The sequence below is a fragment of the Papaver somniferum genome, unplaced genomic scaffold (assembly GCF_003573695.1).
Source record: "Papaver somniferum cultivar HN1 unplaced genomic scaffold, ASM357369v1 unplaced-scaffold_24, whole genome shotgun sequence".
In the NCBI taxonomy this organism is placed as follows: Eukaryota; Viridiplantae; Streptophyta; class Magnoliopsida; order Ranunculales; family Papaveraceae; genus Papaver; species Papaver somniferum.
This window is the reverse complement of record NW_020634374.1, coordinates 6,156,198-6,228,286: the sequence shown is the minus strand read 5'-3', so window position 1 is coordinate 6,228,286 and position 72,089 is coordinate 6,156,198. Positions and strand designations below refer to the sequence as shown.

The 72,089-nt window shown below is 36.5% G+C and overlaps 4 protein-coding genes and 1 pseudogene across 4 annotated transcripts; 2 read left to right on the top strand and 3 right to left on the bottom strand.

Annotated features, from left to right (window-relative positions):
- The first annotated feature begins 14,229 nt into the window (after nt 1–14,229).
- On the top strand, nt 14,230–17,492 carry LOC113340927 (SPX domain-containing protein 1-like). The gene is made up of 3 exons (XM_026585976.1): nt 14,230–14,710; nt 15,130–15,259; nt 16,810–17,492. The coding sequence occupies exons 1-3, from the start codon at nt 14,405–14,407 to the stop codon at nt 17,217–17,219; spliced, it is 846 nt and encodes a 281-aa protein (XP_026441761.1). The 5' UTR covers nt 14,230–14,404; the 3' UTR covers nt 17,220–17,492.
- Nucleotides 17,493–17,923: 431 nt separating this feature from the next.
- LOC113340971 lies at nt 17,924–21,444 on the bottom strand (annotated as a pseudogene).
- A 10,991-nt stretch (nt 21,445–32,435) lies between these two features.
- Nucleotides 32,436–40,337, top strand: LOC113340969. The gene is made up of 5 exons (XM_026586013.1): nt 32,436–32,642; nt 39,008–39,172; nt 39,678–39,824; nt 39,961–40,056; nt 40,140–40,337. The coding sequence occupies exons 1-5, from the start codon at nt 32,436–32,438 to the stop codon at nt 40,335–40,337; spliced, it is 813 nt and encodes a 270-aa protein (XP_026441798.1).
- A 6,628-nt stretch (nt 40,338–46,965) lies between these two features.
- LOC113340968 (aldehyde dehydrogenase family 2 member B7, mitochondrial-like) lies at nt 46,966–50,732 on the bottom strand. Its single transcript, XM_026586012.1, has 11 exons — nt 50,679–50,732; nt 50,229–50,386; nt 50,001–50,034; nt 49,790–49,910; nt 49,557–49,612; nt 49,288–49,394; nt 48,009–48,127; nt 47,685–47,914; nt 47,503–47,592; nt 47,223–47,396; nt 46,966–47,076 (listed from the first exon to the last, which is right to left on the bottom strand). The coding sequence occupies exons 1-11, from the start codon at nt 50,730–50,732 to the stop codon at nt 46,966–46,968; spliced, it is 1,254 nt and encodes a 417-aa protein (XP_026441797.1).
- Nucleotides 50,733–52,992: 2,260 nt separating this feature from the next.
- Nucleotides 52,993–56,198, bottom strand: LOC113340880. The gene is made up of 2 exons (XM_026585929.1): nt 55,927–56,198; nt 52,993–55,521 (listed from the first exon to the last, which is right to left on the bottom strand). Exon 2 carries the CDS (start codon nt 54,342–54,344, stop codon nt 53,466–53,468), a length of 879 nt encoding a protein of 292 aa, XP_026441714.1. The 5' UTR covers nt 54,345–55,521; nt 55,927–56,198; the 3' UTR covers nt 52,993–53,465.
- Nucleotides 56,199–72,089: the final 15,891 nt, after the last annotated feature.

Here is a 72,089-nt window from a genome sequence, read left to right as displayed (position 1 = left end):
AGAACCTATAGACACGCCATATAGAATGGTATATGTGATATTTTGCCACGTCAATTTACAATTACCTTCATCCACGTGGCTGTATTAGGTACCATTGGATCTCTTTTAAGATGATGCAATATTGACCGTTCAGATGTAACGTTGGGAGCCGTTCATCGGAGAACCTATAGGCACGCCATATAGCGTGGCTTTATATGATATTTAGCCATGCCAATTTATATCTGCTTAATGTGTCTTTATGTTATGTTTAGCCACGCCAATTAATCTCGAAGCGTGTATATTACGCATGTGACGCCTCTAAGCCGTTCAGATATGGCGCATCTAAACCATCCACCTGGCACTATCCAAATTCTCTTATATACTTTATAAATTGTGGTTAAATATGAAATTCATATATGCCCAAAATTCATATTATTATTAATAACACGGTAAAAAATGTTGAGCTTTGGTCTAAAAGTTTGCAAAAAAAAATATTAAAGAGCATTTATCCAAAAATCATCAGTTTTTCTTCAACTTTTTTGATGGTGGTGTCTCTGCATGCAATGAATCAGGTTGTAACATTCTCGACGCGCCAAACCTTGTCTTCCTCTGTTGCCCATCTGAAAGTTGGTATGCCTTCTGCACAGTTGGTGCATAAAACCGGCGTGTCTATAGAACGCACACTATGGACACATATATACTAGCGTGTCCAAAGAAGAAATTTTGGCCACACTTTCAACTTGGCGTGTTTATTTAAATGTTGAGTAGTTCAACCAATCTAGTATTTTCAAAACACTGATCATAAACATCTAAAGATGGCCAGCTTGGTGGATTGGTACATTATCTAAATCTTCGAGGTCATGTGTTCGAATATGGGTGAAAGATTTTTATTAATTTTTTCAAAACGAACTTTTTAGCCACGCTATAAAACCGGTGTGTCTTTAGAACGCACACTATGGACACGATATACTGGCGTGTCTATAAATCGTACACTATGGACACACATATACCGACGTGTCCAAAGAAGAACTTTTTGGCCGCACTTTGAATTTGTCATGTCAATCAATCGTACACTATGGACACGCATATACTGGCGTGTCTAATGAACTAACTTTAAAAACACACCTTAAATGGCGTGACTAACCTTTTGGACACGCCACAACTCCCTAATGTGGCCATAAACTGGTCTATAAACACGCCCAATACCTAATATGGCCATAGAATGGTCTATAAACACGCCCAATCAAAAATTTGAAGTTAACGTGACTAAACGGTTGAAATTTTGACACGTTAGTAGCCCTGGCGTGGCTGAAAACACTTATATGAACACGCCCATTGAACATTGCGTGTCTATAGGGTAGAAGTATACCCTATAGACACGCCAAAACCAAAAAGGCGTGACAGGCAAATTTATATTTGGCGTGGCTAAAGGCCATTTCTGTACTAGTGAATAAGTCTTGATTTCTAGCCTACATAGCTAAAGGTCTCGGACTAGGATAGGAAGTGTAGAGACTTGGATCTTCATCGACTAAAAGGTATGTGGAGACTTGAACTTATCTGTCACTCAAAAGTCTATCTACTATATCTCCTACTCTTGAGACAAAAGTCGTGTTGATGTATAAACTTTCATTATACACATTTGCTATTTCGAGACGAGTTTAAATCGCATATCTATTTATGGAAATATGTGTTGGTAAGCTTTCGCTTTAGCCAAATTCATCTTTACATAGTGACGAAAGTCATGTTATGTTTCAATCACTTTGGAAATTGCTCTGACGAAAAATGGTATGTGAATAACGGCTATATAACGTCCTCTGAGAATGTTTTAATGATTGAAATGAAAGTTTAGATTACATAACCATTGGTAGGATATAAGCATTGTTGTGGAAACACATATATGTATAAGTCCTTATTCCTTGAACCAAAGTTTGCGAACTTTGTTGATCAAGAGAAACAGAATGTCGCGTGAGTCAAGTCCGTTAACTCATTCTGCGAACCGGCGGAAGTTCTTGACCCGAGAATTTCTGCTCGAGTTTGTGAACTCCTTCCGTGAGCTTAAGCCCGCGAACCCAGTCCGCGAACTTGAGAAGGTTATATGTAAAACCAGTTGTTCTTGAACTCATGTTTATATAAACTAAGGAATGCTTTTGCAAACTGTGTCTATAAACTTCATGAACCGATTCGAGTGAATAAAACCGTTTTTGCTTCGATTGTGTCTTGTGTAGTTACATAAGATCTAAGCAATTGAACAACTCTCTAACTAGTTCATTTTTGAGTCATTTGGAGTAGTTATGGTGAAGAAGAATATGGTGGATATGAAAGTAATCATATGGCTAACCATTTGGTTAACTATTGTCGAACCAACAAATGTTAATGTTTGGGAACGGTTCGTAAACCCAAAATTGGACATTTCATTAGTGTGTAACAATCTAAGTTTTTCGATCTTACGGTTGAGAAATATTAGCTTGAATCTAATCAGGTTTTCATCTAACAGTGAATATTGGATGCTTTGTTACCAAGCTAACATTGATTTCAAACCCTGATTTGAAAGACTATATAAGGGAGAACTCTAGCAACTGGGAAACCTAATCCCCACACCTTACGTGTGATACTAGTTGCATAGCTAGAGTCGATTCTCCTTTAACCTTTGGTTTCTTATTATAAACCAGGTTAACGACTTAAAGACTTCATTGGGATTGTGAAGCCAGACCGATACTACTTTTCTTGTAGTTGTGTGATCTGATCTTGTTGTTTCTATCGTTACGAGTACAATTGTAATGATTGGCTCGAGATTTATATCTCCGATAGGCAAGATAGAAAAATAATCACAAACACTTCGTCTCATCGTTTGTGATTCCACAATATCTTTTTTCGCTGCGTCGATTAGGATTATTGTGAGGTGATTGATAATACTAGGCTGTTCTTCGGGAATATAAGTCTGGTTTATCAATTGGTTCATGTTCACCTTGATTTATCAAAAAACGGAAGAAAACTCATAGGTATATTCGTGGGAGACGGATTTATCTATTGTCGTATACTTTTCTGTGTGATACAGATTTGTTTATTAAAGTCTTCGACTTTGGGTCGTAGAAACTCTCAGTTGTGGGTGAGATCATCTAAGGGAATCAAGTACGTAGCATCCTGCTGGGATCAGAGGCGTAGGAGCATAACTGTACCTTGGATCAGTGTGAGATTGATTGGGGTTCAACTACAGTCCAGACCGAAGTTAATTTGGAGTAGGCTAGTGTCTGTAGAGGCTTAATGAAGTGTTTGTTCAATCTGGACTAGGTCCCGGGGTTTTTCTGCATTTGCGGTTTCCTAGTTAACAAAATTCTGGTGTCTGTGTTATTTCTTTTCCGCACTATATTTTGTTATATAATTGAAATATCATAGGTTGTGTTGTTCAATTAATTAGAATATCCAACTTTTGATTGTTGATTTAAATTGATTGACACTTGGATATTGGTCTTTGGTACCATCCAAGTTATCTCTCTTTGATAAAGACTCGCAAATTTCTATCAAATCGAGAGATTGAGATATAAACTCTTTGATATACTTTTATCTAGATTGAGTCTAACTGTCTAGTTGATTCTCTAGAAAGTATATTGGAGTTTGTCCATACAGATTGCTAATCGAATTGTTGGGTATGGTTGTTGTACTCCCGCTTTTTCATCAATTCAATCCCCCGGACTCTCAATTTCAACTTCTACATCTTCTCTAAACAATTCCACGAAACCTTAATTTGAATTTCAATTCAATTAGCAGAAACCCTAACCCCTCTATTCTTCACTGAGTCAACTTCATAACTCAATTAGACATAAACCCATCTCAATTTCTTCTCCTATAACACTAATTCCATATCTTAATTCTTCTCTGAGCTTTTCGTAAAAACCTTAGCTTCTAAATCTCTTCCTCATTCGAGTCTGGATCCACTACAGACACCATCACCATCACCGATGACCACTACATGATCTTCTCCATCTTCTGATGATCATAGAACTTCCATTTGATTCTCTAAAACTCTCAGAAGAAGAAGAACACGAAGATAATGAAAGAGAAGAAGAATAGGAAAGAAGAAATAAGAAACGAAAGAAAAAAGGAGAAAAGAAGAATACGAACTTATCTTCCCGATCTGGAGATAAGGCCGACCCAATTTGCTGAGACACCCACTCGCTTAGACACGTGAAACCTCAAGGATAATTACAAAATAACTATTTCACCCTTCAAAAATAAATTGATAAATCTTCTTCACCCAGTGTCTGAATGACGCGTGCGAGTAGTCCATTATGCATAACTTTTCGAGATCTATTCAGTGATACTAATTTTGTATCTAGATCGTTGTTAGATTAATTCCTATTAATTAACGTTCGTATTAAACTAATCGAGTTACTATCGGCTAATTCGTCACTTGAATGGTCTAATCGCGTTGACGAGCTTGAGGCTCTTTACAACTTCCCCATAATGGAGTTACTCATTCAAATGAACAAGTTTTCTTTGGAAATGAACAAGTTAGTGTTCAATGGAGACTTAAGAAATATTACTGTTGGGAAATAGGCGTTGTATCCCACATATTTATTCGGAGGAATAAGTGGATACACCTCAACTGAATTTTCCACTTAGTTCTAGAACGAATTCTAGTCATATGAAGACTGTGGATTAACTAATAGATAGTAACACTAGAACTTGGAAGACATATACAATCAATTCTCTGTTTGATGAAGAGACTTTGAAGAACATTCTTCAAATTAGAACTCCAATGGTTGGTGTAAATAAAATTATATGGAAAAATATTAGTAATAGTCTCTTTTCAGTAAAAAAAATATCTATAATGCAATCTTGAATGAAAAAATGGACCATACTACTGTTCCTAATAGTCATTTTCCATGGAGTAGTTTCAGAGGATTGACTCTGCCACCAAAAGTTATGATACATTTTTGGAAGTGTATATAATTTGGTAAAATATAATTGGAACGGTGAATATTTCCTTGTTGTGGTAAGCATATAGACTCTTTACATCTTTGAATGTGACTATGCTCAGTGTACATGGCTTATAGTGGAACCAAATAATATGGTTCAAATTTAGAGAATAAGTTTTTATTATAGTTTAAAGGAGGGTTAGAAAACCCAATTGAGTTTGTTTTACAAAGACAATTCATACAACTGGGAAGATCTCTCTATGACACATATGTAAGAGTAGATGTTGAAAACGCAGGGGTACCAAGTACACACCCAATTTTTTCGTTCGGCAACCTGTATGGACATACTCAATACAATTGCAAGTAGGCAAACTGAATGATCCTTGACAAAATGTATATAGAGTTTATATGTCTAACTTCCACTCAATCAGTACGTATATAGACATAAAGTCTGTGAACCTGATTGTTAAGCAAAGTACTTGGACGATCTCAAAAATCAATATCCAAGATCAATCTAGTCATATCCGAATAATTCAATCGGAATTCTGCCAAGTAATTAGACTTATTATCAATCTTTCAAGATACGAATTCTACACGAAACTAGTCTCATAATCGATTCCAATTAAGCGGAAGTATCTACTTAGATTGAATACGTACAAACCTTTGTAAATCAAATTATAAAGATAAAAAATATAGTGCATAAAAGGAAAAACACAACACCATCAGTTTTGTTAACGAGGAGTCGTTTATATTTGGACACCAAACTGTATAAAGCCGATACAGACACTAGCCTACTATCATATTTCAGAAAAGAATGTAGTTGAGACCGAATCCACCCTCCAAGCTATCCAGTTACAGTCGCGCTTATTACGTCTCTTGAACCTCGCAAGTATTTGCGAAATTGATTCCCTTAGCTGACGTATTTACAGCCTAAGAGTTGTTTCAACCTAAGTGAATACTTTTGGTACCAATCCGCCTCTAACAAGTAAGCATATTTGATTTCCATTTAGATCAAATATCAAGGTGAGGAAATCTGTTTGCAATAGAAAAAGCTCACAAACCTCACAAATCCGGAACTTACGACTCCCGAAGAGCAGCCTGGATTTTTAACCACCTCTCAAGAACAATCTTCAGAAGATCAATTAAGATCAGTTTTTAGGTATCTATCTTGAGGAATCACAAAGTATGAAACGAAAGAGATTACAAAAACCTCGATAATAGAAAAACAAGATTAGGATACATGAAGTATTAAGGTAAATATAGTCGGACCAGGCTTCACGAATCCTCAAAGTGGAGTATTTTAGTCATAGACCTAATTATGTTTCTCAGAGGAAACCTAGGTATATAAAGGACGACTCTATAATCAACTAGGACACAAAGTGTCAGGGATTCATTTTCCCAATTGAAAGAGCATATCTATTTATAGATTTTCGAGGACCAGGGTTTCCTTAGAATTCAAGCTAGTATAACTTGAGAATCAAGCAAACACTTTAGATCTTGAAAATACAACATAAGAATATACACTAGAAACCGGTTCTGGAGCCGTGTATAATGATTGTTCGGTTTGGAAAGTATGCCAAAGAACTAAAGCAATTTGATGTTCGTTCAAACAACCAAGAATTTAATCATGATGCACACATAAAAGTGTATGAGTGATCAGTGAAGTTTTAGAAGTGTTTGAGAGAGTTCCAGTAATGCTAAACATATTTAAAAAATAAGTCTTTGAGCATATACTAAAATCTTAAACTGGGTACAATGGTTCGTAAACCGTTAGGCTTGTTCACGAGTCAGGGTGCAATGGTTCGTGAGCCAAGTTCGCCAACCCTATAAGACTACCAAACTCAGTTGATCTCAGTTGATCGTCAACTGCTATCCTTTAATACCAACTTTCAAATTTCAGTTCACAACGGTTCAGGAACCAGATTCGTGAAAAGTCCCTAACTGAACTTGCTGTTTGCGAGCTGGTTTCCCAACCCTCCTGTATTTCTGAAACTAGGGTATCTATGGCTTGCGAATGGTTCGCCAACCTACCATAAGTAGAAATATAAGAAAGTTCAATATTTCTCTCTTATGATGTTTGAAACATTCCCGTATGATGAAATCATTTGCGTGGGCAATTTTCAATTCACAATAAATTGTTTAAAACTAATATTGTTAAGGATCGTTGAACATCTTTGCTTAGAATCATATTTCGAGGTTTTTAACACGACAAGCTTGACTTAAAGCTTCGTCTTTGTAAATCTACTAGAAGTCATATGATATCGTCTCAAAAAGATAGAATGGTAAGATAGTTAGTAAAATAGAATGGTTCAGTCTTCACATGCCTGATACAGAAGTTCTCCAAATGTCTTCATCGATATTCTGTCTTCAAGGGTGATGTCTGATACTCAAATACCAAATTCTAACCTAGTCCGAGAGTTGACTTATAGTAGACTAGAAATCAAGATATAGTTTTGATCATTTAATATTGAGAACAAGCTTAAGGTAGAAAAACTTGTGGGTTCAACTGAGTACTGCTATAATAGATGTAATCTTGTACTTTAAGGAAAAAATTAAAAATACCCGTCTTAGTCGTTATCCGATCAATCAATCAGTTTATAAATACTTGAGAGAAAACTTTAAGTAATACATGTATTTCTACCCAAAGAAGTAGCACCGGTGTAGACAGGATTCAGAGACGGAGTAAACTTGATGCTCCATTTAACAAGTTCAACCTTGATGTTAGTTATTATTGTCATACTAAATCTGATGGTGTGGGACTAATGCTACGTTCTTCTGTAGGCACTTGCACGAGAACATGTTGTATACTTGTTGCAGTAGCTAATGCGGAGCAGGCGGAAGCAATGGGCCTCTGAAAGCCATTTTTTGGGCTATGGGGTTGAATCTTACTCATCCGCACCTAGAAAGTGATTATAAGAATGTAGTATATGCTATATAGGGAACAAAAATCCTGTAAGATGAACAACAAATGGGATTATTCAAAAACTATTACCTAAGGAAGTGTATTGCACTAGCAACAAGTATTTGATTCAGCGAAGCGATTCAAATAGAGTTGATAATATTTGAACCGAATCGTGCGATTCAACTTGTGAATCGTACGATTTTCACAACCATGATTATGACTGTTCCTAATAGTCAGTTTCAATGGAGTAGTTTCCGGGGATTGAATCTACCACCAAAATTTATGATATTTTCGTGGAAGTGTAGTCACGGTTGTCTAACAATTAGGAATAATTTAGTAAAACATAATCAGAATTGTGATATTTTATATCCTTGTTGTGGTAACCATATGAATCTCCGCAGCATATTTTCTTTGAATGTGACTGTGCTAAGTCTATGTGGCTTATAGTTATAACATGTATAGCTAGCATTCCAAAAGTTGTTTTTTACTTCTGGAAGAAAAAAGGATAGAAGTTAGTTTGGGTACTCAATTTCAGAACTACTTTAGAAATAAAAAAGTTTACTTTTTGTGAAGCAAAAACATTTTGCTTCTAACTTCTGCTTTGGTATCAGTAATTTCATCTTTGATACAAATCATCCATAGAGGTTTATATCCCTAAACCTACTCGCAGCCGGCGGCGCTGTTATGTCCGTCCGTCAATTGATACAAAATTTTTTTTTGAAAAGAAGTTTCCTTATTTTATTAAACATGAACTTCTCTGGGGTACGAAATCCCCGTCAAATCATTCATTATAATTACATTTAGGAAATCAGGGAAGTATGCTCCCATATGTTTGTCGATATGTTGCCGTTGTTGTTGTTTCCTGATTGTAATTGTTTCTTTGTCGCATAGTTTTCTAGTCCATCCACCGCTTGGTTCGCTTCTCTATATACGTGTGTAATCACGTATTGTTGAAGTTGATTAAGACGGCTTCGAATCTCCTGTAGCATAGATTGAATGATCCATGGGGCTTCGGAATCTTGTTGCACAATTAGCGTCAACAGAGCTGTGGAGTCTGTTTCAAACTGAATTTTGTGCCAGTCCTTTGTCACCTCCATTCTAGTAGCTAAAAGGAAAGCCCATGTTTCCGCTACCAGAGCCGTTGTGTTACCAATTGGCGCCGCCATTTCCATAATAACTGATCCCTGAGAGTCTCTGCATATCCATCCTGATCTTGCCGCCTCCGGTTTACCTTGGTTGTCATTCTTGCTAGCGCCATCTGTATTTATTTTCAACCAGTTTGTTGTGGGTGTGTTCCATTTAATCCAGATGGTTGTAGTGTTTCTTCTTGATTGTTGTCTGGTTTCCGGATGGTGGGTGATATTATGCTGTGTAGCCCACTTGTATTCTTGACTAAGCAACATAGCTATATAAAAAGTTTGTCGTGGTGTCTGTATGATGTTTTTATACACCTTAGCGTTTCTCGCTAACCATATATTCCATATCATGAAACAGCACAGTGTGAAATCCTTTTGGTATGCATGCAACTTCAAGAATTCTTCAAAATTTGTTGGAAGTTGCATTGTCGGTGTGGCTGTGGCACCTCCTCTCCGCTACTGGTTATGTGGTGTCTCCCTGGTCTGTTGATGTGGCTGACAGATGATGGATGTTAGTGGGTGTGGCGGTAGAGCAATGCCATTGTAAGTATTGTGTTGTGCTGCATCACTGTTGGCATATTTACACCAGAGCTCCCATGCCATTTTGGCCACAGGGCATTCAAAAAGACAATGTTGGACTGACTCTGGTTGTAGGTTGCATATAGGACATATGTTGGTGCTAGTTATGTGCCTATAGTGTAGAGCTGCAAACGTAGGTAGTCCATCATAACTGACTTTCCAGAGGAAAAGTCTGAGTTTTTGAGGGAAATCTGCTTTCCAAATAGTTTTGTATTTTTGTTCCGTGTGATTGGCACTAGTTGGTTGTTGCAGATTGGTTGTGGATGGTTGTGGCTGAATTAACACTTCGTATCCATTTCTGACTGTATATTGCCCTTTTTTAGAGTGCGGCCAAATTGGTTTGTCTGGGACTGGGGGATTTGGAATATGTATGGCTTTAATTGAGTTGCTGATGTTCGGTGGGAACAACTGATCCAACAAATTGGTATTCCAATTAAATGAGTGTGGTTCAATTAATGTACTAACCAGATTGTTGCTTGAGGTTCCCAAAGCTAGCGTATTTGCATGCATGGGTATCCAATTCTCATTAATTGTAGTTGACTTTCCATCTCCTATTTGGATTGCATAATTTTCCTGCACAAAGGGAGCAATTTTTGTTATATTTTTCCACGTCGGGATTGCTGAAGTCTGAGGCGGTGATATTCTTCTCAAAATCGACTCATGTGGCATGTATTGGGATCTATACATGTTGTTGCAGATTGTGTATGGTTTATCATGTATCTGCCATATCCTTTTACCCAACAACGCAAAATTATGTTTCCTGGTGTTCCTTATTCCAAGTCCTCCTTGTATTATTGGCAGATTGAGTATCTCCTTACCAATCATATGTAACTTCTTGGTTACCTTATCGTGTCCCCAGAAGAAGTTTCGTGCAATTTTATCCATTTTGTGGTGGACATGTGCTGGTAGCAATTTAGTTTGCATGATGTGGTTTGCTGTTGGTAGGAGGCTTGTGTTAATGAGAAGCCATCTGCCTGCTTGGTTGAGACACTTCTCCATCCATCTTTTAGCCCTTCTTTCCCGTCTTTGTAGTAATTGAGAAAAAATTGGTGAAGATTTTCTTCCTTACTTGAATGTAGGAATTACTGGCTAGTCCAATTCTAGCAGATCCAGTTAATGGCTAGTCCATCCGTGGAAAAAATTTACTTTCTAGTCCAAAAACATGTTTTTGGACTAGATTATTTACTCTCTAGTCCAAAAACTTCGTGGAGACTATAAAGTGTATTTTATAAATTCCTAAAACACCCTTCCAGGTATAATTAGTATCAACACATGTAAATGTTACTAGTAGTATGTTACTACATATTAGTAGTATCAATACAGTGATACTACATATTAATATGTATTGTACTAGTAGTAACAAAAATATCTTATTGTTACTAGTAAATTATGTAACTACTTTACTATACTAAACTAGTATACTACTATAGTATAGTATACTAGTAAACTAGTAGTAAAATATGTAGTATCAATACATAACAAATTTTTTTTTTGATATGTAGTATCAATACATAACATACTACATATCAATATGTAGTGTCAATATATAACATACTACATATCAAACATACTACATATCAATATATAACATACTACATGTCAATATGTAGTATCAATACATAACATACTACATATCAATATGTAGTATCAATACATAACATATTACTACTAGTATACTAGTATACTAGTTACTACTAGTATACTACATACTACATATGTTATTACTACATACTAGTTACTACTAGTATATTACATACTACATATGTTATTACCACATACTACATACTAGTTACTACTAATTACTGCTAGTATACTATACTATATATGTAGTATCAATACATAACATACTACATATCAATATGTAGTATCAATATATAACATACTACGTATCAAACATACTACATATCAATATATAACATACCACATGTTAATATGTAGTATCGATACATAACATACTACATATCAATATGTAGTATCAATACATAACATATTATTACTAGTATACTAGTTACTACTAGGATACTACATACTACATATGTTATTACTACATACTACATACTAGTTACTACTAGTATATTACATACTACATATGTTATTACCACATACTACATACTAGTTACTACTAGTATACAAGTATACTACATATGTAATATGTAGTAACATATGTATTATTATACGTAATGTTATATACTAGGGTTAGTAGAGTAATTTTACTCTTTTCAAAACTATTTTGGACTAGGGAGTAAATATTTTTTGGCGCTGGACTAGCCAGTAACTCAGGTCGGGTTTTCTGGACTAAACAATAAATCCCTCTACTTGAATTCCACACCTAAGTATTTAGGTGGGTTGTGAGTTGTTGGTATGTTGAAACATGGTGACAACCGGTCTTTGGTATCCTGATTTGTATTCGGATGGAGAATGATGACTGATTTATGTAAATTGATTGCTTGTCCTGCTGAAGTAGAGTACCTGTGTAATATTCTGTTGAGATTATCATTAGTTTTCTGATCAGCTGAGCAAGTGATTAGTAAGTCATATGCATACATTAGGTGAAGTATGGATGGAGTTTTTGTTGAAATGCTCAATCCTTTCAGCTTTCCTTTAATTTCCAAGAGAGCAAGATTGGTAGACAGAATTTCAGCACACATAATGAATATGTATGGTGACAAAGGGTCCCCTTGTCTGAGGCCTCTCTTTGGCTTAATGTGACCCTGTGGAGATCCATTGATATTGATGGAGTATGTCACTGATGTTATGCACAACATTATATATTCCACAAACTTAGATGGAAAACCCAAGGATATTAAAGTTTGTTTCACGAAACCCCAGTCTAGACTATCATCTCCTTTCTTGATATCTAGTTTCATAACAGTTTTTGAGTGTTTTGTTGGAGGTGTGGAACGAATGTGGTGAAAAATCTCAGTGACAATAGTTATGTTATCATGGATTGCTCTATTTGGTACAAAAACACTTTGGTAAGGACTAATCATGAATTATAGTATTGGTCTTAATCTATCCACGATAATTTGGATATAATTTTGTATACTACATTACAAAGTCCGATTGTCCTAAACTCGTTTGTATAGTCAACATTCTAACCCATATTGAAATTACCACCACCTCCAAAAATAAATTAAAAAAACCACAAGTTAGTCGACAAATATATCCGTCTGATTCTTTTTAACCACTTCACTAGAGCTGGAAAACGGGCGGGCCGGGGCTGGCTTGTTACGGGTTACACAGGTTCGGGTTAACACGGGCCAAAACCTGCGGGTCGATGTTCTTCACGGGTGGTCATTTCTTCAACCCGCGCCCGTAACGGGTAAAGCTTGCGGGTTCACGAGTTTACCCGACTTGTTTAGTTAAAAACAAAATTAAAGCTTAATTTAAATTGAAAATAAAATGAGTACAGATTATATCTTTTTGCAACATCTAATCATTCATCTAATCGAAATTAAAGCTTAATTTTAACGGAAGACAACAATGGAAGACAAGGTTAATCTAAAATGAGTACAGATTATACTTCAATCACAACAAGAATTCCATACACATTTGTGTTCTCTGCTCAAACTCAGACTCATAGCAGCATCAGTAAGACTGTAAGACCATTTATACATCATTAAACACCTCAAATGTCATAGCTCCCATTTCTTTCCAGAACCACACAACACCCATAAGGACTCGGAGAAGCCATGTTCCTAAAAAATGAGCAATAAATCAATCAGGTAGCCAAAAAGTCAAAAAAAATCATAATCAACACAAAATAAAAAACCCAAATAGGAAATGAATCTGTGGTGTAATTAGAAATCACAGAAACCCCCAAATTAGAAATGAACACAAACCCTAACCACCATTACAAATACAGGAAACTTGAACAACCTTAGATGATCATGAATTAAACAAGGGGTTTTTCTTCTTTTTGCATACATGGTACTTTGAACAACCTTAGATAAAGATTTTACAAACCCCAAATTGAGATCATAAAAGTGATGGAGATTTACAGTTGGTTCACCTGTAAATTTGGGAGAAATCCAACTGAACCTGAAAATCATCAAAAACAATCAAAACCTCCGCATCAAACAAATTGAATAAACAAGAAACAAAAACAGATTTATCGAGAAGATGTAAAGAGAATTATGGGTTTGGTTTATTATTCACCTTCAAAGAAGAAGCCGACCTAAAACAGATCTGAGATTTGTACAAAATAGAATCTACTGTTTAACTTTCTAGAGATGATTTTGATCCAATCACACACTAATAATTGGATTGTTCTCGTTAAAAAAGAGAATGGAAGACGTTAGTTTAATCTGTGAGTCTGTGACAGAGAGAGACAGTGGAGAAGAAAGAAAATAGGAGGAGAAAATGACACCTTCTCTAGGGTTTTTTGGGTTTTAAATCTTAAACGAACGAATGAGATCAATCCTATATAATCTAACGGTGGAAATTAAGTACAACTTATTATTGTAGACGGGTTACGGGTTTAACCCGCGAGTTTACGGTCCGGATCGGGCTAACCCGTTTTTTCACAAACCGCTATTTCTCCAACCCGTACCCGGTTTATTTATAACCCAGCCAAGCCGGGTTAAAATTTTCACGGGTCGGATACGGATTTATCCACGAATTTCGGCTTGTTTGACAGCTCTACGCTTGACAGATGACAACAAATTCGAATAAATATATAAAAGAAAAATTCTTTAAAGATAAGGATATAGAAATATTTCCGTCGAATATTCTATTACTTCTCCCTCCTATAATCACCACTTTCTCTCTGTCTCTCTCAAAAACAACCTTCTCTCCGCCATCCGTTACATTCTCCGGCGCTTTCTATATCAGATTCCGACTATCTCATTGTTATTCCGATTCATCTTATCAAGATTTCTGTGTGTCCAGAGATGAAGTTTGGCAAAAGTTTGAGTAATCAGATTGAAGAAACATTACCAGAATGGGGAGATAAATTCTTATCATACAAGGAATTGAAGAAAAGATTGAAACTAATTGATCCAAAAGTTGGAGAAAGATCTAGTAATAAAAGATTAAGAGCTATTGATGATGATGAAGAGTTTTCTATTGTTACTGAAGATGAATTGAAAGGAATGACGAGAGAAGAGATTGATTTCATTAGGTTATTGGAAGCTGAACTTGAGAAATTTAATTGGTTTTTTGTTGATAAAGAAGAAGAATATATCATCCGATTAAAGGTAATTAGTACTGATCCTTGTCATTTCGTTTTCAATTAAGATTTTTTGCGCAATTTTTTTTTTCTTCTGAAATTTAAATTTTGTTTCTATCTGATTCAATTAATGTTGCCAACATGCGAGGAAGTTTTGATCATGAAATTTAGGGTTTATCAATTTGATTGAGGTTGCTAACATGCGCTGGATATAATTTGGGTTTCATTTGATATTCCATTTTTATCACTATTTAAAAGCTGACTTTAATGGCGCTTTTATGGTTTTAAATTTTGACCAAATTTTATGACAGTGAGTGGGTTATATTAGTTGTTTAATCAGGGTTAAGATGCGGCTTTCGATGTTTGTACAGTAAATATCACTGTGGTAATTAAATTGTGGGTGGATTAGTAGTAGTAATTCTGTGAGCTTGTATTTGGATTATGCAGGAGTTGCAGGATAGAGTTGCGAAAGCAAAGGAATCATCAAATGAAGACTTGATTAAGGCAAGAAAGGAAATTGTGGATTTTCATGGAGAGATGGTTTTATTAGAGAATTACAGTGCCCTTAACTATACAGGTACTTTATTAGCTCTCTTTTTGTCAGCACACATAAAATGTACTTTATATGAACTAGTCAATTATCTTTACTTGTTCTTTTCAGCATTGTTTCGATTTGTGATTACAGTTCTAATTGCACTAAACCTTAGAAGTTTTGTTTGGATCTTGTGCTAAATAAAGGATGACTTATGGTTTTATAGTTTTTTCTTGCATATTTTGATCATGTGGTACATTAGTGACTATGTGGTTGTGATTTTAGTAGGCTCATATTTATGCGCCTTCCAACATAATGATGGGAATGGATTGATTGTGGATGTCATAAAAGAAAACTAGTCTCTGGGCTTTGTCCCCCTTTTATTTGTACCTTGAATTCAGAATCAGGGTTAAGGGAATCTTGCAAGAGTCAGTGGCTAAGTATGCGGTTTACATTATTAGATGTGATCTATGTGAAAGTCAACCATGGGAATCATTAAAAAACTGAGGAAGAGAGAGGTCTATGTGCAAAAGTCATCCGTAATTGTCCTTTGGGTTTGCCAAAGGTCATTTCTTGAAGTTTTCTGAATAGGGAATATCAAATATATGAAATCGGAATCTATATAAAATGGGGCAAAAATAGTTAGGACAACCTATCATCTTATGATTCCCTTAAGTTGAAGAAGTATATTATAACATATATGACTGTCAAAAACTAATTTATTTTTTCCAAAAGTGGAAAGTTGCAGAGGAATTGTTCTTCATAAATTAAAGGTGCTGACCAAGTTTCACATATATTGTATTATGAAAAGAAGACATCCGTAAAGAAGATAAGGATTTGGCTAGTTATTAAGCTAAGACCCTAAGATTGTGGGCCATTGAATTATCCTATCATGTAATTTTTGCTGGTTGCTGTTAGTGCCTTTATCCACTTCGAGGATGATTCCTGCAAATGATTTTTCCTTGTCATCTTTACTCTTATTCTTTTCTCTTTCTGAAACAAGATTAGTTCCGACCTTCACTATAGGGTTCCGTAATTGTCATGGAGTAGTTTGTATGTCCCTCCATTTGCATAGACGAAATGTTGGATCCCACTTGCATATGATCAAGGCCTGAATTCATATATGTTTACCTTATCTAAATGAATTCATAACTTTAAGCTATTGGGCCACGTTAGATTACCAGGTTTGCTGTAGTTCTTGCATATTACTGCCATGCTCATCTCGCCATAATCAGTTTTTAGACCTGGATTAGCATGGAAACTGTATGTTATCCTACTTAGCTTTGTCAATATAATAGCCCTAGATTTTAGCTTGCTTGAAAGAAGTTTAGAGATTCTTATGTATTCTTTCTAGCTAGGTTTCTCCATGAGTTTCCTGAGATTCAGCAAGCCGGAGTTATTTTTGTTTCTGATTCTCATTTCCATTCATATTTTGTATTAAATTGAAGTTATAATTGTTGGTACTCATCTTCCTGAAATAAGTGTGGTTGTACTTGTTAAAAATTATAGAAGTCTTCGAGCTTTTTATATTGGTAATCATATGTAGAGGTTTATAATTTTGAATCTATTGGTACGTACTGATATGCTTCAACCAGGTTTGGTGAAGATACTGAAGAAGTACGACAAGAGAACTGGTGCTGTTATTCGTCTGCCTTTCATCCAAAGGGTCTTGCAACAACCCTTTGTCACCACCGACTTGCTTAACAAACTAGTTAAAGAATGTGAAATGATTCTGGATGACCTCTTCTGCATAGCCGATCCGCCGTCAGTCACAAGCAAGGCAGTCGACGGGCACGTCGTCTGTGCCACTAGACCTGTTGCTGATAAAGAAAGCCTGCTTAAAGGAGGACCAAATGAACTTGCAGAGATCGAATACATGGAGAGCTTGTACATGAAGAGCACTTTGTCAGCACTGCGATCATTGAGGGAGATAAGAAGCGGAAGCTCAACCGTTAGTGTTTTCTCCTTGCCACCTATGAAGAATACTGGTTCAGAAGAGAGTTGAAGGTATTCGTCTTTTTATGTTTTCTCAATGACAAAGCAGCAACAGGCAAGTAGTGAGTGATGTGTGTGTAAGGTAGAAAAATGTATATGTGGGTTGGAGAGGATGACCTTATTTTAACTATTTCTTTTTTTTCTTCTGTTACTTGGTTGAAGAGAGAGTGATAAAAGGGACGGAGAAATAAGAACCTTTATCATCTAATGGAGCAAACCCTTCTCCAAGTCCACTTTTAACATTTTGATAAAAGAAAATAAAGGAAAAGGATTTTTGGAATTTGTTGGAAGTTTGGATTTAAATCTAAATGATCCTTCAAAAGAATTTCTGTAATGTCTTATTTATTGGGAATAGGGTATTGGCAGAATATTTGTGAGTTGGTCATGTTGGTAGTAGTGATTCAAGACTTCAAGTCATTCATTCCTCGCAACTAATCATCCATGTCAAGTGGTGGTGAATCTGCATGTCAAGTGGTGGGGAATCTGGTGAGCTATTTCATGACTCTAGACTAGAGTAGCCATTTTGTAACCCAAGCAACCAGACTTATCCGTAGTTTTCTGAGATCCTACAGAGTATCCTTGAAATCTACTCGATATTTATGCCTGAACGCAACATATTTTGTTTCCTCAGTGTATTATATTTCGTTGGAATATCATTATGACATATAACGTGCCTTTACGTAGTACTAGTTGCATCACCATAAAAAGTACATGAAGAGCTGAACAGACATTTCCCTATTAAAAGTACAAAGAAACGGAAAAACATACAACCTTCATTCGTTGATAGTCATCACAAGACAAGAGAAGCGAGAGATTATACTAACACTTATCAAGGTTATAACCAAGCTGGGTTGTTTAAAGAAGTAACCACAGCTTTCACTTGCAAATAGTTATTTAGACTGTAAACTCCTTTTTCTCTTCCATGCGCACTCATCTTGTAACCACCAAAAGGAATTGCCCCGTCAAAAACATTGAAGCAATTAATCCATACAGTTCCTGCCTTCAGTGCACGCGCCAGGGTGTTTGCTGTGTCTATGTTCTGGGTGAAAACTCCTGCAGCCAAACCATAAGTTGTTGCGTTCGATCTTTTGATCACCTCGCTAAGATCTCTGTAGTTATGGAAAAAGTAAATGTTATGCAACTGAAGAATAAAGAATGTTTTATAAGCAATGAGATGAAATATATGTATTGATGGGTTAAAGCTTACTTGAATTTCAAGATGCTCTGCACAGGTCCAAAGATCTCATCCTTCGCGATCAACATGTTATCCTAATTTTGCACGGATTCAATTTTGTCAGTTTTGAAAGGCGATTGTAGTAGTAAAAAAGGACGATGGTTTAGATACGGTGGAAATAGTATATGATACCAGAACATTTGAGAAGACAGTTGGCTGAATATAGTAGCCTTTGTCGCCAAATCTTGCACCGCCAGTTTCAACGGTAGCACCACTTTCAACACCAGATTTGATGTAATTCATAACCTTCTCAAATTGCTCTAAATCAATCTGATATATTCATTTGGGAATGTGACAATATCAGTGAACAAACCCAGAGAATAAAGGGATTTGCCTAACTGACCGAGCTTTTTAAACCGATCAGTATAGACAGAAACACTCTAGAAGAAATGATGACAGACTACAAGACCCAGTTCGTGATTTGAGCTTTTCGATATTAAACTGTCCGTGAATGCAAAGTGGAGATAATTCACCTGAGGACCTTGTTCGACACCTTTCTGGAAGGGATCACCAACAACACGCTTCATTGCACGAGCCTTTGATTTCTCTATGAACTCGTCATACACTTTTTCATGTACAAAAGTACGAGACCCAGCATTGCAGCATTGTCCCTATAGACAAATCATGTTTAGGATCTTGAAATTCGATAATTCATATCTATGTAAGCTTTTCCATCAGTAGTTCATGCAAAAATTCCATTGGATTCACGTACCTGGTTAAAGAACAAAGCAAAGTGGGCAGTTTCAACAGCCTTGTCGATGTCGGCATCTTCACATACAATGAATGGAGATTTCCCTCCAAGCTCTAGAGTCACTGGCTTAAGGTTGCTTCTACCAGCAAGTTCAGTAACAATCTTGCCAGTTTCAGTTGATCCTGTGAAAGCAAGCTGCAAAGAAGTTGGCCTATTCTTTGTTAAATTCTTGAGAGAACAAATTATTGTGTTCATTCTACAAAAGTCGATATATTTTCTTCCTCGGATATAAGTAGACAAACCTTGTTGACATCCATATGACTAGAAAGTGCTGCACCAGCCGTAGGACCAAATCCAGATATCACATTCAGAACACCCTCAGGAAGGCCGGCCTGCAATGAACAATACAGATCTAAGAAACCTTAAAACATGCATCAAGAGACGAAGACTAAACAACTGCAAATGAATTAAGAGAACCCACTTCATGGAGCAGCTTCCCCGCATAGAGAGCAGACAACGGGGTTTGTTCTGCTGTCTTTAAGACACTACTGTTACCAGTAGCTAAAGCGGGTCCGACCTTCCATGCAAACATGAGAAGTGGAAAATTCCACGGAATAATTTGTCCAGCAACTCCAATGGGCTCATGTAGGGTTTGCACATGGTACACCATCAGCCTGAACTGTGAGACCATGAATCTTATCTACCCATCCTGGTACGTTTCAAGCAGAACAAAATCTTAAAACATTTAAGTCGAACTAAAAAGTGACTGCAGTTGACATAAGTAAAATTTAATTTAACTCGCCAGCATAATATCTAAATAGACGTGAGAACATTGGTAATTCAACTTGAGCGGCCTGTTCATGGGGCTTTCCACAGTCCCACGTCTCAAGTGCTGCAAGTTCATCAGCATGTTTGTCGATCAAATCCGCAAAGCTCAAAAGTACCCTTGACCTTTCCTATGAAGGCAAACAATGTAAAAAATGAAAAAACAATCCAACTGTGCTCTTCCAAATTCTTGGCTCAATAAGTCGAGTAGAACTTAAGAATTTAAAAATCAAGAGTAGTTGATTACATAAGCTGTCATCTTCGGCCATGGGCCCTCGTCAAAAGCCTTGCGAGCAGCGGCAACCGCCCGATTGATATCTTCTGCATCACCTTCAGCGACATGAGCGATAACATCCCCTGTCCTTGGGTCAAGAGTGGGAAAAGTTTTTCCTAGTGGGCAAACAAAGATTGAATTTACGTCTTAATTCTTGATTAATTGAAGAAACAATTAAAAAAAAAAAGGAATGAATGAGAAATAAACAAACAATACAAACCTGAAGCAGAATTCACAAACTCCCCGTTGATAAGAAGTTTTGTGTAGTTTACTTTAACTGGTGGTGTAATTGGTTCTTCAAGTACTACGGGAGCAGTACTATACCTACTACTTAGGCTTCTTCTCAAGTTCCATAAAATTTATTTATATAAAATTAAGAACTGAATCAGAAAGTCCAAGTAAGGATCCTACTTTTGAATAAGGCAAGTCAAAACAGTTTGTTTAATCTTTGATCTAAACAATAACTAAACATAACAGCACATTATGATATGTACATGAATTCATCGAATTTCATCGAAAACACCGATGATATGCAACTCAAAAAGAAAAGGAATCAAGAAAGTAGGAACTTTATAGTAGTGAGGTACCGAGGGTTTTAGAGCGAAGGAAAGAAACATTCCTAACTGCCATGGCTTTGCTAGAAACTCTCTTCTCAGTGAGACTGAGCACTCTTAGATGTACAAGTTCAGGGAAGTTCTCATATATCTGTGTCATATATCCCTTTCAAGTTGTTTCTTTTTTCTTTTTGTTATGTATTTTAAGCGTTGTTGCGTAATAATCTAATCTCTTGTTTCCACATCTCAACAAACAAATGGAGTAACAGTTATGCTGGAGTACACATGTAGCTAGTGAGTGTAACCAACTAAGGAAAGCAAAAAATAAAGCTAGCTAGATGGATATGGGAGAAAGAACAAGAAAGTTCAATTCCTTTATTACTGCGACATCTGGCCATACATATGTCAGTAAGACATTTTGCATGGAGCAAAAAAGTTCTTATCAACAGTTTTAAGCTTAACTGATTAGAATAGGTATATCTAATTTTTTTAAGAGGTTATAAATGAAGATAAATATTATGTTTCTGTAGACTTAACCTAGCGTTACCTATATTTTGACTGTTGAATAATGGACATACAAGGTAAAATCATTTAACTACCGTGGATAATTGACATACAAGGTGAAAACAATTTGCTATTACTCAGAGATTAATGCTTTCCACATAAATTTCATGGAGAAAAAAGTAAAATCAAACCAACAAATTCTATAATTAGGGATTGATTTACAACTGACAAATTGATCAACAATGTATAACTAGAAATTTAGGGATTGATTCACAACTCACAATTTGAACAAGATAACAAAATTGTGCTTGTGTTGACACTGTCTTCAGCTTTGGGCTGCCATTAATGGTACTGTTGCAGAGATGTAAAACCTTATCCCCGTATGCTGGTTTGAAATAGCCGAGTGTCTGCTTTTTGGTTGGCTTCCCCTTTAGGTACAAAACGTCTCAAAAATGCTCAATGTCGGATTTTGAGTCTCAGTCAAAAATTCAACTCCACATAAACAAAGTCAGTGACAGTTGATCTAAGACATTAAATCTACGGTCTAAATTATCATTAAAAATTCAATACTAGCTTTAACTCTGGAGATTCAAACCACATCATGTATGTTATTCGGGCAAAAATTCACTTGGCTTGTTGTTTTATCCTATATTTATTTATTTTTTGCTTTCTTATTGATTTAATTGTTTTTTTTTCTTTCTTTTTTTGTATGAATTATTGATTTAATTGTTTGATTTGATTATCTGGAGGCCCTATTAGTTACCCTATGTTCAAGCTATGTCACTTTTAAGAGACTCTGAAGGCCCCTTTCAATTATCATTCGGTTTGATTTAGTTTCGGTTTCTAATCTACCATCAAAACAGAACGATATGATTGTTTCCTTTATTTTAGTATGATCTTTATAAAAGTGTTTTCAAATTTCCAATTTTTAAATTGTTTGGATCTTAGATTTTAAAATTTTATCAAATTTGTCATCACGTGGCTTTGAGATGATTCACGGTTCAATTGGCCATCACGTGACTTAATATCTTGGTCCCTGTTATTTTCTTCATATAAAGGTTCAATTGTTTTATTATCCAGGTGTGAGAGGAAGTAGTTGGAATTATCTAAGTTTTGGTTTGAATTGTGGAGGGGTTGAACTCAGGGTTAGGCGCATCAAAGTCAACGATAATGAATGAATGCAACGACGTTTCCTTATAAATCAGTTGGAATTGTACTTCTCTTGATACACACAAATTTAATATCAAAAAATTACATGATTTGTTATGATTCTTTATTAATGGAATGCAAACCACTTTTACTTGCTCAATTTGTATTTCCTCGATGCCTAACATTAAAAAAAGAAAAAATTATTGAATCTGCTGACGCACATAAAAGAACACTATACATAATGTTGGAATCAACTTGCCAAAATTATTTCAATAACAACACCACGTCAAAGTTTGAAAATGGTGATAAAAATTTTTGTATATAAATAACAGTTCAACAATTTTCATTCAGGTAGCATTCCTTATAAAATAATTAACATTAGTAAATTATAAAGTATACTAGATAACGTAAAATTATATCCGAACGCGGGTGGCATTGAACATGGAGAAGCTCCAACAACAACGAAAGAGAAAAGTGAAGAGACAAGAGCTAAGTGGAGACCGAATTCCTGACATCAAATCTAAACTTCATTTATGAAGCTAAGTTGTATATTATAAATTTAATTTAAACATCACTTATCTTTTCATACTACTTTGATAGACGCATTTATGTGTCTATTTTGATCTCAATTATGTGTATTGTTAGTGCTCGATTTTATAATTATTTGATTATTTTATGTTTTTGTAGGTGTTTTTGCAGAAATAAGCTTTTGCGGAAAAATTGGCTCGAAAAGTGGTATTTGCGCTCGTTGGAGAAAATTACTATTCAGACTCTCAGTTTGGATAAGGGGTACCCAGTTGATAAGGGACACCCACAGGGGAACTACTATTCGCACCCCATCATAGGATAAGGGGAGGTCATCTTCAACAATTCAAAAAGGAGATTTGGCGGGAAAACTAGTGGCAGCGAAGTTTCAGATTAGGGTTGGATTTTTGGAATGGATTGGGGGAGATTCAATCGCCAAACTTAGTTGGGATGTACTTCAGTTGAATATAAAGGGCATGTATATTCGTCGGATCTGAATGAATTGGGCTGGATCATTGATTTGAAACCAAACAGGGAGAGAAAAATGGTCGGAGTTTTGTGCTTTATTTGGACAAGATTTGGTTGGAGATTTTCACGACAATTGAGTTTCAATCTCTCTGTTGCTACAAAACATAAGCGTTAATTGAGTTTGAAGTAAAAAAGGAGAAGATGTACAGTAGAACCTCCGTATATTAATACTCTTGAGCAATAAAAAAATTATTAATATACGGATGTTATTAATATATAGAGGTTGATTAAAGTAAGATTTCCCAAGTTGGGACTATGATTTGTATCAATATGTAGAGGTTATTACTATATAGAGTATTAATATATGGAGGTTCTACTGTACATTGTTTCCCGATAAAACAGAGCACGACTTTTCTCGGATTCGTTTAGGTTTAGATATGGGAGTGACGTGGACAGTATACGGGAGAATATCATTCCCTGGATTTGACTGTATATTTATAAAGAGTTTTTAACATCCTAGGTTCTTAACAAACGTGTGAGCAGAGAAATAAAAGAGGGAATAGCCGGAACTTGCGAAGAAAGAAAAGGGAGATAATTTTGGTTCAAGTCGAAAGATATAAGGACCTTTGGTGTATATAAAGTCATAGCGGGATTCATACAAGGGGGTCGAGAGTCTGGGGATAGTTGGGAAGTTACGGAGCTGAGGAGAAGTTGCAGAGATTCTTCTCTGCTGCTACCAGAGAAGAGAAGAGAACAACAAACAGAAACAGTCGCAGGAACTGTTGCCTAATCTTTCAAATTCATTACTTTTGCAACAATTCTTGCAACAATTATTTCGAATTCGCAACAGTGCTGTTAGGGTTTCTCCGTAACAGTGATTATGTAACAATTATATCTGTTACAAACTCACTTCTTTATACAATTTCTTCAATAAAACATCTTTTTGAGCTAAGGATTATTATTTTGACCGTGTTTTTTATATGAGGAGATAAACCCCAACACTGAACGACGGAGGAAGCCATAGTTCATGCATGTGGAAATTATATTTAATTCTTTTATGACTACTTGCACTATTATCAATCGTTTTATGATTTTTCTTAATTGATTGTGATGTCGTATGATGATGTATGCTTGCTCTACGTGCTTTTGATGCGTTATGCTAGTGATTTACAGTCAATCTTTTAAAATCTACCTTTGCAAAGAAGTAGAGTCAATATTTATTATTATTTGAGCTATAATTGTTTGGAATAAATATATGAATCACATGAATGAATTTATGGTGGAATCCTGAGTCTCGGTATCTCTAGATATTGTGACAATCTTGTGAATAAATTTTCTTTGTTATTAGTGTTTTCTTAAATAAAACCTTTACAAGCCCGAGTTGAGCGAACTTTATTTACCACTTTACAACAACTTTCAAAATTACATCTTTCTTACCACTTTTTCTACAACAATAAAAATCACACCAATTTTTGGCGCCGCCGACGTGGACTTGTATTTTAGATTTGTTTTAGGTTTATTTTTATTATTTTTTGTTCTCTTTTACGCCTTTGGTATTTTTTTTTTATTCTTTTCAGATTTGGAGCGAAACTACAAGGAAAGAAAAAGTGTTATAAAAGGAAAGCATCGCCAAAGAAGGAAAGAAAAGAGGAGTCCAAGGAGCGAAGAATATTTTGTACATAGGGTTTCATTGTTGTAATTTTTCTTTTTATTTCTTTTTATTTTTAGAAACTGTAAATAGGGTTTCATTGTTATAATTTTTCTTTTTATTTTTGGACACTTTTTGGACTTTATTTATTTTATTTTATTTTATTTTTTGGACTGGACATTATTTTTAAAACCCTAAGGAAGGGTTAAAAATTAAATATAAACTGTTTGCAGGGAAGGACGACAGTTACGATATTGTCTCGGGCCCTTGGGTTCGTACACTGACATCGGAGTCGGTGGCCTGAGTCGACTTCAACGGTTCATCGCCCGTCTGGTACGGGAGGTAAGACTCTATCCACCCACGAATTCCCTGTCAGTGGGTTTTATTTTGTGTGACAACTCACACCCCTGCAATAGAATGTCGAACTGGTATTATAATAGCCAATACAACTAATATCCGACTGAGTTTCAAAATGGACGTTATTACTTCGACCATAGTGTGAATAGTGGTTGGGTAACATCAGCCTTTTGAAGGTTATGGTCCATACCATGGTGAGCCCAATTACTATCCATACGCTCACTGGTCGTACGAGCAAAATTCCTCTCTACTAAAGTCCGCACGTAAGTTAGCTGAGTCGACACAAAAGTTACTTGAGTCGACACGTAGTTCAGGTGAGATGAATAACTTAGTTATGGACGAAAGAAATGCAATGCGTGAACCTTCTTTCCTAGATAAAATCAGGAAGTCATGTGAATCGACTCAGAAAATTTTGTTAGAGGCCCAGGAAAGAACTGCTCGGAATAATCTTAATTTCCAATACAGTGTTTCCAATAATACCCTTGAAAATGAGGATAGTTATTTGCATAAACAGGATGATGAGGATAGAATTGGTAACACTACTTTAAATGAGGTTCAACCATTTTCATGCTATTATAATGATGATTATGATGAGGATAGTGTTGATGAAGAATTTGAAATAAGTAGCCATAGTGATCAGGAATTTGTTACTCCAATTGTGCTTAATAATGATAATGTTTCTAGTTCAAATCCAAATAATTTTAATAATTATTCACCTATTCAAAAGGATGAGGATTTGACTAGAGATACCCCCGTTTTAGACGATGTAGTATTTACTTTTGATTATGAAGCTAATAATGGTTTAGAGGAACGAGTTTCTTCTGAGAATATTGTTTTAGAGTCTAGCGATTTAGAAACATTAGTCTTAGACAAAGAAAGTGAACTCGTAGAGATGAGTGAGGATGAACCTGACTTAGAAGAATCAATTGACCATTTTCAGGAATCAGATGACCTTGAAATTAGGGAAGTTGTGACTAGTCTTTCTAGAGACACTGAAAACTCTAAGTTTGGGGGTGATTATCATTCTCCATGTTCTTTAACTCTTAGAAATGTCCCTCACTTGGGACTTGACATATGTGCCTCAATCATTTTACAAGATTATCTTCATACACGTTTTCCTGAACCTAGTGATGTTCATAAGGAAGTTCAATTGTTAGAAACCCATCCTCTGGTTGATGTGGTTTATCCAGGCTATGATACCCAGATTGACTTTATTTTTCCACCAAATATTTTTCAACCGATTGTGGGAATGTGTAAGTTTCAGATGTGTCAGTTATTAAGTTATGATACTAAACCTAATTACTTTAGGAGATTAGGGTCGACACATTTGTTTAAGGAAGACCACCACTCTTATTGTGGTCATCTGTGTAAGTCAAATCTGATTGACTTGGAGGATCCTCAATTATTCAGGTTATTATTGTGTGCTTCTAAATTTTTCCAGAACTTAGAACCTGATATTTCGGATCTTACTTTTGAGGAAATGCAGACCATGAAAATATTTTATCTCGACCCAGTTATAGAGCCTGAACCTGAACCACAGCTAGATGTAGTTGTCTTAAACAGGAAACTAGACAAGGGTGTGCTTTATTTGTTAATTTTCTTGGCATGTTGCAGATTCCTTTTACTTGTGATAGCTCTATTTGGTTTTGATGATCCACAGTTGTTTCGACTATTGATATACGATTTGAAAGGATAATTAGTCATTTTATGGGTACGTAATGTCTGGCTGAAGACGTTAAACTTAGCACTTCTTTCGGAGGTAACCCAATATTCATGCGACATGGTAATATCTTTTCTTATCTCTTTTGCTTCAAATGGTAACAGTCCTCCTTGTTCATGCTTTTAATTTTATCTTTAGAACATTGAGGACAATGTTAGATTTAAGTTTGGGGGTATGGGAGAAACTTTTTAGTTGCAATAAATAAACTCCAGAGCCTAGAAATTTATGCCTATTAAGGATAGCACTAACCAATATAAGTGGATGGAAGCATTTTTGTTGTAGGAGTTGAGGAACCAATCTGATTAGATAGAAACATTTAGAAGAGTCTATTCATAAAAGCACAAAGCTCAGGTGTTAGGGAAAAAAAACATGGTAGTTTCGCCATATCTCGTGATGGAAACATCGAAAGAAACCTGATCACTTCTTTTTTTTCTTTTTACCATTGCTAGGGTGAAATAGAGTGACTGAGATTTAAAAAAAAAAGAGACCAGACCACCAGACCAACCGGAATAAATACAATAAAGTCGACCACTGATACCCTTGTATATGCCAGCTGAGTTGACCTAGAGTTAGGATTATCGACCATTGGTTCCCTTGTATATGCCAGTGTGTTGATATTAGTACAGACCAGTATCTCAGTCCATTAGGATATGTTCGCCTTAGTCAACATCATCTACGTTTTTCTCTACATCCATCTTCTTAATCTATCCATGTGATTGGTTGACTCTGTTTATGATGTCCAGAAACTACCTGAGTAGATCTCTGTCACTTTATATGAATTTTAGTATGCTTGAGTGCAAACTCGTGTACAACAATTGGAATTTCGCATCAGGCTACTTCCTCCTGTAGTCAATAAGTATGCCAATCAAGGATATTCTTTAGTGCCTTCCAATGTTCTGCGTGGATAGTTAGGGTCTGGAGTAAATGTTTTGTGGGTATACCTCTTGTAAGCCCTCCCGAGACTATAACTCGGCCACTAGGGCGACATAGGGATTTAAAGGCTTGTTGCATACGCTAAATTCAACCGACGATGCCTGCGACAGTGACTTACGATTTTTCTAGATTTGATTTGCTCGAGGACTAGCAAATAATAAGTTTAGGGGCATTTGATAGACGCATTTATGTGTCTATTTTGATCTCAATTATGTGTATTGTTAGTGCTCGATTTTATACTTATTTGATTATTTTATGTTTTTGTAGGTGTTTTTGGAGAAATAAGCTTTTGCGGAAAAATTGGCTCGAAAAGTGGTATTTGCGCTCGTTGGAGAAAATTACTATTCGGACTCTCAGTTTGGATAAGGGGTACCCAGTTGATAAGGGACAACCACAGGGGAACTACTATTCGCACACCATCATAGGATACGGGGAGGTCATCTTCAACAATTCAAAAAGGAGATTTGGCGGGAAAACTAGTGGCAGCGAAGTTTCAGATTAGGGTTGGATTTTTGGAACGGATTGGGGGAGAGTCAATCGCCAAACTAAGTTGGGATGTACTTCAGTTGACTATACAGGGCATTTATGTTCGTCGGATCTGAATGAATTGGGATGGATCATTGATTTGAAACCAAACAGGGAGAGAAAAATGGTCGGAGTTTTGTGCTTTATTTGGACGAGATTTGGTTGGAGATTTTCACGACAATTGAGTTCGAATCTCTCTGTTGCTAAAAAACATGAGCGTTAATTGAGTTTGAAGTACAAAAGGAGAAAATGTACATTGTTTCCCGATAAAAGTCATAAAACAGAGCACGGCTTTTCTCGGATTCGTTTAGATTTAGATATGGGAGTGATGTGGACAGTATACGGGAGAATATCATTCCCTGGATTTGACTGTATCTTTAGAAAGAGTTTTTAACATCCCAGATTCTTAACAAACGTGTGAGCAGAGAAATAAAAGAGGGAATAGCCGGAACTTGCGAAGAAAGAAAAGGGAGATAATTTTGGTTCAAGTCGAGAGATTTAAGGACCTTTGGTGTATATAAAGGCATAGCGGGATTCATACAAGGGGGTCGAGAGTCTGGGGTTAGTTGGGAAGTTACGGAGCTGAGGAGAAGTTGCAGAGTTTCTTCTCTGCTGCTACCGGAGAAGAGAAGAGAACAGCAAACAGAAACAGTCGCGAGAACTGTTGCCTAATCTTTTAAATTCATTACCTTTGTAACAATTCTTGCATCAATTATTTCGAATTCGCCACAGTGTTGTTAGGGTTTCTCCGTAACAGTGAGTCTGTAACAGCTATATCTGTTACAAACTCACTTCTTTATACAATTTCTTCAATAAAACAACTTTTTGAGCTAAGGATTATTATTTTGACCGTGTTTTTTATATGAGGAGCTAAACCCCAACACTGAGACGACGGAGGAAGCCATAGTTCATGCATGTGGTAATTATATTTAATTCTTTTATGACTACTTGCACTATTATCAATCGTTTTATGATTTTTCTTAATTGATTGTGATGTCGTATGATGATGTATGCTTGGTTTACGTGCTTTTGATGCGTCATGCTAGTGATTTACAGTCAATCTTTTAAAAATCTACCTTTGCAAAGAAGTAGAGTCAATATTTATTATTATTTAAGCTATAATTGTTTGGAATAAATATATGAATCGCATGAATGAATTTATGGTGAAATCCTTAGTCTCGGTATCTCTCGATATTGTGATAATCTTGTAAATAAATTTTCTTTGTTTTTAGTGTTTTCTTAAATCAAACCTTTACAAGCCCGAGTTGAACGAACTTTATTTACCACTTTACAACAACTTTCAAAATTACATCTTTCTTACCACTTTTTCTACAACATTAAAAATCACACCATACTTGCTTTTGACAAATTTATTGTTTTGTATCTGTTTATTATTGTCTCTGTTTATTACTAAAGACATATAGATTTCGCGTTAAATGACTAACAGAAGTCAAATAGGATTAAAAGGTAATGTCATGCTACGTTTTAGGTGATATATGTACCAATGCATAGTACAATAGGTATGAATATGTATTTATCGAGGGACTTTAATTCCTGTATGGATCCACCTGTTCTTTGATTTCTCTATTTGGATCTTTAGTACATACGACTGATTTTAAAACTAACTAGGGATAAATATTGATGAAATTAAATCAAGTAATTGATATTGTATTTCTAAATATAGTTTTAGTGGAACTGTGTACCTAAATATTGACTGATTCTATTAGTAATGATCTTACTAGGTGTTTACAGATGTTGTAGAAGTATGGGTACCCTGAAATGATATAAATTATTTATTGTATTATTATTATTATTATTATTATTATTATTATTATTATTATGAAAGGTACCACTAGGGGTATTTTATTAGAGAATGAAAATATGTTCATTACACAGTGGTAGGAGGTAGTCGAGCGACAAGCTGAGCACCAACACCTTTTTGAATAATAATGCCTAATCTATGAAAAAGGGAACCACCGATTTTGCAGTTTGCATCTTGATTGGCGAGACAGTTCTTCAACCTCTTCAGGAATATGCATGTGTCTTCGCTCAACTCACACAGGGTTTTGAAAGCTAACACACTAACTCGTATCCATGGGCATAGCATTTGTCCGAATATTTATTGCGCCGAGTAATCGCCATAGAAATATACTTCCCTGGTGTGAAGTTAGTAGTTTTCTCAGTTGTGAAGGGAGAGACTCCTGTAATATCAAAACACACATCACAACCATTTACCCAATTAGCATTGTCGGGAAAAAATCCCATGGGTACTTCTTTGCGAGAAACAACTCCAGCTTTATAACATAACTCCGCGAAGACATCACGTACCAAGTCATGTCGGTATTTGAGGTCGACATCTTTGGCGTAGTGTAATACGTGATCACCATATATTTCCATTGCTCGGTTACAACTGGTGCATAGACTCTTTTCAGCAAAAAGGGGATGCACAAACAGTACTGAAGAACTGACCTGAATTGTCGCGAGCCAAGTGCCTGGTTGAGGCCTGGAACAAGGATGTCCTTGAGGAAATCCATTGCATGAGAAATACGATTACAGTGCAACATGGTATGTTCTCTAACAGACAATGTGTACTTAGTAAGCAACCCTTTCGTAACCACACCAAAGTATTGGGACGCCAAGGACTTCATGAACTGAGGGGCAGCATCATTGATGTTGAAGCTAGAAAGAGGAGTGCCAACGGACTGAGTGTAGACTTGTAAGGCCTGTTGATATCGCTGGCTAGAGTCGAACGTAGCCGAATTCTGTAGAATAACACCCTGTAGATGTTGTGTCTGCGCACACGATGCTAGGTAGCAGTACTGTGATGTATCATCCATGGTGTAAATACCTAATCCATCGTCTTTAATGGGTAATGTTGTCATACGCTGTTGGACGATGCCAAAACCAGCACCATCCCCCACTATTAACTGACGTAGGTACTGAAAAAAATATTGGTCGTACTGTGGTATGGCGTTCTGCAATGCCTGAGGACCTGTTGTACGTAGGGTAAAGTAAATACGAGACACCGCACCACAATTACGGAGAAGAAGTAACTCGCTTTGCGGGTCTTGTAACTTACTGATGGTTTGCATCAGTTGTATTGTCTTGTGTACTCTGTTGACAACGAGGTTAATGCATTAACCTTGATTTAAACTCACATAACCCGTAAGTACTTTGACTCCCTCAATTGGTTTACTGATATTGGTGTGGAAAACATCAGTGGCTTCACGTCTTGGATCAGTCGATGGCCAGAAGATCTCGGTTTTACTGACATTCAAATGCAGGCCTCTCGCTGGTCCTTCACGTTGTATAATTATGAGAGCTTTGGCCACTTCTAATGTGTCACATGCGATGGTCCCGTCATCTAGGTATCATGCATGGAAGTCAAGGGTACAAGCAGCAGCAATCTTGTTGACAAGGTGGTGTACAATCAGGGCGAAGAGAAATGTACCTAATGGGTCACCCTGTTGAACTCCCTGCGATGAGGACAAGACATCATTGTTGTACTAAATTCTGGAAGGCTTCAAATAATAAAATTCTACCCACCTGGCAATACTTGGGCATCGTTCTCTTACTTCCTTGACCAATACAGACCGATCGACTAGATTAAAGGCGCTGGAGAAGTCCACAAGAATCATAGTCATATTTTTTTGGTGACCTTTCATATCCAGGAGTTTATTAGCAACATGTAGTATTCCTTCGCCTCCATACGGTACACCTACACCAATTTGGTAATTTCCAAAATATAGGGTCAGTTCCTTGCACACTGCCATCACTGCCAGTTTGGAGCATAATCGACTCCAAATTGTACCCACTGCAATGAGTCTTAATCCTCCCCCTGGTTTCATCAAGGGCGTTAAGGGAGCACTGGCAATGAACTCGCCAAGAACTGCTGGACATTTTCCGTCCAACCATAGGTTAACTACCCCTGCCATAGACTGTAATAAGTCATCAGCAACCGCAGCTGCTGGACCACTAAGCGCATACAGAAAGTGTTGTGCGCGAAGTCCATCTCGTCCACATGAGGTTCCTTTCGGGAAGCTCTTCTAAGTTGATAAAACAACTTTAGATACAACAGATAAGGCGTCTGCTGGGATATTATCTGGAGGGATAAATGGAGGTGGTGCTTGCGGGTGCTTTTCCTGCAACTAATAGAGTGTGTCAGGCGTGGGCGGTGCGACGTCGTTGGAGGACAAGACTCGAATAACGGTTGTATAATGGTCGTAACTAAGCTTCTTCCTACAGGCCACCAAATTTGCATCTTTCTTCTTCTTCCTGTTGGGAGTTTGCTTGCATTGTGAGTTGGGCTTGGTTAAGTCAAGAAATTTATGTACAATGGTAAAACAACCTTTCGGTTCTTTCCATGTTGCTAGGGATTCATTGATTCTAGCTATTTGCAACTTTTCCTTGTGCCTGACCGTTCTTCTGTAGAACTCTTGGGTACATACAGATTTAATGTACATGTTGGTAATAACAGAAGTTGTAGCCAAGCATTTAAGTTTGAAGGTTTGGCCAACACATTGTCTAAAGATGCTTTTAAAGTGCGAGAAAACTGTAACTTGCATGGAGGAGGTATACTAACCACAGTTGGTATCTGTCTCTGGTAGATTAGGTCAAGCATCTCAACAATTAGTTTTACGACAATATCTTCATTCTTGGATTGTCATTCACCAACTCAGCCTGCAGTTGGGGCTTCTCAGTATCATGGATTAAGAAGTGTGACATCCCGGATTTCCGAACTTCCAGCGAACACGGATTCAACCTTGTAGGTCGGGTCCGATCCAGCTAGCAAGTCCAGATTTTCGGACCGCCAATCGTGCAGGACCAGATTTTTCGGTCCATTTCCTTTTAATAAGATACAAACTTCAACTCAAATGAAATTTGTAAAATAAAATATAATGTTGCTTTTAAAATTACAAAACTGTAAAATAATAATTACAAAATCAAAGTATATTAAAACAAACCAACACTCTGGTTTAATTCAGAATGCGCAAAGCCCAAATTCCCATGAAAAATAATAATTTCTTTTACGGCTAGTGTTTCTTCATTCACGGTGGAAAAGGGAGGAAAAGGGTTGAGCAAACCACAACCCACTAGGAAGTTTCCAAAAATAATAGAGTGCATCGAAAATCAAGCACATGCAACCGATACTATAATTAAAACTAAGCATAAAAATTTGCAATAATACTTACGCCATTTTAACCATAAGTATATAACACTTTCTTACTCAAATCTTCAACCTTAAAATCTAGATCATTAATCTAGTTGTCATAGTTATTCCGGTAAACAAACCACTATTATTCCCCAAACAATCTTCTTTTTCTTTCTTCATATATATGATTCTTAATCTAGTAGTCAGAGTTATTCCGGTAAACAAACCATCTATAAATGTCAGAGTTATTCCGGTAAACAAACCATTATTGTCCCCCAAACAGTCTTCCTAGGGTAGCCACCGGTGGTGGGATTCCATAAAGGCCTGACATTTTAGCAGCAGACAAATATATATTTTTCTATGAATCATTTCAAATTCCTACACGCACCAAACCATGTTTAGAATCCCAAAAATTTAATCGAAGTAAGATCCATTCACTAATGCATTAAACTGACTTTCACAAATCTAAACTCATTTCCATTCACTGTTGTAATGCACCAAAGTGACTTTCACAAAATACAACTCAATAATCATGCATTAATATACTTTTATAATAATAGAGAAACACAAAACTACCTACATGAAAAGCTAAAATAGAAATCTAGAATAGAAAATAAACCAATAATATTTAGTAATCAATATATAAAATTTCATAACTAAATCAATTCATACAAAACCAACATAATAAATTTAAAACAAAAATCATGATTATTAGAATAAAATAAGATAAATAAATCAATGTGATTTTAATGCTAAAATAGGATTTAGTTTTGATATTAGGTAGAAACCCCTACCTTTTTAGCAAATCCCAAACTCTTGAATCAATCCAAATCCAAACAAGGCATGCACAATTTCCAAGAACAAGAAGGATTAATAGCTTAGGTTTTCTTTTTACCTTTTGTTTTTGAACGCGCGATTGGGGGATACTTGAACTAGTTGAGGGATAGAGGAAAATGACAAAACTGGATCCAAATATTAAATAAGGGTCACCCCTTATCTAAGTATTTTACCTAATACCTAATCTACCCCTCACTAATCAGGTTTAGTGCTTAATTATAATTAGTAAATTCATAAGATTATTTGATAAATGATTAGTGTGTATTTTTATTTGTATTTGAGTGAGTGAGTGAGTGAGGTGAGAGTAGAAGGAGGGAAAAAATTGAGAGGGAACTTTTTTTGGTAAAAATGGAGGATGATTGTACAAGCACTCCCAATACTCAGGTAAAGGTGCCAATGTGTTGAAAATTTGGTTTTTTTCTTTGAATCCACCATTGTTGCAGCTGAAATAGCTCGGTGCAGGCATGGACGTAGTATGAATACAATGTCGGGAATGCTGTTGTCGGCATTGTATTCATACTACGTCCATACCGGCCAACAATATCATCCATTTTGAAAGGCAAGCCGGCATTGTATTCAACCGAAAAAACCATGCCGGCATTTGTTGGAAATTTTCATAAATGTTTGCCACTATATCAGAGTTTCGGTGATCGAATTCTCCTTATATTTGGAAAAGTCTCGAACCATCCAAATTATTCAGTTTAAACACCGATCGACTTTTTTTTTCTTTTTTGAAGGTGTAAACATAGGATTGTAGATAATTTTTGTAGGATAAGAAACGTCTAAAAGATTAGCTGTTAGCTTCTACTCCCTAAGAATGGTATGAATTTTTAAGGAAAGACAATACATGCGTGGTTGTATTCAAAAGGAAATATATAAATTTGCATAATTCATTGTCTTCGTTTAAAATTGCCTCCTTTGATCAATCTTCTTAATCAACAGAGATAGGGAAGCTAAAACGATGCACCCTGGTAAAAAGAGGAATAAAAAACCATATAATAAAACCATATCAAAGACTACATTTCTAAAATATACTCCCTCCGTCCCTAATTAGATGACTTATACCATAAATAAGTGGAGTGATAGATTAGTATTATTATAAGAAATATGTAAAAATTTGATAGTCATATTTATGTTCATTAGATAGGTGTTTTAAAATGCTTTCCAATCATACAAAGTTTACGAAAATCCGTTGTATAGTTTGAGAAATAAATCATTTCGAAATTTACTAGTAAATTTTAACTAGGTCATCTTATAGGGACGGAGGTAGTATAAGTCTTAACTAAAAAATGCATGAATCATTATAAATCACATTAAAGACAATTTTCCTATAATAGTGGTCTTAATTAGCTTCATATCATTTTTCTTTTATTTAAAGAGGAACATTTTGGTTCCATGTATAGCAAAAACATGATTACTTATGAGATGAAGCATTCAAATGTTAATCTTATTGTGTTCTTGAACCTAATCTTTTTATTCTTATCACTAAAAAACAATCCATGTATGGAGAAAAAGAAAGCATATTGAAAAGAGAAAAAGAAGATTTGAAACTGGAAAAACAACTAAAAATTCTAAACAAAAAGCCAATCAAAACTATTACATTAAGAGGTTTATAGATTTGAATTCTTTTATATAAGATCTTTTGCTTCATATTGATTTATTCTCAAAAGGAATATTATCTAACGAGATTTCATTTTATCATGTATCAATATTCTCAGACCAAATTTGGAGATACAATAGACTGCATAGACATCTATAAGCAACCAGCATTCGATCATCCACTCATCAAAGATCATAAGATTCAGATGGATCCGAGTTCAGTTCCAGTAGAAACTACTCGTAAAAACATTTCATCTATTTTTCGGAAATCAAATATTGATAACGGGTTTGAAAATAAAAGATGTCCACGGAGAACAATACCTATCCGCAGGGCATAAAAAGAAAATTTTACCGAGAGCTTTTACGTGAGACCAATCCAATCCATCCAAATACTTACACTCTCTCTCCTATGAACAACCATGTTGTATTTTCCTCCAATTCTTTTGGTGCGTATTCTCCCTTTGAATTAATTGTGACAAAGGATTATATTTTGGATTTTATGATATACACGGTATATGATGCTTTTTGCAGATGTAATTTGTATATTTTTTTCTTCCAAAATTACTTTAATATGCTTGGATTTTGCTTTTCAATCTCACTTTTAGACCTAGACTACCAATTTAACCACATGTCTAAAAATTTCGCTCATAAAATATCTTAAAATCGATTCTTTTTAATTTGGGATATCAATTAATCTAATTCCGTCCCTATATTCATAGGGGTCAGATACGGTTATTTGGGTCAGATCCTAGTTCAAAATTGGTGGACCAAGAATCGATAATAAATTTGGGTATTCCTTGGTTATTTATAAAACATTTGAAGTTCCTTGATTTTTTCTTTCTGCCGCTTAATTTGTCTATTTTTTTGTAAAATATTTTTCTAGTTGATAATTATTAAATATACAGAAAATGGGATATATATTATGATATAAGCCCAAGGTCACAATGTTAAATTGTACACAAGATTATACGTATATTCAGATATCTGGTACCCGGCAGGTAGATCGATTGGTCATCTTAAGCTTATCGATTTTAAAATTGCTAGCACCGCTATTGTGAACCAGAATTAGAACCATGACAAAAAGCTTCGATTTGGTTCTGCACTCAGAATTTTAACTCATCCAAAGGAAGAAAGTCAAATTAAAATTAAATTGGATGGTCTAAACAACCCCAAAGGACTCCAAATGATTCTTGAAAGGAAATACTTAACCTTGCTATTTTTATCAGATTTTTGACCTCAAGAATCATCGTGTAATGTACCATTTTATACCACCGACCATCAAACCGATTTGATGGGAACTGACCGTAAACAAAAACAATCATTACAAGGTTTGGTTTCTTTAGAACGCGAAATTGGGGGATAAAAAAATTAATTGGAGGATATAGATTACTTCCCCCAACCCATGGTGTGTGCTAAGGGGTGATTTTCTGGTATGATACTAAAATACCCTTTGCTCAAAATAAAAATCAAAAAACTTAAAATCAAAAAACAAAATCATATTCCCCATTTATCCCACTCCTTTCAAATTAGAGTTTTCCCCACTCCCTTTCAAACTCTAAATTTTCCCCACTCCCTTTCAAATTCTCTTCCTTTTTAAATTTTCTCCATTTCCCCACTCCCTTGAAAACGATTTTTTTTATCATTCGGAAGCGATGAGGAACATGCCGGTAGTGATGAATACCATGTCGGTATTGATGAAGACCATGCCGGAAGTGATGAATACCATGTCGGAAGTGATGAAGACATGCTGGAAGTGATGAAGACCAATGCCGACATAGATGAAGACCATGCCGGTAGTGATGAAGACCATGCCGGTAGTGATGAAGACCATGTCGGAAATAAAATAAAATTACATAGTTGGAAGTGATGAATATCATGCCGGAATTGATGAAGACCATGCCGTAAAATGGTGCCGACATACTTGGTAACTAACATTCAATGTCGGAACTGAGTGCCGACATGCTCGATAGAAATCTATCAATGCCGGTAGTCAAGTGAAAAAAATTTGAAGTTTCCTGGATACTTTTCATCATGTGCCGGTATAGAAATTTAAGCAACATACTATGCCGGCATAGATACCGGCATGCTCGAGAATTAACTGACTGTGCCGGAAGTGGACTGATTAAAACCAAAAAATTTAGGTTTTGAAGATCAAAACCAGAAAATTTTGTAACGAGACAAAGTCTCATTGGGGCTACCCCCCCCCCCCCCCCGGACCCCCGAATAGTGGCAAACATTTATGAAAATTTCCAACAAATGCCGGCATGGTTTTTTCGGTTGAATACAATGCCGACACCGAGCTATTTCAGCTGCAACAATGGTGGATTCAAAGAAAAAAAAATAATTAAATTTTCAACCTCTTAGCAGCAATTCTCTCTTCACAATCATCCTCCACTTTCACAAAAAAAAAATTCCCTCTCAAATTTTTTTCTATCTTTCTACTCTCATCTCATTCACCCAAATACAAATACACACTAATCATTTAACAAATACTTAAGATTTTACTAATTATTATTAACCACTAAACCTGATTAGTGAGTGGTAGATTAGGATTTAAAAAAATACTTAGATAAGGGGTGATCCTTATTTGATATTTGGATCCATTTTTTTTGTCTTTTTCCTCTATCCCCCAATTAATTTTTTTATCCCTCAATTTCGCGTTCTTTCTTAACTATGATAATGTGGGGCTAATTTGTTAAGTTCCTTTAGTAATATTTTCGGTTAGAGATTGATAAAATTGATTTATACTAAGCAAAAATAATTCACGCACTTATAAGATATGCCATATTTTTGGTATTTGTAGGTTGTTTTTATTGTAGAAGTTAGCGAAACGAAAACATTTTTCGGAGCTACAACTAATATAAGTGTACATGGGCTCGAACTAAATAACAACGAGTTCAGCTCTGCACAAATTTGGATACAAAATGGTCCAGATGAAGAAATGAGTATCATTGGGTTTGGTTGGATGGTAAGTCATCTATTTATTATACTTGATTTATTTATATTATCTTTTATCAATAATATTTTTTGTTCATTCTGCACTCTTTGGTGATAGCCGCAGCTGAATATTTGGTTATTCGACGGTATATCCTGCACTCTTTAGTGATAACCGCAACCGAATATTTGGTTATTAGACGGTAAATATTGACTTTAAGTTGTTAATTTTTTTAAATTAAACGTTAACTTAACATACATGGTTTTCTTTTAGAAATTAATACACAAACTTTATGTATGCCTGTATTTATTTTTGTTTTGTTTTAAAGGAGCATGTTTTTAGTTCTTTTTTGAAGCAGCATACCTTCGGTTGTTTTGGTGTATATCATTTTCTTAGTACTAATAAATTCCCTTTCGAACAAAAAAATGTAAAAGAATATGCCGATGTTAATGGCTTGATACTGAGTACAAAATTCTTACATACTGACCGAATCCTGAATTTTTAGATAGTGATTAATTTTTTTGATCCTAAATGACAGGATGACAGTCACAAACAAACAGGTTGCTTTAATGTAATTTGTTCTGGGTTTGTTCAAGTTCACCGTGGCGTCTCTCTTGGTGCAGCTTTAGAACCGGTATCAGTTTATGGAAAAGATGCATGGTATACACCTTTCAAAGTATACCAGGTAACTGTAAAACATTTTTATTTGTAATTCTTTTTTAATAACTTCAATGTCTGATGTTTATATAAATTCTTACTCATAGTGTAAGTTATTTTTTTCTATTCTTTTTTTTGAATTGTCTCTCCATATACATTAATAGGATCCAAAAACTGGCAACTGGTGGTTGATTGTTGACGAAATTGTTGGATATTGGCCAAAGGAAATCTTTACACATTTAGCAAACAATGCCTCAATGGTACGATTTGGGGGTATAGCTGGGGCAAAAACCCACAAACACCAACTCCACTTATGGTAAATGGATATTTACCTCAACTTCAGGATTATCTGAAAACAACCTATATGGAAAAAATGAAATATGTCAACGAAGAAGGACAAGATGTTAACTTAAACTCATATGGAGTACAAATGAAGCAGGATGCAGCAGTAGATTGTTACAAGATTTTGTTCGCTGGTAATAAAGGAGGGAACTGGGAGGTAACAGTGGCATTTGGGGGACCTGGTGGTATGTGTCCGTAGAATATTAATGTCGTTGAATCTTGTACTAGAATAATCTTGGTAATTTCAAGAGTTAGTCTTTTCATTAAAAGTTCAAATAAACACAACTTTGCTTAGTTTTTTTTTTTTCTAAGGATTGGTGAGCGAAATTATATTTATGTTTCAGTTTATTCCTTTTTTTATCCCTTTAGATCAAACTTTACTTTTCCAATACCATATATCATCGATACTTCTTATTAAAAAAAATCTTTATATAGAGGGAAAACTCTCAATCCTATGTGCAGCTACCAGATTCATTTGAAGAAACATTGAAATATTAAAGTGCCACGTCAATACCATGTCATACGCATACCACGTCAAAAACTCACTCTTTTGAGGATTTATAAAACCTCATATGAACACATTAATACTTGATAATTATGATTAGGATTGTACAATTTGGTTAAGCCAATACATGATATTCCAAATATACTTGGTAAGTAAAAATTAATCTTTTACCTAGTTTTCGTAAGAGGGTTGGGAGTTTGATATTGTTTGAAGGTCTAATGCGTTTGGCATTTTTTTTTTGTACTTTGTTGATTATCTTTTTCAAAAGTGGGTGTAACAAAAGGTCTGATTTAGGATCATTTCTTCTGGCTCCAAATCATGGATATCAGTGTTTTTATTAAGGTGTTGGATAAAAAGTGACCAAGAAGATAAATATGGTAAGAAAAATGGAGTAATCTCCAAAGAGGTGCAAACCCTCACGGTTATATGGTGGAACGGATATGGCCAGAGCTTGCCGAGTGCAGTCACTAATAATATGACTTCTTACATTAAGTGTTCGAACTTTGAAATATTTGATATTTATGTAGCTTGAAGAAGAAGGGGAAAATGATATGGCCGGGAAATAGCCGCACTTTCTGAAGATCCTTTTCCTTCCTTTTCCTCCTTTTGTATGTTAGCTGCTCCCTAACCTTTGGGATTTTTTCTTTAACGTATATTCCTAAACTTTTAATGTAAATACTCTTTTTATCTTTACCTTTGTATTGATCCTGCATTTGATCATGAATCAAAAGCAAAGTTCTGTTTTCCCAACAGTTATAGTCAATCCAATGATAATAATATATTGTATGAGTCTATCGTATGAAGGTGAATAACATTTCATATTTAAATTTGTATTCCCATTCTTGCCTCTGTTAGTCACCTACATATGATTAAATTTTGTAATGCATGTGTTACCAATTATACGTACCCTTATTATACATGCGTTAATATTCGCTCTCATGAAGTTATAAGTTTTATATCATACCTGAATGTCCTTCTTTGTACTCTTACCTCTTATTTGCATTTTCACACTCCCTCTATTTTCTTGTGCGTTCGTTTTTATAGGAGATTGTTTCCCTGCAGAATAATGTTAGTAGCATTTAAGGGTCTATTTGTGTTTGTTATAAGGTTTTATTGAGCCTCTCTAAGTAGAGGTCTTATTATGCCTCCCCTTGTTGATGGGTCTTATATATGCCCCAAGGTATTCTTTTTGGTCGTGCGGCAAAATCGCAGGCGGTCGTTACATTTTTATGTAATGACTCATTGATCTTTCCTTATCATCTTTCATATTATTGCCTTTGTAGATATCTTGACTCGTCAATATGACATGCCTATACTCTCCTTTGAGTCATATCCCCATGATATTGACGTCTTTTGACACAATTCAGATCCCTAATGGAGGGCGCCGCCCTTATATTCCCCCCGACTGCCCCTTCAAGGAAGATTACCCCTACCGGGTTAGGGTGAGCTCTTCTCATCCAGTTATGCCGACAATCAGCTGTTTTCGTGATCTCGTACGAGATCACAACCTAGTGGGGTTTCTTTGGGCCGAGTGTATCATAGTCAGGACTTTTCAAGAATGGCCAGGTATGCTCTAGACGCCCCAGGCACTCTTGACTCAACCGTGTACCGCGACACCATGATCGAGTTTCTACACTCCTTAGGAGAGAGCTTAGTACCTTAGTCTTTCAACTAAGGAGTCCCTGCTGGATAGGCATTCGTTTCACCCAATTCTACATGACTCAGGTTCCAAGGATGATATGGCTTTCACCCAAGCCATGCATTCTAGGTTTTCCCCAACCATGACGCGCTTTAGGTCTTATTATTGCCTCTTGCTATTATGCGAACTAGGGTGCACGCCGCAATTGGATGCCTAGCCTCCCTAGTTAGAGGTTTTAATTTTTATTGCCTCCTATTGAGGTCTTATTGTTGCCTCGTTCTTCTACTTGTATATTTTTATGAAATATTCAATTTGAAGAAGTAAACTTTTTCATTGTGATTCGCTTACATAATAACTACTTAAAGATTTTATGACTTTACATATTTTATCTACTACTTGCAACCTTTCTTTTTCTTCATCTTCGCGCCGGTATTACTTTGTTGAAATGTACTTTTATTGTCGCATCGCCTAATTGTAGTACTTCTTCAAATATTTTTGGTTCCAAGGCTGGTTGAGCATTCCCTTATGTTTTTTCCGTCTTTTTTCATCAATTCATACATTCCGTTTCCAGCATCCTTCTTTATAGCATATGGTCCTTACCATGTATTTTCTCCGTTCTCATCTCCACCTTTCTTGTAATGCGGTATTATTCACAATACTAATTCGCCTGACTGGAATTCACCTTGTTTGACGCGCTGGTTGCGGTTATGACCTGATTCAGACGCTGCCGCCTTAATGTAATTCGAATTTATATTAGCCGCACCTTTCTTTTTCTGTACTTCCGTGTTTTATTTTCCCTTCAACATTGTCGCTTCAGTATAATTGTGATCCATTTCCTTTCCCTCGGTCACTACATCAACCATCAACTTTTCTCTACGCTTGTCCTCCTTTACTGCATCATTCCAATTTCTTCTTTTGTTTGCGCGTCCTTCACTCTTCTCAACATCAATTCCATTACAGACTTTAGCTTCTGCGGTATCTCCTCTGATTATTCCTACGCCCTGGGGTAGTGGGAATTTGATGCATTGATGATATGTAGAGGCCACTCCCAGAATATTGCGCAGCCACGGTCTTCCTATTAAGGAATTATATGGAGACTCTACGTCAAATACACAGAAGGCTATTTATGTGGTTATGGTCTTTAGAGAAATCCGCATGGTGATTTCTCCTTTTAGCTTGTTAGCTGACCCGTTAAACCCATAGATTTTGTAGGTGGAAGGGATAAGTTCTTCATCTTTTCCACCCATGGTCTTGTACGCGTGATAAAATGGAATATCTACTGAACTGCCTGAATCAATCAGTATCATGTTTATTGCCCATGTGTCTGCATCATTGTCTTCTTCTCTTTCCATCTTTGATTTTGGTATGATTTTCAACTTGACCACCAATGGGCTTTCATGTAATTCTCCTCCTCCTAGTACTTCTTCCGCGTTGAATGTGATTGGTTGATTTTGCCAATCCTTAAGTTTTGACACCTTTTCCAAGTTATATGTCTCATTTCCTTCATCATCTCTAGAATACACGCGGCTTAATACATTGTCATGAAAATCCTCTATGCTTTTGAACGAATCTATTATTGAATTGCAGTATAAGTTCTTTGCATTCGCTCCCACTTCTATTAAGTATGTTTTCTTCCCTGCCTCTGTTCCCAATGCCTGTCCTTCTGGTGGTGGTGGTAGGTTTTGTTGTTGTGCGGCTAAGAAATGGTTTAATTTTCCTTGATCAATCATTTTTAGTATTATTCTTTGAACATTTCGACATTTATTTGATATGCACAAAACTCTCTGCTTCTTCTTCCTAACGGTGGCTCTTGTCCTAGATTTGGTGGTGAAGGTATTTCTTCCATTAAAATTACCGCCTTCCAAATCTTGTCTATTGATGTATTTAGATACGAAAATTTTGTATCTTCGTATACTCTGTTGCTTCCACCTGGTCCTTGATAATAATATCTTTTTTTTTCCTCCACGCCCTTCTACTTGGTTGTCAAACCTGGGAATTTTGTTGTTACCTGCAGAATTGTTATATTGTCTTTCTCTATATTGTCTTTCATACATTTCCTGATCTCTACTGCTCATGGCTACTTGCTTTTGGTTATCTTCCATCACCATCTTTTATTGACTCCTTTGGGATGTGCTTGAAACTGTGTTTGTTTTCTTTGGAAGCAGGCTCGCATTTCCTTCTTTTGCGTTTGTGACCGCAACTGGATAAGATTCCATTTCTCTTTGGTTTTCTTCGAGAGCGATGTACTCTTATTGGTACTCGCGCAGCTCTGTCATTGTGATGGTATCTTTTATTCTGAATATCTGTGTACACATATTATCTTTTATCTCCTGTTAGGCTAGCAGGAAAATACTTACATAAGATCGCCTCATTATCTTCCCAGTGCAACATAGACCGGTTGTACGCCTTTATATGTTGTACTGCACATGTGGTTCCATCAAAAATATTAGTAAATACAGGTAAAGTGAATTTAGTTGGTACTCCTGCCATTTGTATCTGCCTTGCGAACAGTGTTTTTCCTGCTTCTTCTATTGCTTCATCTAATTGTCGTCTACCTCCTTCTCTTCGTGTTGTCATCATCACTCTTACTTCTGCTAATTCTCTTAAGTTTGCTTCATTTGTGGTTTGATCTGCATCTTGCTGCATAGGTCTTTTCAACCTCGCTTGCATTAGTCTGTTGTCATGCCTATTTTGACGCATCGCCTCTTGTAGTTCTCGTTCTTCAACCTCTTATCCTCTTCACCTTCGTCTGTCCCTTTCACTCCTTTCATTTCTTGCACTGATCTTTGCGTCATTATGTATTTCGGCTTCATCTGCGCGGTTGCGTTGATTCTCAACATTTCTCTTCCTTGTAATATCATCCTCCTCTGCTCTTCATCAGTTTCATCTTCCTAATCATAATGTATGCGGCGATGTTCGCCATGTTGCTCATGTCGATCGCCTCTGTGATTTTCTTGTGTGCTATAATATTCGCCTTGTTGTGCGTATCGATCATCTTTTGGTTGTTTTTCTATGCGATCACGACCGCGCTCCTCCTGCATGTTATCACCTACATGAAAATTTCCAACAATGTTATCTAGTGGCTGCTCTTGTCTAGTATCCTTGCGGCTAGATCTGCTTCGCCTTGACGTGCTCCTGCTTGTCCTTGATCTTGAGCTTGCATGTGTTGTCCTTGATGTGGTTCATGACCTTCGCTCTTGTAACCTGTTATTCTCTTCTCTTAGCTCATCATTCTGACGCGTTAAGTTCACACGTGCTTTTTCTTCTCTTCTCCTTTCTTCTACTAATCTTTGTCGGAGCTCCTCTATTGTCATGTTGTCTTCGTTTTCTCCTTATGGTCCTTCCTCCACAGTTCTTTGCTCGTTTTCCTCCACCGTATCTGTATCTGTAGTATGAACACTTACCTCGTCATAGTTGCGGGTGTTATTCTCCTCCTGGACGTGTTGGATCGGAGTTTGGAATTGTTTCCCTCGATTGTTCCTTTCTCCCATTCTTGATGATTCAACAATTTCACCTCTTCCTGCGATTCTTCTACTTCTCCTGGTTGCTATCACCTGTTCTGCTGCGGATGCTTGCCTCACCATCTGTTGTTCCTGTAACAATATCTATTCTTGACGAAGGAAAAGGTATTCTTCAAAGAACCTAAAATGCTATTGATGAAAGTATTTTGCTAAGATGAAAATTTTTGGTCTCGTTTTACAGATTTGTATTCCTAAAACTCTCAGAGAAACTGATAATAGAAATTTTTTATCTAACACTCTCAAAGATTAATGATAAGATGTTGAAAAGTAATGAATAGTTTTAAGCTAAGATTTTAAAAAACTTCACCCACAGGGATTATCATTCGAGCTGATTTCTAGCGCCAAATTGTAGTTGTAGGAAATCCCACAACTACACCCTAATGATAATCTATGAAGTAATCTAAGAAACCATGATGAAATACTCAAAGATCTTTTATTAAAACTTAGAACAAATACAAAGATGATAAGAGAAAACCCTAACTTGGCAAACAAATAACTTTCTCTCTCCTAAATATCTTATCTCTTCTCACCAAAAAGATCTCTGTCTACTACAAGGGTACTTCGCTCCTTTTATAGGAGTTTACATAGTGGATGACAGCTAATAAAGCTCCTATTTTCGGATCTGGGACGCGTCATTGTCGCTCGAACATTTATATCACAACACGATTTCTTCACTGCCGCATAAATCTTCACACTATTATCGTGACTTGGTGACGTCATCTGGTTCGTCATCCTGGATATGTTGTACGCCTTTGTGTTCGCTTACTACTCATAGACATCATTTCACATAACTGATGGGTATGCAGTATTTTGCACCCACATCCTATACGAAGAAGCTATACGATTAGTGAAAGTCAATTACGATTGATGGGTAAGGGAATTATATGCCATAGGTTTTGCTTTGTGACCTCTTTCATTGTACGGTGAGTGGTAAATCATGAACAGGGATACTAGATCGAGATGGATTTTCAGCAATGACTACATATGCCGTACAATCCTCGTAGAGAATCTGTTGGAATAAGTTGATTAGTTTAAATAGGTATCAGCGTCTTTTCCAGGCATTTACATAAGCCATAGATGTTAAAATTGATACATTATGGTTTTATGATTTTTAATATCGATTTTTAGTTTTATGTTGCATATGATGCAACACTGCCGTCACTCAGATTAAACCTTTTGTGACTGTTGCATATGATGTTTTATGGTTCATGAACTCGTCATACACTTTTTCATGTACAAAAGTACGAGACCCAGCATTGCAGCATTGTCCCTGTAGACAAATCATGTTTAGGATCTTGAAAATTCGACAACTCATATCTGTAAGCTTGTCCATCAGTTCATGCTAGAATTCCATTGGATTCACGTACCTGGTTAAAGAACAGAGCAAAGTGGGCAGTTTCAACAGCCTTGTCGATGTCGGTTAAAGAACAGAGCGAAGTGGGCAGTTTCAACAGCCTTATCGACGTCGTCGGCATCTTCACATACGATGAATGGAGATTTCCCTCCAAGCTCTAGAGTCACTGGCTTAAGGTTGCTTCTACCAGCAAGTTCAGTAACAGTCTTGCCGGTTACAGTTGATCCTGTGAAAGCAAGCTGCCACAAAGTCGGCCTTTTCTTTGTTAATAATTGAGAGAACAAATTTTTATGTTCATTCTACAAAATTCGACCTATTTTTTCCCTCAGATATAAGAAAACTAACCTTGTCGACATCCATATGACTAGCAAGTGCTGCACCAGCGGTAGGACAAAATCCAGAAATCACATTCAAAACACCCTCAGGAAGGCCTGCCTGCAATGAACAATAGAGAACTAAGAAACCTAATTAAAGCATGCATTCAGAAATGAAGAGTAAACAACTGCAAATGAATTAAGAAAACCCACTTCATGGAGCAGCTTCCCCGCATAGAGAGCAGACAACGGTGTTTGTTCTGCTGTCTTTAAGACACAACAGTTACCAGTGGCTAAAGCGGGTCCGACCTTCCACACAAACATGAGAAGTGGAAAATTCCATGGAATAATTTGTCCAGCAACTCCAATGAGCTCATGTAGGGTTTGCACATTGTACGGACCTTCAGCCTGAACTGTGAGACCATGAATCTTATCCTCCCATCCTGGCACATTTCGAGCAGAAGAAAATCTTAAAACATTTAAGTCAGAGAAAAAGTGATTACAGTTGACATAAGTAAAAATTTTAATTTAACTTGCCGGCATAATATCTGAATAGACGTGAGAACATCGGCAACTCAATTTGAGCAGCTTGTTCATGGGGCTTTCCACTGTTCCACGTCCCAAGTGCTGCAAGTTCATCGGTACCCTTGACTTTTCTGTGAAGGCATGCAAACAATGTAAAGAATATGAAAAAACAATCTAATCGTGCCCTTCCATTCCTCAAAGATGATTAAAAACAATGAATAATTAGACTAGAAGAAATGGGATTAAAAACCAATATAAATAGATGATTCAAATCCAACACCTGCTAAACACATAGAAATTCTTTCTTAATTTGATAAGCTAGTTCTTTCTTTATTTATAAGAAATCAAAAAACTTCAACCAGAAAATTATTTATAAAGAATTCATCGAATTTCATTGAAGACACCCATGATATGCAACTCAAAAAGGAAAGGAATCAAGAAAGCAAGGAACCTTTTAGCGAAGTATTAAAGGTTTTAGAGCGAAGGGAAGAAACACCACGGCTTTGCTAGAAACTCTCTTCTCAGTGTGACTGAGCACTCTTAGATGTACAAGTTCATGGGAAGTTCTCACATATCAGTGTCATATATCCCTTTCAAGTTGTTTCGTTTTATTGATTCTTCCAAGTGTTATTGGGTGATTAACAAATCAACTCACCGGCTAATCTAATCTCTTGTTTCTACATCTCAGCAAACAAATGGGGAAGTAAAATGATGATTGACAGAGACAAACCTGGTTATCTAGGTAATGACCATACTAATCTGGAGCTAAAACACCGTAAAATAAGTTTTGTGTAATTAACAAATCAACTCACCGGATAATCACAACATATGGAGTTATAGTTATACTATAGTGAGTGTAACTAAACATAAAACCAATATAAGAAAGAAAATGCAGCTAGCTTGGGAGAAATAACATGAAAGTTAATAAATGAAGACAAATATTCAGTTTATTTCAACATCAGTTAATCCGACTCCCTCACAAGAACCTTTACATGATACATTCAGATAATTTCTAAAACACAAGTCATATATGGTGAGAAGAGAACGAAGTGAGAGGAAAGCAGGCTTGAGAAATTGACATCGGGAGTTGTGCAGCAGCTTCATACTCAAATTCTATTCTCAAATCCATACTTAAGAGTATGGAAAAACCTTTGCAATAAGTTCCACACTCAAAGCTTTGTAAGTGGAACTTATTGCAAAGGTTTTACCATTCTCCAAGTAATTTTAAGAAGTCCCTTGGAATTAACATTGGCTTGGTCGTCCGCTTTTTCCTGAAGGCAGGTTTTCAAACACTTCTGTGAAGCTCTCAAGATTTGTGGCATCTTTAAAAGCAGCCGCTGAATCTACCACATTACCATTGTCATCAGGTTGCTGACTTCCATTTTCATCCCGAATAACCTACATGTTGGCGTTTCGCTGCAGGTTTTTCCTCCGGCTTCCGATTCTTACCAGCATCGCCTAGTATAAACATGGGAAAGCAATGCGCGTTAAGTTAACTAAATTACTACAATTTCATTTTCAACAGCAAGATGTTTCATTCCACTTAAAATTCGTACCTACCTGTTGGCGCTTTGCAACAGGTTTTCTCTCCCGGTTCAAATTCTTACCGGCATCGCCTAATTTAAACATCGCAAAACAAGGCATAAGTAACTAAACTCTAAAGCACAACAATTTAATGCACTACACAAACTGAAAAACCGAATGCAATAGAGTCCGACAACAAAAAAAAACCTTGAGTTCTTGTCTGCGCCCGCGCTTGAGTTTATTTCATAACTCTGCGAGAAAGTTGTTACCAAAGAAGAACGCGCAGATGCATTGAAGAACGCCATAATATAACACGATCGCCTGCAGTTTGATGGACACCCGTCTTATGTCAAATCGATGCTCCAATCTCATGTGCACTTTGTCCATTTTCTACAAAAGACCAACGTTGTTACTTGTTAGCATCCATAAACAAGAAATCAAGAGAAGTACCAAATACTATCAATAGATAAAACATATTACCTGCAGGTAGGTTTTGAAATGTGCAAAACTCCTCCTGGTTAGCAAATCAACAGAAAAACATAAATTAGTCTTTCATGAATGTAAATTGTAAGCCGAGATGAGATGTATTAATATCAACAAGCAAAAAAAAAAACAAAAATAAACCACACTTCTGATCATGCTTGAACAATAAAATAATATAATCTAATGGGATATCATTTGGAATTCAAGCAAAAATATGAATTTCACCTGCCATCCTCTACAGAAAGATATGGATGCGTGACATTAAGCCGTGCACAAGGACAAGTCATGGGATGATCAGAACAACTTCCTTCACAATCGCAGCCGACGGTGTCCATTGGCCAAATTACATTTTCAGCGAATACGATAGATTGGCATAATAAAATCTGTACAGAAATAAATTTGGAAAAATCATTAACTAACAAAGCTAGCATAAAAAGTTCGTAATCAAATGAGCCAAATACAAAAAATTCAACTGTGAAAAAACTCCATATATATATATATATATATAGCTTGAAGCAACCAGTATTATGATTAAATCATTCACCTTAATATAGCAGCAGTCATTCAAATCAATAAGCACGTAATTATTTCCGAATCCCCACATACCAAAAGGTATGTCGTAAAAAAAGAATTCTTCCTTTTCTTCTTTCTTTTATTCTTGCTCGTGTGTATTACACAAGTCTTTAGCGATAACCCATCACGCAACTTTGATTCAATTGCGGCTTCCATAGCTTTGGTCGATGTATTTTCAAATTAACCTAATTAAATTAAATAGATCAAAATAGAACTAATCAATTATAGTATAAATAATAGCAAAAAGAACATCATTGTCCACGAGGGATTAGATAAAATTGATTTAAAACGTAAAAACTAGTAACAACAATGAGATTGGGAGTTTTGGTTTTTCATAATAAAAAATACAAAGAAAAAAATGGAATGCAGGATTTCACGGTCCTTCTATCCGAGTAAAAAGAGAGATATAAGTATTCATAGTGATTCAAGGAATAAATTCTGCTCAGTAATTAAAATAAGAGTACAACTTACAAAAACCAATGCGCCTAGCAAATCCCAAACTTGACTTCTAAACTCCAAAAAAAAAAAAAAAAAAAAAAAAAAAAAAAAATAAACCTCACAACTCGAAACTCTCCCCTTTATAGTAGTATTACCATAACAACTGCCTTTTTTATCATTCATAAAATGTGCTCATTCCAAACCAATGATCTCGGCAAAATATCAAAATGTTTCCGAAAAAGGAGTATTTCTGTTGCATTTCCAGCTCATGTATTAAATTTTCAGAAAAAAATCTTGTTGACCAATCAATTAAGGCGCACAAGCTTAAACGATTCCCAGTTGGTCAAGTCTAGCACACGTAAAAACGTGTTTAGCCTCCGTGAACTGAGGAATTAAATGATGCCACACAATCCCAACTTGTAGCTGACGTGTGCCGATTAGGCTGGGTCTAATCGTACTTCAAGATTCAAGTTTCCCACCGGATCCACGTCATCAAAAATCATCAGTGGGAATCCAAGATTCCTAGTAGATACACTGTTTGAAGACGCGTGGCACGCACTTAGAAACAACGTTTCGTTGGAAAATTCAAATGTGATGTTTCTAACTGCGTATTGACGCGTGTTGACCGGTCCACTATTATTGTTCATATCTTCCGGTAATTAAATGACCATAAATGTTTATTTTTTTTATCTGAATAGAAGCAAAATCTGCCGATCGAGTTAGTTGGGAAATTGAATAGAGGAGTCCGTCACTGAAAAAGGTGTGTGATGCTAATTCCAAAGACAACTGGTCTTCATTCGTTTTAATCTAAGCTTTGGTGCACTAAAAAAGTAATGTTCATTGATTTTAGTTGCTGATCAGCGGAGTTATTAAGAAGAAATTAAACAAACACCATTAGTTAATTGTCAATTGGCTTTATTGGTGCAGGAAACGATATACCCAACATGCATACAGCAAAACAGAAGAGAAAGAGAAAGCGAAAAAAGACAAGGCATCGAGTTTATCCAAGTTGGAAGATCGAGCTCACAATTTTGCAAAGCCAACAAAACAGCTCTTGTACGTCGATTAATAAAACCGATGCGGAGTTACCAACAGAATTAAACAGACTGCATTTGTTAATTGTCATTTGGCTTTTTGGCGCTCGAAACGATACAACATGCATAGAGCAAAACAGAGGAGAAAGAAAAAGACAAACCGTGTTGACCAGTCAACGTGTATTGACTCAGCGTTGCACGATGTTAGCAACCGTGTGGGGAAGAATATTTCCCTAGAATATTCTTTGGTACGCAGTTTGTAACCGCGTATCTTGATTTTCCCACACGCAGTTTCAAATCGCATGCCCAGGTTACTTCCATCTTAGATCCAAATCACACGCAGTACTCTCTGGGAAGCAAGGCAACTGTAGCAGGATAACCGACACTTCCACAGTGCTTTATCTTGGATCATGGAGATGGTTAGACCCAGCCTTAGGAATCCGATTAGGCGGAGGAACACGTGTTTAGCCTCCGCCCTCCAGAATCTAATCTACGTAGTTGAGCAGACATTTTCGAGTGCGAATTCGTGCACACTCTTTAACGAGTGTATATTTCACATTTCAATCTCTACCCTTGATTTAATTTAGGGAGTTATGTAACGAGGGTCGTGATTCTAAATACGGAGGGTAATGGGGCCATCAATTAAATAATCAACCAATCAGAAGAATATGTGAAATATACACTCGTTAGATGAGTGTGAACAGATTTGGACTCCGACATTTTCCATGGAACAAAATTCTAATGAAAGCTTAAGTAATCGGATGAGACCTCATTCTAATGAAAGCTTAACTAATCGGATGAGGTTAATTTGTCTAATGTTTGAATAAGACTATTTTCATCCAGGAGTTGATAAATGAAGATACAAATTCTGTTTCTTTCAATATCATCAGATAATCTGACCCTGAATTTTACTCGGTGAAAGAAGAGTGGAGGGCCTGGTCAGAGAGAAACAAGAACCATTACATTTATATACTTTCAAGTTAATATACAACAAGTAAAATCAAACTAACAAGTTTAAATTACTAAGAACTCACAATTTGATCAAGTTAATAACATTGTCTGCAGCTGCTATAAATGGCGCTGCAGAGATGTAAAACTGGAGCAAGCCTCCTATCCAAATTCAACATCACTCGTTCGGTTCTACCTATCCATCTCCCACTCAGGAGGAAAAACTACAGGATCAGGTGTGCTAAAAGTGAACTCAGGACCGTCCTGACTCATTATCCATCTCCGATACCTAGCAGCACCTGGAGAGACTTTGATCTCGCCCGGAAACTCCAGCGACACTATGACCGCGGCACCGTAGTCTGAAACCAACGCGGCGCGCACTCCTGTCCCAGCCGCCACTCCACGCTCCAGAACTTCCGTCTCGTAGTCCATCACCTTCTCAAAGAACGTTGTCGCAACATTAACTATCTCAAGAACGACCTCTGCTTGGTTCAGTCCTGCCACTTATACGAGCCTTCATGTCCTGGTGGTCAGGTTTGCGCATGACAGGCCAAGTGAAATGAGTCGCCAATGGGCTTATAAATGATGTAGGCCCTGCCACTCCGTTGTCATCAGAGTAACAAAGTGAATATCTCACCAGGTTGTAAAGATGAGCGACTTCCCATGCTTTATGCCACTTAACAGACCAATGATTACAATGTGGTTCGCCGTCAGCCGGATCAAGTTTCCCTTTCAGTTCAAACGGAGTCTTGTATGGAAAGCAGTTCAATGGTAGTAGCAGTAGAGGAGCCCCCGGTAGCGGCATCCACCTAACTAACAAGCGGACCTGGCTATCTTCCCCCACACATACTACCTCAGAATCATGACCCGCAAGGTCGTCTTGAGCAGAGTTGGTGGTCACTACATGGCGAGTAGTAGAATGTCGCTCGAAATCCTCTGTGCAGTAAAGGTAGACATCAGACATTCCAGAAACCGGCGCCTGTGATTGAGCACATTCCGAAGCGGCCGCTGAAAACATATTGATGGCTGAATAAAAGTCGCCTTCCTTATTGTAGAGATCAGACGGATTGTCTTCCAGGCTGCGTCGAGTCGATTTAACTGCCAGACCGGTGTGCGCAGCCTGGCTAAATATCAAAGCCATCAAATTCACCTTCTCAATTTGGTTGTTGATGAAGTTCCATTCAGATAAAGCCCCTTTTTTTACCTTAAGCGACTCCCCTTCGTTTAAAAGAACATACCTTCCGCGGATAGGATGAAAAGCAGGCAGTGAAGCTTTCCATTCAAGCGAGAGCCAGTAAGTACCTTCAGCTGTTGGTGGCAAGAACTGGTAAGCCATCGCGCATACCATGTACAAGGCTGTACTGAATTGCCCGTACAGCCTGTTCTGCGTGACATATCTCCTCAGTGCTCCCCAAGCGAGCTCCTTAGTTGCCAGGGGTGGTGCTGGAAGTCGAGGATCTGGTTATGCTTCAGTAAAGTTGAAAGTGCCAACATCCGTAGCATGACGAAACTGCAATTTTTCAACCAAACGTGGCAACGCAAAATCCAGCCTGTACCTAGACCGGCGCCTCCATGTGCCAGTCATCAATAGCATGAAGGCGGCCTCTTGTTGACTGAGGCCGCGCAAATCCATCACCGGAGTTTCGTCTGCCAGTGTAGCAGCTGTCAAGTGTGTGAAAGCTGGCAAAGCATCGTCAGCAGTCCCACATGGCCACTCCCACTCGTTAGTGGCCGGGTAGTCAAAGGTAAAATATTGGTTGCGGTCAATAGTGATTCGGCCGTCAATCAAGTTAGACAAAGCAACATTCAGATTGTTGCCAGCATCTGCAGTAAGTTCCCGCAAAAACACGAATCTTAAAGCATTAATCAACAGCGTGACATGATTGTCGCCCCAATTCCAAGTTTTCATCAAGGCCATGTGCCTCGACCATGCCTGCTGATTCATCCCACGTATATTCTGCATAGCGGCTGGTGTCATCGACTGCGAGGCAGTGTAGCGACTAACTTGGTGTATTTCTTCTTGCTTCGTACGCGTGATTGCATCAAAGAAAGTTGATGTCTCGCACTCATTAGAAAGCCTGAACGCAGCGCCAGGTGATTCATGCTTGGGAAAGAACTTGCGAACAAAAGTATCCATCTCACTGTTGAAATAACTAATAAAAGGCTAAAGAACGATGTAAGCAGACTATAAACAACTAGAAAGTTTAAGAAGGCTGAATTAATATCCTTGGGGTTTTTGAAAACTCAAATATAGAAAGTAAACGTCTTATTCTCCCATCTAACTGAGGGAGTGTCGGCACAACACCACCACCTCTGTGTCTGCTTCAATGTTGGGAGATCTAGCCCACAAGTAAAATTCAATTTAACTCGCCGGCATAATATCTAAATAGATGTGAGAACATTGGTAATTCAATCTGAGCGGCCTGTTCATGGGGATTTCCACTTTCCCACGTCTGAAGTGCTACAGTTCATCGGTATTCTTATCGATCAAATCCACAAAAGCACAAAAGCACCCTTGAACTTTCCTGTAAAGGCAAACAATGTAAAAAAAAAAAAATGAAAAAACAATCTTACTGTGCCCTTCACTCCCATCTTCATATTAATCTTGGTTAGGGATTTGAAGCCCTTTTTCATCATTATGTTGCTTTTAGACCTTGTTTATTCAGTCTCATTATCCATGTCTTAGTCATACCCCAATTATACCAGAACTAAAATGTCAATCAATCCCTAGTATCTTTCTAAAGCATAGATTATTAGAAATAGAAGTAAATAGTTCACATAGACTTGATTACATAACAAAGAATGAGTTTTTTCATAGGCTATTATTCAGAATATCATGTTTTGCTCAATAAATTTCATGGAGAACAAGGGAAACCAAACCCAAGAAATTCTAATTATTAAGAACAATGCATGTATAAATTAAAACTCACAATGAATTTTTTTTGCTGACATCTTCAGTTGTGGGGTGCCATTATTGGTGTTGCAGAGATGTAAAAGCGGAGCAAAGCTTTCGTACTAGTGATGATATTAATTGATGGAAATGCAGTTGGTGGTGGTGAGACAGATCCGGAGTGGGTGAGTGAAATTGGAGAGAAGTTGTTTACTGACAGTAGAGGCAAGAGATGGGAATACCAAACAGTAGAAAGAGATGAGAATGAAAAAGAAGGGCTTGATTGACATTGGAATTGTGCTGGCGCGATTCAAAGAGAAAATATCTTTTTTCTTTAAAACCGTTTGGTAGGTTTAGCACCTATAGCTTAGTCGTAAAAGCAAGCATGGTTGCATTGTTTGGTGTGCATTCTTTGTCATGGCTTCGCTAGAAACTTTCTTTTCAAAGAAAGCATTACCTATAATCTTTCAAAGCATACATAGATCGAACTAAACCAGTTCACATAGTCTTAACTACCATGAATGATTGACACACAAGGTGAAATGATTTGCTATTGTTCAGAGATTAACTCATTCTTCACGTAATAAATTTCATGGAGTACAAGTAAAATCAAACCAACAAAAATCCCAATTTTAATTACCAAGAAGAATATATTTATAACTAGAAAATTGGGTCTTGGTGAGAAAGTAGAAGAAAAATATGGGAATATCAAACAGTAGAAAAGAAAAAGAAGTGACGAGGGCAGGCTTGAGAAATTGACGTTGGGAGTTGTGCAGCTTGTGCTCATGTCACCGTAACATATATATATACCGATGATCTTCTCAAATGATCAATTTCATCTTCAAATTCTATTCTCAAAGGCATACTTAAAGCATGGAGAGACCTTTGCAATAAGCTCGCACTCAAAGCTTTGTAAGATCGAACTTATTGCAAAGGTTTTACCATTCTCTAAGTAATTTCAAGAAAGTCCCTTATTATCTTGGTCGACCACTTTCGAACTACCTTTGCTGGAGATGGTATATGACGACAGTCATCAGCACAAAAAAAAGTCAAAATCAAGATCGTCTAAAAGAAAGTTGCTACCAAAGAAGAACGTGCAGATGCATTGAAGCGCGCCATGAGTTTACAAGGTCGTTTGGAGTCAGATGGACACCATTCTTATGTCAAATCGATGGTGCGATCCCATGTGTATAATGGATTAGCATTTTGTCCATTTTCTACAAAAGATCAACATTGTTACTTGTTAGTATCCATTGATAAGGAATCAAGGGAAGCACCAAATACTATCACGGTTAAGTGGCAAAATGCCCCAATTTGGACTACAACGTTGTGAAAATGTCCCAGACGTTAGGCAAAAGATCAAAATGCCCCGTTCCGTTAGTTTTACCTATAATAGTCAAAATGGGGCATTTTGACTACCTTTGACTGGTCAACGGTGATGTTAAATGTCAATTTTAACCTTCGACAGAGATATCCGCCCTACATGATGTCACACATGTGCTAATGACGTCATAACACGTGGGCACTGCAAACAAATGACACGCGTGCAACCTTATCTGTCGACACGTGGAAAGTGACTGACACCTGTACCACACGTGTGGTACACACGAGTACATCGATTCTTATCTTCTACCTTGGTCGTGTTTGAGCCACAGAAATCAAAAACAAATCAAAATACCAGTTCGAGAGAGATAGAGAGACAGAGAAGATGAGAGAGCGTTTCTTAACCCAGTGAAGAACAGGTAACTTTTAACCCTAAATTTGTTATTCGATTTAGGGTTTTCGAAACCCAACCATGTGAAACTGGTATCTGCGATTAGGATTTCAGAGAGTAGAAATGAAATTAGGGTTTCAGAATCTGTAGGATGGGTTTTACCACAGTTGTAATTAGGGTTTTAGGGAAACAAAATTAGGGTTTCAGTAGGGTTAATTGTGTTTTTGAATAAACGAAATTAGGGATTATAAATTTTTGTTTTTGAATTTTTATCAGATGAAAAAGGTTTTTATGATTTAGGGTTAATTGTGTCTCTATCTCTCTTTTTAATTAGGGTTTGAAAGAAACAAATTTGGGGATTATAATTTGGGGGTTTTCTATTTTTTGTGGATAATTCAATTTAGGGGATATTTCATTTTCTTTTTGTCTATGAATTCCGTGTATTTTGGTATGATTAATGTAAAACCATGGTATGGCTAATTTTGTGCATTCTGTGAATTCTCTAATTACAACTGTGGTGATTACTGTAAAACAATGGCTCAACCCTTTTACTTCCTTAGAATGAATGATATAGACAAGCAGTGAGGGTATTTTATTATTGCTTTGGCCTGTATCTTATTTAACTTAGTGGAAATTCAGAGGCATTGGATACAAAATTGCTTCCATGATTGATGAATTAATGGGTAGATATGAACTTTGTATATGAATTTGTATATGTTTATCTATGTTTATATTTGTTTAGTTATACTTCTATCTATGCTTGGTGTTGTATGAGGCATATTTGAATACTTATTAGTGATGATAGTGCTTACCAATTGCTAAACTCTTCCACATTTGAATTGTGTCTTACTGGTGTGTATGATGATTTATAATTGTGTCTCTGTCTGTCTGTTTCTTTCATTGAAGTGCCCTGACTTGAATGTGCACTGTCTGTTTGTCTCTTTCATTTATGTAACCCCTATAACTATGATATTGTTAAAACTGATTATTGTTTCATTTTTGTTAAATGTTTCAGAATGGGTAGTGAGGATAGGAATTTCTGGATTACAGATATAGGCAAGAGGTTTAAGGACCTTTATTGTTTTGATTGTAAAGCTGGTACCAGTGGAGAAGCTTTCATGGCTATGCTAAAGAGAAAGTTGGTGAATGAACAGGGTATGAATTCTGCACTAGAACTGTTTTTATTTGATGATGATAATGGGAATGCATATGATAAGTGTGAAACAGAGGAGAGTTTTATTTCATTTTGGAATAAAGGGAAACCAGGTAAAGACAATTTGGTAAGACTGTGGTTCACTGTAGTTATTCCTACAATTACACAATGGGGTTTTGTTTGTAATACTTCTAGTGTTAGCGGGGTAAGTGGTGTGACTGATTTTATGAGTCCAGTGCAGAAGAAAACTGTTAGTAAAAGGGTTGAGGTTAGGAGGAGTCCAAGACTTAATAAGACTGCTAGTGTTAGTGGGGTAAGTAATATGAGACCAACAAGACTTGATTTTGTGCATGAAGACCCAGTTGTTTCTACACAAGCATCTGTTGCAGAAAACCCAGTGCATGAAGCACAAGTTAATGCAACACAAGCATCTGATGCAGACAACCAAGTACAGGGGAATGAAGATGATGACCAGGTGAATTTACCTAATCTACAATCAGATGACTTTCATCCTAATGATAGGCCTGATTTTTTTATTTGAGGAATATAATGAGGAAGAGGTAAGTGGAGATGAAAGTGAAGAGGAAAGTGAAGATGAAGAAACACAAGAAAAGTACAATTATGAAGATTGGGTTTATATGTGTGCTAGAGGTATAGATATTGATAATGAGGCTGATGATTGTAATGAAGATTTCAGTGTAGGCGGGTTTTATGAAGAGCAGAGTGCACCAGTAAATGCTACTTCAGATGAAGAAGCTCCCAGATATGATGTCACTCAAGAGGAAGAAGCTAAGTGGCAAGAAGATTTTGGTGAGCATTTAAAAGAACCACAGCGTCTAGAAATGATAAATGAAGATGTTCCTGAGGTTGTACCTGGTGAAATAAATAGTGGAATGGCTTTTGGAAACATGCAAGATTACAAGGATCATTTAAGGGAATATGCAGTGTTGAAACATAGGGATTTTAAGGTGAAGAAGGAAGATAAGAAGAGACACTATTCTTATTGTACTTACAAGGATACCCAAAATTGTGCTTGGATGGTGAATGCAAGAAAGTTACCAGATGAAGACGATCCAACAGTCACAGTTAGAGAATGCAACACAGAACACACCTGTAAGAATCCGAATGAAGACTACAGCAGGAAATGCAATGCAAAATTTGTAGCCAAATATTTATTGAAGACAATGGATGTTGCTTCACCAGTGGACAAGGCAGCTGATATAGCTAACAAGATCATTAGACCTCGGTTGCAAACTGACATACCAAAATGGGTTACTAATAATGCAAGGGTATGATTTTGATGCTTGTTTTGGTTCCCTTGTGTTCGTTTATTTGATAACCTTTTGGTATGTTGGAAATGCTTTTTTTTTGTGTACACAGAAATTGGTGCTAGCAATTGGAATGGAACATTTGAGAGTTCTTACACAAAAGCACCACAGTTGGTCACAGCTGCTACTTCATTGAACCCAAATAGCATTGGTCATTTCAGTTGGTCCAAAGAGGGTCAAGATAACAGGTTTGAGAGTGTCATTGTGGCCTATGATGCACAGATCAAAGGTTTTCTTCGTGGTTATAGATTGGTTATTGGCTTATATGGATCTCACCTGAATGGTAAGCTAGGTAGTGTGATGCTTTCAGCAGTTGGTATAGATGGCCAGAATGGTGTATTTCCTGTATGTGTGATGATTTGTATGAGTGAAACTGAAGAAAATTGGTTTATGATGTTAAAAGAATTGAGAAAAAAGATACCTGATATGCCTGGACTAACCTTTATTTTTGATAGAATGAAGGGCATTCTTGAATCAGTAAAAAGATTGTTTCCTTTGGCAAATCATAAATACTGACTAAGGTCGATTTTGTTTTGGAATTGATTAATGTTTGCCCTTTTATTTTGGAAATGATTAATGTTTGCCCTTTTTTTTTTCCAGGCATCTATACAAGAATTTCTTGACCAAGGGATTCAGAAATCCAAGACTCACACACGTTCTTTGGCAGGCTGCAAAGGCATACAAGTATCATCGCTTGGAGGTAAGAAATGTTTGGTTATAATGAATGTTCATTCTTTCAGTCAAGCCTTATTGCATCAAATGAATTAACTTAGACACCTATTTTCTAAGAGGCCATGCAAGAAATTGCAGAGATAAGTTCAGTTGCATATCAATACCTGATTGATGCAGAGCCTAAGTCTTGGGCAAGGTCATGGTTTCCTCATGATGTTGCTTGTGAGCACATTTACTCTAACTTTTCAGAAAGTTTTAATAACATGGACCTGAAATTCAGAGACAAGCCTCTCACTCAATTGATCGATATGTACACACATTTGGTGATGGTGTTGTTTTCAAATAGAAGAAAGCTTGCTGCAACTTGGAAATCTGGTGACCTTGTTCCTGCTGGGAAAGATCTCATTAAGGTGATGTGTGATCTTAGAGGTAACTATGAATGTGATCCTTATATAAAGTGCAAAGTGTATGAGGTTACTAACAAATATCCTAGCAAAGTGTTTGTTGTTCGGGTGGAAGAACAATCTTGTACATGTAGACAATGGAAATTGAGGAAGTTCCCCTGCATACATGGTGTAGTTGCATTGTTTAAATTGAATCCTGATTGGTCCAAGTGAGAAAATTTACTATACCTAAATAGTTGAATGTGGTTATGCAATAAATGTATGATAAGTGATTGGATCAATTATGTGTGCAGGTACTACAGTAAATACTACACAGTAGACTACTATAGGACCACCTACTCATGGTCAATAACACCATTGGGAGACATTGATGAGTATCCCAATAAGTTTGATAACCATAACTTTCTTTCAAATGCTTTAACTTTTTCCATTGTCTGTTTTCAAGTATTCTAGTTTTGAGAATCTTTTCAATGAATAATATTATATACTTTTGTCCTTTTACTTTATTGTATTATTATTTTTCCATTATTCTCTAGATCTGTGCATTTAAAGTATACTAACCCTAACCTTATTTGTTTTGCAGACTGGAATCAAGATTATACATCCACACATATTGAGAGATAAGGGAAGACCTTGTGTCAAAAGAAAGAAGTCCTGGTATGAGAAGAACAAGCCGCGCAAAAGAGTAACAAAGTGCAGTGTATGTAAAGGTATTGATCATAACATTCTAACCTGTCAAGGCCCTCCAGTTGGATCCAACCCAAAGAATAAAGGAGTGAGAATGGAGTGTTCTGTTAATGGGGATGAGTTCTGTATTACTGCTGCACCAACAAAGAAGATGAGGAAGGCCTTGTCTGCACCAAATACTGCATCAACATCTGCATCAAAGAAAGCAATATCATCTGCATCAAAGAAAGCAACATCATCTGCATCAAAGAAATCAGCTGAGGTACCACCATTGTCAAAGGGCAAAGCAGTTGCTAGTACAATATCTACTTCTTCAGCTGGTTCCCAGAAAAAGGGTAAGACAACTGCACCATCCTCCTCCACTGCACCCAAAAGGAAGGTAACACATCCATCTACTTCTTCTACACCTTCATCTTCCTGTTTTAACCAGACTTATCATGGTACTGTTAATATTTCTAGCCAAACAATCAACATTTCTGAGCCACCATCAAAAAGGGTTAGAAAGCCTAACTCTGAATATCAGTAATATCATAAATGCTGGGTTTCTGTTTTCCCTTATTTCTTTTAGCATTTCTAGACTTATGAACTTGTAATGGCAGAGATAGTAGTACTCAGTTCTGTTTTATGAATGTTGACAATATTTTGTTTATGGATCTATGGTTTTTAAAGTATGCTTTTTAAAGTACGAAATTCTGCAAACTAACATTACATTGATAAATCCTTCAAATTCGTTACATTGCTTTTGTTTACATACATTAACTTCTAATTCTGCACTTTACCTTCACTTTATCTTTAAACTGTGCACAAATTTGATCTTCAGAATTATAAAATTGCTTTTGTTTTTCCACAAAAATAGCATCAGACACCCATTGGGAATCTTCACATTTTTTGCATTTTAGGTAGCCAATACCATAATTCCATGATGTTTGAGCTATGTTTAACATCCTCACCTTAGTTGAATTGCATTTGGGGTTGATACAAGGAGTATGTGACCAAGGACAATCAGCAAATTTGTGATCACAAACACAAGCTTTACAACCTCCTTTGTACTGAGGTGTCATGGTTTTAATAGCATCATCAAACCATTCGAAGTATGAACACATAGGATTAGAGCAAGAGAAGAATTTCTTCCCTGAATTAGCACCTTCTTTGACCTTTAAAAGTTTCCGAATACCATTACAAGGAACCAATTTACACCTACTGTAGATCCAAGGACAATCAATTGATTGATGATTATTTTCGTTGCACATCTCACATTCCTGCAAATTAAGTAAAAAGTAAAGTAAGATGGATAAGATACTAAACCTAACTATGTTCTTCTTTGAAAAATTCTTGAAATTTAACTTAAAATTTTAATTTTCTCACTTGAGCTAGCAGCCATTTTGAAGAAAAAAAACCAATATACTGATTTAAGGTTGTGAAAATTCCCCATTTATATAAGTCAGTCGAGACAAGAAAGTGATCGTTATTACAACTGTCAGAATCTACAACGGTCGGATTTAAAACGGTCGAAATCTGTAGTCGTTGATTTGAACTCATGTTACACGTGTTGCAATCTTAGATTGTAGAACACGGTGGTCATTCTCTTAAAAAAACCCATTTCAGTAAATATAACAACCAAATCTCCAGCCGTCCAACTAAAAGAATAGCCACGTGTCGCAATTCTAGTTAATAGGACATGCTGGTCATTTTAGAAAAAGAAACATCCATTTCAGTAAATATAACCACTTCATCTCTGGTCGTCCAATTTTAGACTAGCCACGTGTCGCAATCTAACTAAATGTGGCACATGGTTAAGTAGTCACGTGCTTGTGCGGCATTTTGACAGAAGGGTATAAATGATATTTATTTACATGTGCGGGGCCACGCGCTTACTGTTTTGACCACTTAACCATGTCAGACGGAACACTTAACGGATTGTGGCATTTTAATTCCTTTTTGGGGCATTTTGATCTTTAGCCTAACGTCTGGGACATTTTCACAACGTTCTAGTCCAAATTGGGGCATTTTGCCACTTACTCCATACTATCAATAGATACAACATATTACCTGCAGGTAGGTTATCAAATGTGCAGTACTACGGATACTTGCCATTAGGCTGTGCACAAGGACAAGTCATGGGATCTGAACAACTTCCTTGACCATCGTAGCGGACATCGTTTTTTTTTGGCAAATACCATAGATTTGCATAATAAAATTTGTATACAGAAAATAAATTTGAAAAAGTCATTAACTAACAAAGGTAGCTTAAAAAGTAGGTAATCAAATGAGCCAAATACACATAATTCAACTATGAAAAAACTCCATATATAACTTGAAGCAAACAGTATTATGATCCAGTTATTCACCTTAATATAGCAGCAGTCACTATTTCCGAATCCCCACATACCGAAAGGTATATAAGTAAAGAAAGAATTCTTATTTTTCTTCTTCGTTTTATTTTTTCTCTTTAATATTACACGAGTCTTTAGCAACAACCCACGTAACTTGGACTTATTTGCGGCTTCCATAGCTTTGGTCTATTTGATGTATTTTCAAGTTAACCTAAATAAATAGATCAAAATAGAACTAATCAATTATAGCATAAATAATCATATTATAAATGATCAAAATGGAACTAGTTAATTATAGTATAAATAGCAAACGCACATCATTATCAACGAGGATTTGAATAAAAACTAATTTAAACCAGTGAAAACAACAATGAGAATGGGATTTCTGGTTTTTCATAAAAATGATGATAAAAGTGACAGAATTTGTATTAAAAGATAATTGTCTTGATTGATTTTAGAAACAGAACATGTTGTTCTATTTATAGGAACAACTCAAGTAAAAGATAAGACCTAAACCTAGAGACTCAAAGATAAATATAAAACTAACACTCCTAATACACCTTTTACTAAAGTAACAGATAAAAGACATAAATACTAAGTGAATACAAACTTACACTTCTAACACTCCCCCTTAAACTGAAGTAGGGAGTAGCTACAGCAGTTTGCCTAAAGTGATCATAACGGAGCAAATAAAACTTCTTCATTCTTCATTTAAATTTGCTCTTCATTTGATAATGTCTCTGAAAGAAAATTCTTATGTAGACAACACCATCTCTGAAACAATAGAAGCAAGCGTCTAACAACATCATTTGCAACCTCAGCAGAAGCAATATTTGACTCACCAGATGTAGATGTAGCACTTGAGGAACTTGTAGTTTAGAAATTATCAGAGCTAGGCAGTTTGTATTTGTTGTAGATGCTTCATAATATCCTCATTTACAGCCTTAGTACCAGATGAAACTTGGTCACCTTTAAGCTACAAACTCTAGTGAACTATGACTTCAATTGTTGAGTAATTATTGAGTGTGACATGAGAACAAGCATTGGACATAGAATATGAATGCTGAAAGTTGTTGGTGTTCCCAATACTCCCCCTCAAATTGATGCCCATTGCCCATACAAAGGGATCAATATGCAAACAAGTAATAAAAAAAAAATATTACCATTAATCAATTTCTCTTCACTTCATTACTATACGAAAGTTGGTGGAATTCTTCAAATGGTGGAACTCTTTGTTGGTAACAGATAAATGATGGTATTCTGTGTTGGTTAACAGATAAAATGTGGTAATGATCAGTGTTGGTTAACTGATAAAATGTGATATTCAATGTTGGTTAACTGATAAAATGTAATGTTTCTGTGTTGGTTAACAGATAAAAAGTGATGTTTCTGTGTTGGTTAACAAATAAAATATGTGGAATTGGTTGTGAAACAAAAGTGAATCTGGGTATTGAAATGTTGTAAATTGTTTCAGAAAATTGTTGTGATAAGGTTTTGAAGACAATTTTTGAATGATTTTCATGGGATAGTGATTAAAACCATTTTGCACAAACTATTTCATTGAATCAGTTGGTAAGATACTTGTTACCTTGTGGAACTAACTTCAAAGTTCAGATCCAGTAGTTCTTCAAGAATAATCTCCAGCCCATCTATTACCATGTTTGAGAAGCTTGTACACAGCAGAAGAACTCTTTAAAGATATTGAAAATAGATTCATGTTGAACTTGGCAAAATTGCTAACATATTAAACTTCACAACATCTGGACCATCCGAAGAACTTGGAGCAACATGTTGATGCAATGATTATAATAAAGACCCATAATTAAGGATAATGAAACCATCCATTTCAAGTAGACTGCAACCAGTAATTTGAACAATAGAATGGTGATTTCAAGAGGGTAACAATTCCTAAATGTTGTTGTCATGTAAGGTATACACATAATGCACAGCGGACTCCAAAGCATTATATACAATTGTTGACTCGCCTTGCTGATTCCATTTGTTGATTTGCTTGCCATATGCAGCATATTACTACTGGTTGTGAAAATTATTTGAACTACCAAAAAACTTCGGCAGTCACTTAATGTCTATCAACAATCAAATAAATTGGGAACAAAATATTGTACCAAATCTGGAATCAGGAACTAGAAAACGCACATCTGATATATATATTGTTGAAATCAGTTGAGAGAGAGATTGATTTACCACTTTGGCATGACACTTGATTTGAGAAACAATTGTAACAAGTAAATCACTAATCTTCCATTCAATCCTTAATGGCATCAGAAATAGCCATATATGATTCACTTGAAACACCAAAGATTATTTGAAATGATTCTTCGTGTGAAAAATTTAAGACGCAGTAGATGTTTAAGCAAGATCTTTGCAGCGGAAGACTTAAACTTGCAAGGTCAAATATAAGGAATTCTCCACCAACAAAAAAAATAGATCTGATTTATAATATGTTCAATTGAAAAGGGGTTTTCAAAGAACAGAACACTGGTGAAGAAGAATCATTATTGAGTTTTTAGCAAATGAAAGAAGAAGATAAGTAATGGGTATTAGAGATTCTTAGGTATGGAAGTTTCGGAGAAATTTTCGAATAAAGATTGCAAGTTTTAGGTTTAGAAAGGGGGTTTTGTATGGTAACAAATCTGTAAGTTTTAATTGTTGAAATTACGTTGAAGAAGAAGTTGAGAAGATTTAATTAGTCGCCTACAAAGTATTGATGAGCCGTGATTTTGATTCAAATTTCATTCCTTGAACATGATGAGATTTCAGAGTTGAGATAATTTTTGAAAGCAAAATAGGATAACGATTGCAGATTTGATGTTGAGATAATATTTGAGTTGATTTCAGGTCGGCAGGATCGGAGAAATGACTATGGTTTCTCACTGGCTCTTGATGCCATGACAGAATTTGTAGTAAAAGATAATTGTTTTGATTGATTTTAGAAACAGAACATGTTGTCCTACTTATAGGAACAACTCAAGTAAAAGATAAGACCTAAGAGCAACCACACTGGACGATCAAACCCATAAATATGTTCTAGAGACGAGATACAGTGCGACGGACTAAAGAGTAAAAGCTGGACCAAAACTAAATTCCAGACTATATTTGGTCTGGGACCAAGACCAAAACCAAATATAGTCGAGCAAACGTATAATGTACATTTGTTAATAAGCGAAGTTATAAAGTACGCTTCATGTGAAGCGGTTGTATATTTCTCGTTCCATGGTGAGGCGAAGTTATAAAGTACGCTTCGATGGAGCGTTGGTAAAATGTACGCCCGATTAGACGTAAGTAAAATGTACGCCCCATGACAGGCGTTGGTATTAGGTCCGTCCCACAGGCGCACGCATTAACTAATTCGTTTCCGCATGCTTTGCTAAACAATCCTTATCTTTTAAAAATAATTTGAGTTATTTGAGTTCAATTATTTGAAAGAAACACAAATTGCATTTAATTAATATAAATTTATTTTTCTTATTAAGGACAGTATGGAAAAAAATTGAAAAAAAATACCATTTCCTAATTTGTGTACAATGACACGTGAAAGTGAAGGCAGTTATGGCGACACCAAGCACACAACTAAACTGAACTAATGCTTAGTTCTATGGGCTAGATATCTAGCTGCTAGATTGGTCATCCACGTCAGTCTGGGAAACCTCCTAAGTCCTATGGTATTGCTAATCTAGCAGCGAAACGCTGAATAAAACAGCGCTAAACGCCGAATGGTTCGGCGCTACATAATTTTTTGTTTAAACTAATCATTATCTCTCTCCACCTTTTTTCCTCTCTCCAATTTTTTCCTCTCTCTCCCTTTTTTCCTCACTCCATCACGTTCTCCCTCTTTTTTCCCTCTTTTTTCCCTCTTTTTTCCCTCTCTCTCTCCCTCTTTTTCTTCTCTCTCCATCACATTCTCTCTCAAAAATTAGTAAAATATATAGAGCGCTGAATGGTTCGGCGTTTATGTCACTTTTTGAGCGCCGAACGGTTCAGCGTTTCAATCTCGCTGATAGTTGGACTGCGAGCACTTGTTAGGTGAGAGAACTATCAACTGTCACTGTTAACTTTTTTCCAACACTTTTTTCTTGGTTTGCAACACTTTTTGGCCAATCTAGCACTCCAATCTAGCCCATAGGAGTTAGCCTAAGACCCATCAGGCGTACATATTAGCTTTTCCAAGGTGGGGCGTTGATTATAAGTCCGTCCCGCACCCTGCGTGCATAAAGTCCAACCGCTCCACAACGGGCGAACAATATACATACGCTCCATCCAAGCGTGCATAATACCTACGCCCCTCAGCAAACGAATGTAATATTTCCGCTCGATCAAATATAGTCCACTACCGTAACGTAGCGACACGAACTAAACCCAAAATTTGGTCTCTTTTTGGTTTTTGGTTTTGATCGCGCCACTGCAGTTGCTCTAAACCTAGAGACTGAAAGATAAATATAAAATTAACACTCCTAATACACCTTTTACTAAGGTAACAGATAAAAGACATAAATACTGAAGTGAATACAGACTTACATTTCTAACAAAAAGAAAATACAAAGAAAAAAATTAAATAAGATTACAACTTACGAAGCTCAATGAGACTTGCAGATCCAAAATAGCAGTGAAAATTTTCTCCGTCGAAAGATAACCCTCAGACCTCGAAACTCTCCACTTTATAGTACCATAACAACTGCCTTTTTTATCACTATGGAAAACCCTAAAATGTGCTCATTCCAAACCAAGGATCACGGGAGAATTTGTGAAAATATCAAATGTTTCCGAAAAAGGAGAAATTCACGTAAAAACGTGTTTGGACTCCATGAACTGAGGAAGTTAAATGCTGCAACACGATCCCCTGTGGTAGCTAACGTGTGCCGAATAGGAATCCAAGCTACCGTGTCAAAGCAGGTCCCACGAACAGCCGCCCATAACACTAAATGCCACTCCAACACCGGAAATGCTGAGCTGTACTGATCCATGCTCCGGACTAAAATCTCGCACAAGAGAAAGTAGTGGTCCCACTTTTAATTGTAATGGTCTACTAGATGCTGAAACCGCTACCAAATGTGTTAGTGTCAAAAAATAAAATAAAAAAGGTTAAAGAGTGTAATGCTAGTCGCACTGCGTTTACTTTTTTTTCTTTTTTTGCAAAGAAATATAAAAAAATTATTATAATTTTTTTTTACAAGAGATTTAGTCCAAATGGAGGATTATGTCCATGCACGTCCATCCAATTATTAAAATTTCTATTAACAAACTCAGTTTTAGTGGAATCTGAATTTGTGCACACTCCTTAGCGAGTGTGCACGTAACATTTTAATATCCATTATTAGAGCTGCACACGATTCGGTTCGGTGCGGTTATAGGTAAAACCGTTCAACTAACCGTGTTCGGTGCGGTTATCACAATTGAAACCGTAACCGAATTGTTCAGTATTCGGTTCGGTTTTTAACCGCACCGATACTGTTCGGTTACGGTTCGGTTCGGTTCGGTTTTCACCTATACCCTGCACCTGTATATAAATATATTCTGAAATTCTTAATAAACTGATACTACATGCCATACTTAAATCTTGATAATATAACCATAGTCTACAGATAACCAAAGTTGAAGTTCACAAACAAGTTAGCCAAAGTCTTAATTCTAAAAGATAACCAAAGTCTGATGAAACGAAAGTTAAAAGAAAACGATGTTGCCAATAACATAAAAAGACTGCAGTCATCCATTTGATCTTCATTTCTCAAGTTAACCAAAGCTAAAAGACTGCAGTCCATCCATCTCTCAAGCCAATCTCCTTAATCTTCATCCTTCCCCAAAATTTCTGCAACAAGAAAAACAAGAAGAAATAAGATAAGAGAAACTAACAGATAAGAAGAAAAACAACAAGAATGCAAAGAAGAATACAAACACTTGGCTGAATATGAATTATGATTGCTGCTGTTGTTGTTACAGCAGGTGAGAAACTAACAGATAAAAGAAGATACACTCATTCAAATTTCAGGTCAAAAGAGAAGGGATTCCATTACCATCTTCAATGTTGGAATTGTCATCAGGTACGTAGTCACATAGGAAATCAAGAGAGATAGGTTTCTGCAACCAGCTTTGCGTACAGAGAAGTGCTTCAACTGTCCTGGCAGATAGCGAGCTTCTCCATGGAGTAAGAATGCGTTTTCCAGTACTGAATGCAGATTCCGAAGCAACGGAGGACACTGGTATTGCTAAAATATCCTTTTCCATTAGTGATAGTACCTTAAACAACCACAACAACAAAGAGTTTAAGAAAATGAAGCATCACCAAGATCGTGGTACTATTAGCCTGCCACCATGCTAGTTTAAGAAATTTATTAAAAGAGTTGATTAAGCAAATACCTTATACTTGGTACTATTAGCCTGCCACCATGCTAGAATATCAAACTCCTTGGTAGATGCTTCACAGTCATCAAGCAAATACCTTTTAAGCTCTGACTTTGGATGAGTATTGTGAACATTCATTCTTCGCCTTTTCTTCCTCGACTCAAGCATATCCTCAATGTTCTCTTCTTGCACACAAACAACCATGTCATCAACACCAGCAGCAGATGTTGAGCCAGTACCTAAGACATGAGAACAATCAATAGTAAGTAATGATGATAAAAAAAAAAATAAGCAATATTAGTAATGAACTAATGATGATCAACAGTAAGTAATGATGTCACCTTCCTCTGCATTGGCATTTGAATACATGTTGTTGTACTCATCATAAAGTTTTCCCATATCTTGTTTCACAGCTTTCAAAATAGTCGTAACCCTAAAATCATCTTGCTCATACAAACATTCAAGATCAAATTTCAAACCAGATTCTTTCTCTCGAGGATCTAGCAACTTAGCAAAATACATCACAAAGTTCATATCTTCATAATCCCCCCAATATGCGTTGTACTTTTTAAACATCATTTCTGCCATCTTAGAAATATGAGGATCTCGGTTTCCTATAGCTCTAAGACGAACCAACTGTTCATGTATCAATGCCAACTGCCAAAAAAATTCATGTGAAGTAACCTGAACTGAAGCTGAGAACCTAACAGTAACATCAAAGAAGATTTTCAAACACTTAACAAGACACCTAGCATATGACCAGTCTGCAGCATATGGAGCATGATGACGATGAGGTTTGTTATTTTTCTTAGTATTATTCTTTTTAGACACATCTACTTCACATTCAGATTCACTAGATGAACTATGATAATATTCTTCATTATCAATTACAACAATATCAACATCAGTATTAGGCAAAGCTTCACATTCAGATTCTTTGAAAATATACTTATCTCGAAAGCTCCTATCTTCTCTTTCTAACCTCTTAAAGACTTTTTCATAAGGAATGGCAGCATCAAGCATCAGATACGTAGCATTCCACCTGGTCTTCACATCTAGGAAAACCATCTTCTTACAATCAATCTTCTCGAGAGCAGCACATTCCTTGAATTTGGCCAACCTAGAGGGAGAGCCGGTAACAAACTTGATAACTGATCTGATCCTTCCAATGGACTTGTGATACAACAGCACAGCATCTTTGACAACAAGCGCAAGAACATGCGCATCATACCTTACCTGGCAGGAAAGATATACAACAAGCACAAAGCAACAAGTACATTATAAAGAACTCATGGATATGCAAGATTATATGCTATCAACCTAAAGAATTTTTTTTCATATTGAATCAGTTTCAAGTGTCATAATGAATAGAGACAAGAAAAGTAATTATACCTGCATGTACTGAGATCTCACTTTTGCTCCGGTCCAATTGATGACACTTGTTTGAAGATACTCAATTGCCACACTATTTGCACTGACATTGTCCAAAGTCACACCAAAAAGATCTTCTAGCCCCCAATCCAGCAAACATTTCTCAAGCATTTTCCCAATATCC

What these genes read in the sequence shown, in the direction of transcription:
- LOC113340927 (XM_026585976.1), top strand. Translation starts at nt 14,405, where the DNA reads ATGAAGTTTGGCAAAAGTTTGAGTAATCAGATTGAAGAAACATTACCA. An exon ending in AATATATCATCCGATTAAAG is followed by an intron (nt 14,711 to 15,129) that starts GTAATTAGTACT and finishes TGGATTATGCAG; the next exon opens with GAGTTGCAGGATAGAGTTGC. An exon ending in CAGTGCCCTTAACTATACAG is followed by an intron (nt 15,260 to 16,809) that starts GTACTTTATTAG and finishes TGCTTCAACCAG; the next exon opens with GTTTGGTGAAGATACTGAAG.
- LOC113340969 (XM_026586013.1), top strand. Translation starts at nt 32,436, where the DNA reads ATGAGTCTTAATCCTCCCCCTGGTTTCATCAAGGGCGTTAAGGGAGCA. An exon ending in TCATTGGGTTTGGTTGGATG is followed by an intron (nt 39,173 to 39,677) that starts GTAAGTCATCTA and finishes CCTAAATGACAG; the next exon opens with GATGACAGTCACAAACAAAC. An exon ending in TAGCAAACAATGCCTCAATG is followed by an intron (nt 40,057 to 40,139) that starts GTACGATTTGGG and finishes CCTCAACTTCAG; the next exon opens with GATTATCTGAAAACAACCTA.
- LOC113340968 (XM_026586012.1), bottom strand. Translation starts at nt 50,732, where the DNA reads ATGGAAGCCGCAATTGAATCAAAGTTGCGTGATGGGTTATCGCTAAAG. An exon ending in CTGTTGCAAAGCGCCAACAG is followed by an intron (nt 49,395 to 49,556) that starts GTAGGTACGAAT and finishes GCCAACATGTAG; the next exon opens with GTTATTCGGGATGAAAATGG. An exon ending in CGGGGAAGCTGCTCCATGAA is followed by an intron (nt 47,593 to 47,684) that starts GTGGGTTTTCTT and finishes TGTTCATTGCAG; the next exon opens with GCAGGCCTTCCTGAGGGTGT.
- LOC113340880 (XM_026585929.1), bottom strand. Translation starts at nt 54,344, where the DNA reads ATGGTATGCGCGATGGCTTACCAGTTCTTGCCACCAACAGCTGAAGGT.